The sequence below is a fragment of the Neomonachus schauinslandi genome, chromosome 1, assembly GCF_002201575.2.
Source record: "Neomonachus schauinslandi chromosome 1, ASM220157v2, whole genome shotgun sequence".
Taxonomy (NCBI): domain Eukaryota; kingdom Metazoa; phylum Chordata; class Mammalia; order Carnivora; family Phocidae; genus Neomonachus; species Neomonachus schauinslandi.
Window position 1 is genome coordinate 161107487 of NC_058403.1, and position 71580 is coordinate 161179066.

General features: G+C 45.9%; 1 protein-coding gene across 6 annotated transcripts; it reads left to right on the forward strand.

The window, feature by feature from the left end:
- The first annotated feature begins 14853 nt into the window (after positions 1-14853).
- On the forward strand, positions 14854-48135 carry TMEM40 (transmembrane protein 40). 6 transcript variants are annotated; one of them, XM_021694939.1, is made up of 12 exons: positions 14854-14911; positions 30820-30900; positions 31570-31719; positions 38238-38291; positions 41010-41045; positions 41393-41425; positions 41827-41874; positions 45127-45198; positions 45280-45354; positions 45494-45670; positions 45858-45920; positions 46665-48130. In XM_021694939.1, exons 2-12 carry the CDS (start codon positions 30828-30830, stop codon positions 46682-46684), a joined length of 801 nt encoding a protein of 266 aa, XP_021550614.1. In that variant the 5' UTR covers positions 14854-14911; positions 30820-30827; the 3' UTR covers positions 46685-48130. The 6 variants fall into 6 exon arrangements, with proteins under 6 accessions (XP_021550614.1, XP_021550612.1, XP_021550616.1 ...); XM_021694937.1 differs by having other exon boundaries at positions 45858-48135; XM_021694941.1 differs by lacking the exon at positions 45494-45670 and having other exon boundaries at positions 46665-48127.
- The last annotated feature ends 23445 nt before the right edge of the window (positions 48136-71580 follow it).

Consider the following 71580-nt stretch of genomic DNA (forward strand, 5'->3'; position numbering starts at 1 on the left):
GATCTTTCTCATTCATTTTTTAAAAGAGAAAGCAGCATTTATTAAGCACTAGCCTTGTTATAGATATATTTCACAAGGTACACTGATATACTTCAGTTCACCCGCAGTGTCATGCATGAGGATGTGTCTTCACCAGGCTTACTTGCATTCCTGATCCACTTGCCAGCAACACTGACTTCTATTTGGAGACATCCCCTTCTCCACTTTCAGTCCATGGGTGAAGCAGCACCCATAGCTCTGAAATGGGCCTCATTACCTAGGCTTAAAGGAGCGCATTAAACCATTCCCCTGGCTATAGTAATTGACTCAGGAATGGGCATGTGAGCCAACCAGAGCCACTGTATTACAATGAGGCTGTGACTGGGGCTTCTGAGAAATAGACTCACTCTTCTATGGATCTTGAACTAGATTCTTCCCACTGAAGGTGAACCTGGAAGTTCATAGTCCAGAGCTGTTGCTATTTGAGAATGAAGACAACATATGGAGAGGAAATAGACATCTGGTTCAGATGAACTGGAGGTCCAATCAAGTCATTCCTGACTTAACACTAACCCTGCAAGATCCTATTACATCAGTCATGGAGTTAATTCTATTTTTACTTGAGCCAGAAATGAGTTCTAACTGGCTCACAAACTCACGCAAAAAGCTCAAGTAGAAACAGGGTTTAGAGCAAAACTGTAGGGGATGCCTCAGATCCCAACTGCAGGGAGTTATGCTCTACCTTCTTGAGGGTAGAGTATCTACACATATTATTTTAAATTCTTCTGCACTAGATATTTGTTTATTCTCTCCCATTTATTTATATACTCAATCATTTATTTATATCATTATGGACCTATGGATATTTATTTTATACTTTTGGTTATAATCTGGTACTTCTTTACTTTGTTGCTCAAATTATTTTAGCTTTGGCCATTGGGAGCAGTTTCAGTTGGTTCTTGTGTCCTTTTGACATACCCTGACCACTGTGTGTGTGTGTGTGTGTGAGAGAGAGAGAGAGAGAGAGAGAGCATTTCCTTATTTTCTGGCACTACAAGGTGCTTCAGACTCATCCTGTATATTTCCTTACCCAATCCTAATGTCAGCCACTTCTCTAAGGAGTCCTGATTCCTTTGATTGGAGGATGGTATTACAAACCAACTTCTAGGTGCTGGATGTACTTGTTGCTACTGGGACGTAAGCCCTCTCAGCTGACAGAGCGAGGAGTAGCAAGAACCTACTTATATCCAAATACCTATACAAATGTCTACATGTAACCATTTGTATCTCGATTAAGCCTCCTTCCTTTAATAACTGTAACCTCCTACTCCAATAATGAGAAACCTGGCTCCCACCATCAGCCACCCACTTACCTAATTGTTCAATTCCAGTATATATGTACAGCAGTATCAGGATTGTTAACTTGTATCTCCATGGGAAACGGTTTGATCGAGTACAGTACTTTGTATATCTTCTTTTGCCTTTAGTTTTGCAGCTTCCACTTATTTCCAAAGGATTTAGGCTAGCACCCTTCTCCCCGACTCTATTCAGTGAGGTTGTTGCATACGTTTATAATATGGTTAGATTGCTTTGTCACATTCTGCATTCCATCCTTGAATCCCTTGACCCTCCTAAATGGTTTTATAAAATCTGAATATATTAAGATTCATCCTTTGTGCCGTAAAGCTCTGAGTTTTGAGAAACAGTGTCATGTATTCACTATCATATGGAATAATTTCATCACCCTAAAATATCCTCTGTGCTCCACCTATTTACTCCTCTTCCTTCCCCTGGATTCCTTGGCAGCCACTGATCTTTTTTACAGTTTCTACAATTTTGCCTTTTCCAGAATGCAATTTAGGTGGAATTATACAGTGTGTAGCCCTTTCAGATTGGCTCTTTTTACTTAACAACATGCATCTAAGATTCACCTATGTCTTTTTGTGGCTCGATAGCTCATTTCTTTCTTTTTTTTTTTTTTTTAAGATTTTATTGATTGATTGATTTGAGAGAAAGAGAGAGAGAGTGCACAGCAGCGGGAGTGGCAGGCAGAGAAGTAGACTCCCTGCTGAGTAGGGAGCCCAATGGCGGGGCTTGATCCCATGACCCCAGGATCATGACCTGAGCTGAAGGCAGACGCTTAACCAACTGAACCACCCAGGCACCCCAGCTCATTTCTTTATATTGCTGAATAATATTCCATTGCATGGACGTACCATAGTTTGTTCATCCCTTCACCTACCAAAGGACATCTTGGTTGCTTCCAGTTTTTAGCAATTGTAAATAAAGCTGTTATAAACATTCACATGCAGGTTTTTGTGTGGACATGAGTTTTCAAATCAGTTGCATAGATACCTAGGAGTGGGATTGCTGAGTCATATGCTAAGCTATATATAACTTTATAGGAAATTTCCAAAATGTCTTCCAAAGTGCCTGAACCACTTTGCATTCCCACCAACAATAAATGAGACCTTCTGTTACTCCACATCCTCACTAGTATTTGGTGGTGTTAGCTTTTTGGATTTTGGCCATTCTAATAGGTGCTTTATGGTATCTCGTTGCTCCAATTTGCAATTTCCTAATGACAATGATGATGAGCATTTTTTATATGCTTATTTGCTATCTCTGTATCTTCAGAGAGGTGTGTTCTTATTGTTGAGTTTTAAGTGTTAAATTTGTATGTTTTTTGATACAAGTCCTTTACCAGAACTGTGATTTGCAATTATTTACTCCCAGTATGTGGGAGTAATAGTGTCTTTTGCAGAGCACTAGGTTTTACTATTTTTTTTTAAAGCTTTTATTTATTTATTTATTTATTTGACACAGAGAGGGCAAGAGAGCACAAGCACGGGGAGTGGCAGAGGGAAAGGGAGAGGGTGAAGGAGAAGCAGGCTCCCCGCTGAGTAGGGAGCCTGATGCAGGGCTCCATCCCAGGACACTGGGATCATGACCCGAGCCGAAGGCAGTCGCTTAACCAACTGACCCACCGAGGAGCCCCTTTTTTTTTTTTTTTAAAGATTTTTATTTATTTATCAGAGAGAGAGAGAGAACAAGCAGGGGGAGCAGCAGAGGGAGAGGGAGAAGCAGGCTCCTCACTGAGCAAGAAGCCCAATGTGGGACTCGATCCCAGGACCCTGGGCTCATGACCTGAGCTGAAGGCAGACGCTTAACGACTGAGCCACCCAGGCGTCCCCGGAGGAGCCCCTTTTAATAAATTAATTTTTTCTTTCATAGATCATGCTTTTGGTGTTATATCTAATAACTCATCACCAAACCCAAGCTCATGTTGATTTTTCCCCAATATTTTCTTCTAGATGTTTTATACCTCTATGTTTTATATGTAGGTCTATGATTAGTTTTGGGTTATTGTTGTGAAAGGTATAAGGTCTGTATCTATGTTTGTGTTTTGCATGTGGGCATACTATTGTTCCAGTGCCATTTGTTGAAAAGACTATCCTTTCTCCATTGGATTGCCTTTGTTCCATTGTTAAAGAACAGTTGTCTATATTTATGCGGATCTATTTCTGGGCTCTCAATTCTGTTTCATTGCTCTATTTAGCTGTTCTTTTCCACCAATGCCATACTCTCTCTTTTTCTTTTTTTTTTTTTTTTAAGATTTTACCCATTTATTTGACAGAGAGAGACACAGCAAGAGAGGGAACACAAGCAGGGGGAGTGGGAGAGGGAGAAGCAGGCTTCCCGCGGAGCAGGGAGCCCGATGCGGGGCTCGATCCCAGGACCCTGGAATCAGAACCTGAGCGGAAGGCGGACGCTTAATGACTGAGCCACCCAGGCACCCCTCCTTTTGATTCATTCTTAAAGTTTCCATCTCTCTGCTTACCTTACCTACCTGCTCTTACATGTTGTCTACATTTTCCATTAGAGCCCTTAACAATATTAATCACAGGTATTTTAAATACTCTGTCTGATATTTTCAACATCTGTGTCATATCTGCATCTAGTCCTGATGCTTGCTTTGTCTCTTTAAGCTGTTTTTTTTTCTCGTCCTTTAGCACGCATTTTGATTTTTTTGTTGAAAGCCAGGCATGGCGTTTCAGTGAATAGGAACTGAGGTAAATAAGCCTCTAGTGTGAGAATTTATGTTAATCTGGCTAGGAGTTGGGCTTGCTTAGTATTTTCTGTAGCTAGAGCTGCTAGAGTCTTCAAATTCTAGCATCTTTGTTTTCATTTTCCCTATTGACTTTGGGGTTCCCTAGATTCTCCTCCTCTGAGAGAATCTGCATCTTGCAGCTCTTTCAACCATAATCTACTGTTATTATTCTGGAGTCCTATTGTGGTGTGGTAAGCGGTGGAAGAGGAGAAGTGGCTAATAATCTTATGATTAAATCTCAGTATTTCAGTGCATCTGTGTCCCTGGGTTGTGAGTCTTGTGAATGTTTCTTAGCTTTTTTCCTCCACTTTAGGTGACACAGAACCGCTAGTGGGATCTGGAGTGGGAGAAATGTCCTTCCCCTAGATGGGATAAGGTTTGGTAAAGACTTTTTCTCTGGAGAGTAGGGCTTTGTTATGCAGAATACTCTGGGTGTATTTCACAGTGGTTACTCTTTGCCTCCCCCTGTCAGAACCAGAAGGAGATCTCTCTTGGCCCTTCACTCTAAGAATTTAGTGAGATTTCCAGAGGTAAAACTCACAAAAATATGGGGTACCCCTTAAGACCACGGCCCCCAGGAATTTCTCACTCTCATGCTAGTCCATACTCAGCCTTTGGCAATTTTTAAAAATTACCATCTAAGGATTCCTATCAGTTTAGGACTCTAGTCGCTTTTGCTCTAGGTAAGCAGATCTCAGCTGTGACTTTTGTTATTCTTCTGTATAGTAAGAGATACGGATCTAATTTTATATTTTTCCAAATGGTGACCCAATTGCCCTAGCATCATTTATTGAAAAGTCCGCAAATATAAAGGAGTAGTACAAGGTAGTTCTTTTGTGATGCTGTAAAGCTCTGTATCTTGATTATGGTGGTAGTTACATGAATCTATACATGAGCTAAAATGCATAGAAACTGTGCACACAACTGAACGCATGTTAAAAGTTATGAAAGCAGAATAAGGTGCGTAGTCTCGTTAATGGTATCGTTCCAATGTCAATTTCCTGGCTTTGCTATTGTACTATAGTTATATAAGATGTCACCATTGGGATAACCTGGTGAAAGGCATGTGGGATTCTGTATTATTTTTCCTGTTTCCTGTTTCCTGTGAGTCTATAATTTGTATCAAAATAAAGTTTTTAAAAATCCATCTCTGCTTTGTGCATTGAGATGCCTAGATTGAATTTCTTAAAGTCCAATTTGTTCAAGTGGCAAAACTAGTCCATTTATGTTCATTATGATTACTGATATGGTTGGTTTACTTTTATTCTCACTTATATTTTGTTTTGTGCAATTTACCCTAACTTTTCTTTGCTATTTCCTGCATTGGGTTAATCGAATTTTCTTTGTCCGTCCCTCTTTCCTTTTAACGGAAGTTGTACATTCTATTTTATTAGCTTAGGGATTATCTTTAACATTTTAACAGACAAACTTGATTTACTAAAAATCAAACTTAATTTATAAGTTAATTAATACTTCTACTCATCTCCGGAATAATACAAGTACCTTATAATACCTTAACTCTAATGTCTCCAGGCTGTTGTGTATTATCGTTTATTATAAATTTGAATTCTACCTGTGTTTATATATATCTCAAGTTATGTTTTATTTCAGAGAGCACTTACTTAGATTTACCCATGTTTACTAATTTTTTTACTAACAATTCCTTCTTTGGGGCACCTGGGTGGCTCAGTCGTTAAGTGTCTGCCTTCGGCCCAGGTCATGATCCCAGGGTCCTGGGATCGAGCCCCGCATCGGGCTCCCTGCTCAGCCGGGAGCCTGCTTCTCCCTCTCCCCACTCCCCCTGCTTGTGTTCCCTCTCTCGCTGTCTCTCTCTCTGTGTCAAATAAATAAATAAATCTTTAAAAAAAAAAATTCCTTCTTTGATTCTTTCCTTCCTTCTGTGTTCAATTTCTTTTTTCTTGATCTAGGAAACCATGAAAGTTTTTTTCAGCAAAAATCTAGAAATGATAAATGTACTCACTCTGCAATGTCTTTATTAAGACTTTGCTCTTAAATATTTAGGTGGATTTTGAATTCTAAGTTGATAGTTATTTTCTTTCAGCACTTTGAATATATGATCCATTATTTTCTGGTTTATATTGTCGCTATTTACATATCTGCTCTCATTATAACTAACCTTCCTGGTATTGTCTCATGGTCAAATATTGCTACTCGGACTCCTGCCATCACCTCTACATTCCAGTTGGAGTAGATACTTTTACTTACAATCTATTGGCCACACATAGGTATTAGAGCACTGGAAAATGTAGTCTTCATTCTAGTAGCCATGTGCCAACTATTTTTCTAGAATGGGGGTCGGAACTGGTTCATTCCTGGACTTTCCACCAGTAGGTACCCCATAGGTATCTGAAGATGGGTTTTGTCAACAAATCTTCCTCTTCACTCATACCAGTCCATGGTCAGGGCTTAAAGTGTTGCCTGAGGAGAAGACCCAGGCAGCAGAACCAGCCCCTTTACCCCAGACACAGCCCTCTGCCCCACGGGTTATTTCACTTGGTCCTGTGGGGAAGCCAGGCTGCTCCCCCTATGTTCCACTTCTGTCTGGATCTCAGCAGGGCTCCCTGTCCATCTCCTGGCACTCCATGTTATGAGATCCCAGCCCACTTCAGAGGGGCTTGGATGAATTCTTTAACCTACTGCAGAACTAAAAAGAAACACTTATTGAGCACCTCAGACACTCTCTCCTGTGGGTAGGTGACTTCTCCATTTGCCCTCTGAAGAAAATGAGGCTCAGAGAGGTTAAGCAATTTGACTAAATTAGTCAGACAACTAGAGCCAAAACTCAAATTGAGGTCTCCCAAGCAATTTGACTAAATTAGTCAGACAACTAGAGCCAAAACTCAATTTGAGGTCTCCCAGCTCTCAGCTCTGCACTATTTATGACTAAACTTCTTTACGAGATGGAGAAAGATGTTTGTGACCTGAAGCAAACAAGGTTGAAGTCTTGTTCCATCACATAACTGGGGAGTGAGTGAGGCAGGCAGGTTGCTGGGAAAGAGTGGCAGACCCCCAGCTGTAAGGGGAATCCAAGGATGAAGTGAGTTTTCCTTCAAGCATTTACCAAGGAGTCAGACCATGTGCAAGGCATAGGAGGATATAAAGGCAAGCTGATTATAGAGATGCAACTTAGAACAACTTACTCAGGGGGAAGACAGAGCTAAGTTTGAGTACCCTCTAGCTGTGTGAGCTTGGGCAAGTGACACAATCTCTCTGAGCCTCAGTTTCTACCTCTATAAAATGGAAATAATAGCACCACCTCAGGAGGTAAAGCTTTTGGCAGAATAGCTGGCACATGGCAAGCCTACAGTGAATGGTAGCTGTTAGTTTTTGCTGTTTTATTATCATGACACCTAGCAGGGGAGACATACGCCACCAATGTGCGATAGCTGAGGAAAGATTATGGGAACATAGAGGAGAGAGGTGGGACGTCTGAGTCAGGCCTTGCGGAGCAGGTACGTCCTCCAGGCAGAGCACTGGGCTGCCATTCCAGACACACAAGTTTGCATCTGTGCAACCTCAGGCTTCATCACTGGGTGTCCTGGGCCTGCTCCTCATGCCCACAGGACAGGTGTGTCGTGTGACATCTGGGCTTGAGCTCAGTCTGGACAGCACTTGAGGGGAGTCACCTCCCAGAGTTCTTAGGAGAATTCCTGGGCTAAAGGCACTGCTAAAGGCCAGCAGAGATGAGCTATTTCCAAACTCTTGGTCTTGGACCTCAAGATGCTCTCAAAAGCTTCCTTTTTAAAAAAATCTTCCTCCCGGGGCTCCCGGGTGGCTCAGTTGGTTGAGCATGTGCCTTTAGCTCAGGTCATGATCTCGAGGTCCTGGGATTGAGCCCGGGGGGCTCCCTACTCAGCAGGAAGCCTGCTTCTCCCTCTCCCACTCCCCCTGCTTGTGTTCCCTCTCTCACTGTGTCTCTCTCTCTCAAATAAATAAATAAAATCTTTATTTTATTTTTTAAAAGAATTTTTATTTATTTATTTGACAGAGAGAGAGAGAGCACAACCAGGCAGAGGGGGAGGGGAGAAGCAGACCCCCACTGAGCAGGGAGCCAGATGTGGGGCTTGATCCCAGGACCCTGGGATCATGATCTGAGCCGAAGGCAGACGCTTAACCAATTGAGCCACTCAGGCGCCCCAAATAAAATCTTTAAAAAAAAACTTCTCCCTTCTTCCCTCCCTCCATTTCTTCTTTCTCTTTCTTTCCTTTTCTCCCTTCTTCCCATCCTTTCTCCCTTCCCTCCTCTCCTTTCCATTTTTTCTTTCTGTCATAGAGGTTAACTCACCTCCCCACTTACAGAGATTGTTGAACCCCTCCTAGAGAACACGACTGTATTTGCGGGTCAGACAACACAGGGACGGGTTCACAGTTCACAGCTGGAGGTTCCAGGACAGTGTTTCTAGCTGGGAGTCTCCTGGTGTCCGGTGTCCAATTGCTAAATGCTTCCATACTGGGTTTAAACAAAGACACGGAAGCCACAGTCCAGACACTATTGAAGAACAGAACTTCTCTGATGCTGTGGAATGTGGGTCCAGTGACACACCTCATTCTTAAAGACTTTTGTGATGGAAACTTCAAACATACACAGAAGTAGAATGGGTTGTATAATGAACTCCCACCTACAAATCACCCAGCTTCCGCTCTTATCAACATTAGCCAATTGTGAGTCCTCTCTCCCCTGCCCACATTTTCCCCATTGCTGGAATGCTTGAAAGCACACCCCAGACACAGTGTCATGTCACTAGTAATCACTTCACTCTGTATCACCAACAGATCACATTGTTTTTACATAACTGACTGTGCTATCATCACACCTAACAAAAATAACAATGGACCTTAAATAATCTAATATTAAAGCCACATTCAGATTTCCCAGATTGTGTCAAAAGATGTCTATTTGCAACTAGTTTCTTAGAAAAGCATATTATCATCCCCATTCTACAAATAGGGAAACTGAGCCTACCCTCCCCCAAAGTCACAGAGTTAGTAAATGACAGATCTGTTTTATATCAAAGACACTGTCCTGGATCTTTATCCTGTGCTGCTGACTCAAAGTTTCAAAAGCCCTAAGAAAAAGAGAAAGAGAGAGAGACTGAGAGAGAAAGGAAGGAGAGACGGTAGGAGGGAGGGAGGAAGAGAGGAAGGGAGGGAGGGAGGGGAGGAGGGAGGGGAGGAGAGAGCAAGGAGGGAGGGTGGGCAGGAGGGAAGGGAGGAGAGAGGAAGGCGGGAGGGAGGGGAGGAGGGAGGGACGGAGGGAGGGAGGAAGGCAGGAGGGAGGAGAGGAGGGAGAGAAGGGAAGGAGGAAGGCGGGAGGGAGGGGAGGAGGCAGGGGAAGAGGGAGGAAGGCAGGAGGGAAGGGAGGAGGGAGGGAAGGAGGAAGGTGGGAGGGAGGGGAGGAGGGAGAGAGGGAAGGAGGAAGGTGGGAGGGAGGGGAGGAGGCAGGGGAGGAGGGAGGGTGGAGGGAGGAAGAAGGGGGAAAGAGCAGCCACTGTCATCTGGAAGCTGGCCATGTGCTCACAGTTGGGCTGTGCTAGTCTCTGCCAAGACATGAGCAATTTCATGGAACACCAACCTCAGATAAGGTCCCTCTGGGACCCTGATAGAGACAAAGCAAGGCCACTTCAAATTGTGTCTCAGTCCGGATGAACAAGGTCCCTGTGCCACCCACTAAATACCAATCAGCCACTGTAAAAAAAGATTATGGCAATTTCTTAATATACTAAACATGTAATTACCATATAACCTGATAATTGCACTCATGGGCATTTATTCCCAGAGGGATGAAAATTTATTTCAATGCAAAAGCCTGTATATGAATGCTTGTAACAGCTTTATTCATAACAGAACTGGAAACAACCAAGTGTCCTTCGGTGGATGAATGGCTAATGATCAGTAGCACATCCACACCATGGAATAGTGCTCAGCAATAAAAAAGGAACAAGCTATTGATACAACAACCTGAATGAATCTAACAGAGAAGTATGCAGAATGAAAGAAGCTAATCCCCAAAGGTCATAAACTATATGGTTCCCTTTATATAACATTCTTGAAATGATGAAATTATAGAAATGGAGAAGAGATTAGTGGTTGCCAGGGATCAGGGAGGGGAAAAGTGAGAAGAAGAGTGGGTGTGGCTCTCAAAAGGCAGCTTGAGGGATCCTGATAGTGATGGAAATGTTCTGTATTTTAACAGTATCAATGTCAATATCCCGGTTGTGAAATTGTCCTGTAGTTTTTCAAGATGTTCCCATTGAGGGAAGCTAGATAAAGGTCATATGGGATCTCTGTATTATGTCTTAAAACTGCATGTGATTATCTCAAATAAATAATTATCTCAAATATATTATACATTATAAAAAGTTTCATTTAAAAAACATGGTCAAACAGAGGTAGTTTTTTTTGTTTTCGTTTGAAGTTTTTTAAATTTATTTATTTGAGAGAGAGAGAGAACGAGCAGTGGGGAGGGACAGAGGGGGAGAGAGAGAGAGAGAGAGAAGCAGACTCCCCACCAAGCAGAGAGCCTGATGAGGGGCTCAATCCCAGGACCTTGGGATCATGACCTGAGCCGAAGGCAGCCACTTCACCGACTGAGCCACCCAGGGGTCCCTCTTTATTAATTTTTAAAATTTAACTTTGGTCCTTGTCCTTTAAAGTAGGCATAGGGATCCTGGCATCTGAGAGTTAGAGGCGCTATCAGGGTCAGCAGGTTCAACCTCTGCCTTCAGCCAAAGCTGGTTTTCATCCTGCCCATTTTACAGGCAGAACAACTGAGGCCCGGAGGCCAACATGAATCACGCTTAATCTGGATTTAGGAATATTTTAAACTCCATCTCATATAGCATCAGCTGCAGCTGTTGTTTCTCAAAGACTATGGACTTGCAAAGATTCCAGTCTAGGCCAGAGGCTAGCTCTTCGAATGTGGATTTCAGTGACATATACAAGGGCTTCTAACCCAGAAGTTTAGGTTGGGGTTTCTGCAGGGAGGAGTGGGAAAAGTCCCAACTTTGCAGTCAGGGAAACAGGGCTTCGAATCCTGACCCAGCCACTTTCTGGTTAGTTATCTGACCTGGAGCAAATCATTTCAGTCTCTGACCCTCAATTTTCCATCCATGAAATGGGGCCAATGCCCCCTGATTTAGAGAATCCATTTAATAAATGTTTCAAGGTGATTAAAACAGGCCCCATCCTCACAGACATCTGTTTGGTGACTAAGTAAAAATTCATGTAGAGAACCAGGCTCCTAGGTGTGCATAGTAGGAGCACATTTTTCCCCCCTACATCTGCGTGGCATAACTCTCAGACCTAACAAGTCCCTGGGGAGTTCCCATCTGCATGAGGAATCCCAGCGGCCCCATCACCAGAATGCCGAAGCGTAGAGCAGGCTGACTGTGTGCAGGCATGCTTCCAAACACTTTATACCAGTAACGTCACCAGGGATAGGTGCTGCCATCTCCCCATTCTGATGGATGTGGAGACGGAGGCCAAGCTCTTTGTTACCTCCAGAGTGCACGTGCTTGCTGAGTCAGGTGGGCCCCCAGCTGGCAGTCCTGGAATGCAGGGAAGCCGGATGCCATGCTCAGCTGCTGAGTCGGCTTCCCCGGGACTGTCAGCTGTGCCCACAGGACAGTGGGAGATTGTCTCATGAATCCCCACCCCCCCTACATACACACATAGGGCAGTGAGGTCACCTCGGGAGGGAGCTAAGCTGGGGCCTCCCGTACACCTCTGGCAGCCCTGTCCGCAGCCCTGGCCATCTGCCCATGTTGGAGAGATAAGAAATGTCCTGACGTTGTGCCTCTATCCTGTGTCAGGTCCGTACAACCTGGTGCTACAGGTGAGACAGGAAGTAAACTCATTTGCTCAGAGATGGGAAGTACCTGTGCCTGGGATTAGAACGTAAACAGAAGGTGAAGAGGTGGGGGGGTGTCTTTCTGAGCACTTACTATATGCCAATCATTGAAACCTTTAAATAATACGAAGTATTCTTTAGTCCAGTGATTCTTGAACAAGCATCTGAAGCACCTCGGGGGTTTGTTAAATACAAATTATGGGTCCCACTTCCAGAGTTGCTCATTCAGTAGGACTGGGATGGAACCTGAGAATTTGCATTTCTAAAAGGTTTTCAGGTGATGCTGAGGCTGCTGGTCCAGGGACCACATTTTGAAAGTAACTAATCAGTTCAACTTCCTTTCCCCTGGTTAATGGTGGTCTTCAACTTTCTTCTTACATAACTCCTGGGACGGAGGACTCATTGCCTATTCTGTCAACCTATTCCATTTCTGGATTGTTCTTACTGTAAAGACAGGAATTTTGTGTGTGTGCTTGTGTTGAGAAGAGAACTAATTCTATTGGCCCTTCCCTGTAGCCCATTCTTTCTGCCTCTGGATTACACAGTCTCATCAGACAGGCGCAGCTAGAAGGGAGAGGAGACCTGTAATCAGACTGAGGGTCTCCCTCACCCTCCCAGGCCATCAACCAAGCCCTGCCTGTTCTACCTTCTAAATCAGGGCTGTCCAACAGGAATATATTGTAAGCTCTATGTACCTACAAACATTTTTAAATTTTCCAGTAATTACATTAAAAATAGCAAAAAGAAGCAGGTGGAACTAATTTTAATAACATATTTTCTTTAACCCAGTGTACCCAAAATATTATCTTTGTAACGAGTAATACCAAAATTATTAGTGAGCTATTGCGTATTCTTGTTTTTCATAGCAAGTTTTGGGTGTCTTTTACACTTAACAGCGCATCTCAATTCTGACCAGCCACATTACGAGGACTCCATAGCCACACTGTACCAAACAGTGCAGTGACCCTGTCCCTAGTCCTTATCTCCCCTGTCATGGCTCGTGCTCACCTGAATGCCTGCCCCTCACAGCCTCACCAATCCACAACATGGCAGCCAAATTGTTGTCTAAAATGTAGTAGATTTGATCATGTCCCTCTTGTGTGGCTCCCCATCGCTCTCAGGATAACACCCGGCCTCCGAGGTCTGGCTCCCAAGGCCCTGCCTCTCGCGTTCCCTTCTCCCCTCCTCCAGCCCCCACTCTCCTGCTGCACTGAGTTATTTCCAGATCCTCAGCACAAGCAGGGCCTCTTCCTCCTAACCCTTTGCACTCCCGGTTCCCCGGCCCGGAATGCCCTTGCAAGGCTTCTTCAGCTTCCCTTTCAGGTCATTCATTCAGTCAACAAAATCTATTGAGCACCTACTGTGTGTCAGACACCGGCCTAGGTTCCTGGAGCGAACAATACATGAGGAGGAAATACACATAACAAAAAACATATAGTATGTCAGTTGACGAACAATAAAGCGGGATGACAGGGAGAGGTGGTGCTGGCGGTTACTACTTTGTACCGGGTGGTCAGGGAGGGCCTCTTGGAGAAGGTGACATTTGAGTAGAGACCTGAAGAAGTGAGGAAAGGAACCAGCAGGCTATTGGGGGAAAAGCATTCTAGGCAGAGGGAACAGCGAGTGCAAAGGCCCCGAGGGTGGAACCTAACTGGAGGGCTTGGGGCACATTCCAGTGTAGCTGGGCAGAGTGAGAGAGGAAGTCATTGGAATTAAGGTCAGAGAGAGCAAGAGGTGGGTCCTAGATGGTGGAGGGCTATGTAAGACCTTGAGTTTTATCCTGAGTGAGGTGGGAGCCCTGGGAGGGACATGAGTTGTCTCGGGTTTTAACCAGATCCCTCTGGTTGCCATGATTAGGACAGCGGCTGGGCTGAGGGCAGGAGCAGACAGACTAGTGGCATAGTTTTTAATGCTATTTTAATAAAATTAGTTCCACCTGCTTCTTTTTGCTATTTCATGGTGGCTGGACCAGGCCGGTTGCCATGAGGTGGAGAGAAGAGCCTGGCTTTGGGATACGCTGAAGGTGGGGCCAACAGGGTTTTCCAGATATGTCAGATACAGAGTATGAAAGAGCCAAGAGTCAAGGATGACTCCGAGATTTTGGCCTGAGCTTAGGAGCCAAATGACTCCTCTTCCAGAAAGCCCTCCTGGGAACCCATAGCTCCCTGGGCCTTGCCCTCATGGGGCCTGTCATGGCCTGTCTCTAGCTGGCCTGGGCGCTTCCCAAGGCAGTGTAGGACTTGTTTACTATCCTACTTCCAAAGTGTTTGATAAGTGAGTAAGAAGCAGAGGCAGGCTGAGCTGGGGTTATTCTTGGACTCACTGTAGGAGGTCAGTCCCCACCCCTCACCCCCTTGGGACCTGTGTTTTCCTGTCTGCACAAGGCAATGGATATTCTAGCCTTTGCCCAGTTTCCTCACCAGAAGAGGGCACTGCCAGTCCCATTCACAGGAGTCCCCCAGTCCTCTGAGCCCTGGGCCTCTGGTCCTGCTCCCTGCCCAACCTCACCCCTTGGGAAAGCATTGCGTTGGCCCACACAGCTGGGTCCTGAGTCAGTCTCACCAATGAGGTGGGATCTGGGACACACCCCACCTCCTCCCTGCACCAGCCAAGGGCAGGGCAACTACCCCCTGCATCACCGTTCCCTGAGTCAGCAGTCATGGCCATGACCAGGGGGTGGGTCTGGGGGTTTAGGGGCCCCATCTGCTGTGCCTGGGGTATCCTGAGGAAGCCTCAAGTCAGACAGGAAGTCCTGGGGCCCGATAGCACCAGCAGGAAGGAATGCCACCCTGGTGAACTGAGTGCGGCCCAGGGCAACTCATGCCCCGCCCCCTCCCTGTCACGGGGTTGTGGCTTGGCCTCTCCCACCGCCCTCTTCCCCTGCGCAGCCTGGCATTGGCACAGTCCACACAAGGCTCTCCTGGCAGCCAACACGGGCCTCCAGACCACAGGTAATGGGACACACGTGCTGGGTGAGGGGCGGGGTGGAGGGTTAATTTTTAGGAGAACAGGCTCTTCCACCGGCCTGAGATTTTGTGGTTCCCAGGTGGACCTGGATTTGAATCCCAGCTCTGCACCTTCCCAGCTGGGTGAGCACCTCAGTCTCCATCTCTGGAGGTATCAGGGGAGGATGACAAATATTCACCTCCCTGGGTTGTTTTGAGGCTTCAGCCAGCCCATGTCTGGTCACAGCAGGTGACCAACTCCTGTTTCTGTCGCTAACTTGCTGCGGGACCTTCCGAAAAACCTTTGATGGCTCTGAGCCTCAGTTTCCCCATGAAGGGCCAAACTCGATCTCTGAAGTCTTCGTCCATTCTGCCCTTGTGGGACCAAACACTTGGGAGGACGAAGGTGTTTCCCCCCAAAACAACCCAGTCTCTGTGCTTTGACCAGCAAGTGAAGGCAGCTGCCCTCCGGACACCCCCTCCGAAGGCGCCCTAGGCTCTCTGGGCCAGGCCTGGTAGACTCGAGAAGATGAGGAGGCCAGTCGTCTCCTCTGCCTTGGGCTCAAAGGCACCTTTGGGGAGAAAATGCTGGAAATGCTGAACAGGCAGAGCCGGGCCTTGGGGGAGGAGAGCCCTGCTGCCGGTCAGAGGCTCACCCAGGTGGCGTGGCCTGGAAGGGAGCTCCGCCCCCAACCCCGCCCCCAGCATCAGGAGCCCCCTCAGCTCCGAGGGAGCATCCCAGCTCCTCTCCTCAGAGGCGGCCTTCAGGCCTCCAGTCAATCCGTGTTTTTGGTAAGGGGGACAAAAGATGATGGTCATGTGCTTATTATTTTATACTGCTTTGTTTAGAAACTGCCAGAAAAGTTGGATCAGGCGTGTGTGTTAGGGGGAGTTGTGGCGAGGGACGTGTGCGGTGTTTGGTTTGGGGTCCAAACCAAGCAGATCTATAAATAATGGGACCTCTCCTGTCTCTGAAACCCGTGGACCTGGGGGCTAGCGTAGCCCTCTAAAACGCCTCTAAACCTGTGCTTTGAAATCCCCTCCAGGCCACCGTCCTAGAGCGCTCTCTCTCCCGCGCTGGCGGAGGTGTCCTCATTCTTTTTTTTTTTTTCAATAACAACTTTATTGAGATATCATTGACATGCCATCAAATTCTCACTTTTAAAGTGTACAAGTCAGTGTCTTTTAGTATATTCACAGAGTCATGCAACCGTCACCACTATCTAATTTAGAATTTAGAATTTTTATCATCCCCAAATAAACCCCGGACCCTTTAGCAGTCACCCCCCCACTTCCTCCTTCCCCTGGCAACCACTAATCTACGTTGTGGATTATCTCTATGGATTTGCTTATTCTGGATATTTTATATAAATGGAATCATGTAATAGGTGCTCCTTCCTGACTGGCTTTTTTTTTTTTTTTTTTTTGCACTTAGCATCATGCTTTCAAGGTTTGTCCATGCTGTAGCATGTCACCAGCGCTTCATCCCTCTTTCTGGCTGAATGGTGTTGTATGATTGTATCACGTGTTGTTTATCCGTTCATCAGTTGATGGACACTTGGGTTGTTTCCACTTTGTGGCTGTTATGAATAAAGCTGATGTGGACATTCATGTGAGAGTTTTTATGTGGACGTAGGTTTTCACTTCTCTTGGATGTATACCTAAGGAGTGGACTTGCAGGGTCATATGGTGAATCTATGTTTGACATTTAGAGAAGTCACTAAGCATTCCCCAAGGGGCTGTACCATTCTGCAATCCCACCAACTATACATGAAGCCTCCCAATTTTCCACATCCTTGTTAGCACATGTTATTTTCTGGATTTCTTATTGTAGCCATCCTAGAGGGTATGAAGTGGTATCTCATTGTGGGTTGGTTTTGTGTTCTTTTTAAAGTTTTCGTTATTTAAATAATCTCTACACCCAACATAGGGCTCAAACTCATGACCCCGAGATCAAGAGTTGTATGCTCTTCCGACTGAGCCAGCCAGGTGCCCCTCTCATTGTGCTTTTGATTTGCATTTCTCTTAATAAATAGATGTCGAGCATCGTTCCAGGTGCTACTGACCACTTCTTCAGAGAAATGTCTATTCAAATCCTTTGACCATTTTAAAGTTAGGTTCGCATTTTATTGCTGAGTTGTAGGCATGTCTGTTTCTCCAGGAGAGGATTCTGAGGCTCTGAGAATGAATGTGGTGTGCAGTGATCCCAGTCAGTGGAAGGTAATGGTGGGAACTTAAGCCAGGTTTGTCTGACATTCAAGATGCAACAAGCTCCTTCTCTTGCACTGGACACCTCCTTTCTGGTTTTCACTATTGCCAAATTACATGTGTGTGGGGGTGGTGGGGAGACAGGAGAAATAGATGGAAAAGAGAGAGGAGCAAAGAAACTTAGGTGACAGAATGAGAAAGGAGGCTGGACTGGCTCTGGCTGTTTATTTTTTATTGTTTTTTTTTTTAAGATTTTACTTATTCATGAGAGACAGAGAGAGAGGCAGGCTTCCCATAGAGCGGGGACCCCAATGCAGGACTCGATCCCAGGACCCTGGGATCACGACCTGAGCCGAAGGCAGATGCTTAACCATCTGAGCCACCCAAGTACCCTGGCTGTGGCTGTTTAAATAGGCACCTACCTTGGAGAATCTGAGCTGGAGAATCTAACGCTCAGTAGTTAAGCGTCTGCCTTCGGCTCAGGTCCTGATCCCAGGGTCCTGGGATCGAGCCCCGCATCGGGCTCCCTGCTCAGCGGGAAGCCTGCTTCGCCCTCTCCCACTCCCCCTGCTTGTGTTCCCTCTCTCGCTGTTTCTCTCTCTGTCAAATGAATAAAATCTTAAAAAAAAAAAAAAAGAGCTTTTGGTTTCTTCCCATTAATCTTGATATGTTGTTGGGGAGGGGCTCAACAATTTTTACTAGGGGGCACACTCCCCCCTAGTTTTTCTTAGTTCCTAAATCTGAAACAAATCTGATTCAACCCTGAAACCCAAACAGGGAGCGGCATCCCCTAGTGTCTAGCTGGGTCTGAGGATCTGGAGCAGTGGTTGCCACACTTTCTTTTTTTCTTTTTTTTTTTTGGAGGGGGGGTGGTGCAGGCAGGGACAGAGGGAAAGGGAGAGAGAGAATCCCAGGCAGGCTCCACACCCAGCACAGAGCCTGACCCAGGGCTCAATCCTGTGACCCTGAGATCACCACCTGAGCCGAAATCGAGTCAGATGCGCAACCCACTGAGCCACCCAGGTGCCCCATCACACTTTTCGATTGCACAGGCTTCTCAAGAAAAATGCTTTAGGCACTCCTAACAGATGCATATTTATAGATTTAGAAATGATATACAAGTACTGTGATGATTAGCTAATGTCTAAAGGCCCAATATACACTCAGTGTGAATTTAATTACCAAAATAGTGGATGGAAGTCCACATACCAAGTAGTTTTCCTATTATTATTTCAGTAAGCAATACTGTATGTATGAGATCCCATTCATTGTTTTCAACGTGGTAAGGTGGCTGATGAAGGTCTTGAGTGAGGAGCAGCCAGGGGTCTGTCCCGCACTTTTCCTGCTCTCGCTTACACTTTCTGGATTAGAGTTATCTCCATCTGTCGTTTCTTTGCAGGGCCTCTTTGAATCCACTTGTCTACTCTTTAGGGGCTGATTCAGTTAAAATGCATTGTTTGATCCTCAAATCCACCCAACCTGGCACCAGAGTACTGCAATATACGGCCGTACAATATATAGGCTGAATGTAGAGGAATGAAAGACAGGGTCGCAGCAGACCTATTGTGGGGCTTCCCACTGGCCTTGGGAACCGCACTTAGTAGGCATGACATTCAGTATCTGACATATAGCCAAGGGTGCCCATCAGGGTTGAACTATATACTGTTAGCTGTTTTTAGTTAAAAATTAAGTAGAAACAGATGGACTAATATGTCCCTCCTGTACTTTGGAGATTATAATTTGGGAGCCTGGTAGGTTCTGAGCTAAGGACATCTAACCCAACCTCTGCCACCCCTCATGGCAGGGTGCCCATGACCATCCACAGCAGTTCTCTAAAGAATTTTAGAAAATTATTTTGTATATTGAGCTGGCATCTGCTCTAGTGACATCCCAAGGTCCTGACCTCTGGAGCTCGTAGCCCCATGTGGTCCCTCTGTCCTGCAGGAAGCCCTGCAGATACCTGGGGCCTGTGACCAAGTCCGTCCACGCAGTGCTCATCCCTAGGCTTAGTGCCCTGCTCCTCCAGCTACTTCTCTTGGCTTTGATCTTAATATCCCACACATCCCCTGGATTATCTCTGTTTGTCCAGACCTTATTCTGTTCAGAACCCAGGATTGAACCTAGGATGGGAGATGGTGAGATATGGGTCACCTTCTTCACTGTAGACTCTGTCCTTCTGTTAATATGACCTAAGGCTGTGTTAGCTTTGCTCTGTAGCTCTATCACCTTGTTGGCTCATATTACACTTTAACAAACAATGGTTATGCACCTACTATGTGCTGGACACCAAGTTAGATGCTTGTGCTAACATTTACTTACCTTTCAGAGGGTCTTTTAAAACTCCTAGGTCTTTCTGTATGAACGGCCTCCAAGCTGGGTTCACCCATCCTCTTTCTGCACAGACTTGATTTTGTCCCTTTTTAACTTCTAGGTTCAGCCTAGGTGCCACCCTGCACTGCTCAGAGGCAACCTTAGGCCCTGGCTGCTTTGTTGGGTGTGCTGTGGCCAAAGGGCTCATGTAGATTCATAACGGGTCCATCTGGCTTGTGGTCCACTAGCTGGGCAGCGTGGGTTGTTATCCCACCATTAAACTGCCTGATGGTGGAGGAGGTGGAAACTGAGGCATTTTCCTTCTTTCCCTCTGTGAGGTTCCCCTCATGCTTGACTTCAGACTCAGATTTGAGTTCATATCTAGACGCCTTGCTGTGTGACCTTGGGCAAGTCCCTTTCCCTTTCTGGGCCTCAGTTTTGGTCTCCAGGTTACAACTCCGTGGAATTGTAACCAGGAGAAAGGGAGAGACCGCCAAACCTGGGGAGCTGGGGGGTGGGGTGGGGTGGGGTGGGGGTGAGGTGAGCCTGGGACAGGAAGGGGGAGAATGTTGAAGGAGAAGGGATGTGAACAAGTAATATAAAGGAGAGAAGGAGATGCTAAAGAAACTTTGCTAGGCTAGCATTTCTCTAAGCTCTTAAATTCAGTACTTTATGACTTCTTTTTATGAAGCACTTTATCTAAGCCAGTGGCTAGAATATAGTAGAGAGTAAGAAAAACATGATTCCTCTTCCCAGGGAGCTCAGAAGTAAGGTCCTTTTCATCTCAATCCTCACAGCAACCCTGCAAGACAATGACACTAATCCTCATTTTACAGACAAAGGAAATTGAGGCTCAGAGAGATAAAGTGATTTACCCAACGTCACAGAGCTGGGAAGCAAAGTGATAAAGCACGTCTTGAGTGGGCTCTGTCATACCCCATTGCCGCAGTGACTTAATCAAGATACCTCTCAGTATAATGTCCTGGCAAATGACATGATAATTTTACGTTGTACTTTCCTATCCACAACCCCATATGCATTCCAAAATGTGAATAATAAGAGTGACATTATTTTGTCTTGTAAATGAGAATAAAAACCTAGAGGGGGGAAGTGATGTGCCTGAGGGCCCAGGGTGGGTTGGAAGCAGGGCCAGGACTAGGCTCTTGGTCTCATGACAGCTGACTCAGTTTCCTCCCCACCCCGTACATGCCCCGGGATGCTGAGAGGATTTACCAGCCACACCTTGGGATCCCAAAGCTGATGAAAAGACCATTTCTGTTCCATGCCCCTGGCTTCCTAGGGTGTGTTTCTGATTCCTTCCCCTCCCTAGCTGTCCTGATGGAGGGATAGAAGAACTCCGGATCTGGGAATTGGCACTGTCCAAAATGGGCAGCAGTGGTGCCCAGGCCTGGACTCCAGGATAGAAAGGCTGACCTGGAGAATGTCAGGGATTGAAGCTGGTGGCATTTCCCAAAGCTGCGCCAAAGTATACTGAACCATATTCTGGGGGAAAGGACTGTGCTCTTGCATGGTTTGGGGAAGGGTTGGGATAGAGTGAAAGAGCTTTCTCTCCTGCAGGCCTTTTCAGAGCCTTTAACACGTAATCACACATTTTGGAGCTCCGAGATGGGAGCTATGGAAACAGTGTTGCACAAATTTTCTTCTTTGAACACAAAATCTCCTTTTTTTCTTGGAGCATTTCAACAGCCTGCTGTTCCCCACAAGATACTATATGCATCTTATTATTAGAACATGTTGTTCTGGGCCTTTCTGCAGGTCACATCAACCCTGAGTCCCAAAGTTCTTTGCTGACTGGATGAATCAGGAAGACATTAACTGGAGGGGAGCGCTAGTTTCCTAGAAAGTCAAAGCTGAAAGAACCTTACAGAGGGCAGCCCAGCTTCTACATATGGAGTAACTGAAGCCCAGGGCAATCCAGCAATGTGTTTGGAGGGGCGAGGCCAGAGGCAGGCAGGGAGATGACTTTAACACTCTGGGAGAGGTTCTGGTGGTCTGAGTGGACCCCACTCTGCCTAGCATATGATGCCTTTGTTAACAATGCACACTTCCTTGGGCCACAGCCTAACCCTAACTTTGCTCCTAACACCAGCCACCTGAGTGGAAGCCTCCAAAGGAGAGAGTCCTTGGAATCTGCCCTGTCAACAGTTCTCCCAGGGAAATTGGATTATTAGCCAAACTGGGGAGACATTGAGGATGGGCAAGGAGAGGGGATACTCTCATTTATTAAGTGCCAGTATTCTGGGCTTGTTATGGGCACAATATCATTTAATCCCGACAACACTCTTGGGGACATATATATTAATACCCCACTTTATAGATGGGAAACTGAGGCTGAGAAGAGCCATCTAAGGGACAGGGATAAGAACACAGTTACAACCAACTCCAAAGCCCTCGGTCCCCTTATCAGATCTCTTGGGAAGGAGGCAGTGGGAACAGAAAAGCCAGGCCCTCTTGAAGGGAAAATGGGACAAGCTTGGGCTTTGGCTGGCTGGGGAGGAAGGAGCCAGGGCATCCCCCCTATCTTTTTTTTTTTTTTTAAAGATTTTATTTATTTATTTGACAGAGAAAGACACAGCGAGAGAGGGAACACAAGCAGGGGGAGTGGGAGAGGGAGAAGCAGACTCCCTGCCGAGCAGGGAGCCCGATGCGGGACTCGATCCAGGGACTCCAGGATCATGACCTGAGCCGAAGGCAGTCGCCTAACCAACTGAGCCACCCAGGCGCCCCCCCCTATCTTTGGAGTTTGGGGGCCCAGGAGCATGGTGGAGTCAGAGAGGGAACCTGGTTTAAGAAGGAAGATGTTCAGCCTATGCAGGGCTCCAGACTCTGGCAGGCACTGGGGTTAGAGACTGTGGCAGCCCGAATAATGGCCGCCAAAGAGGTCTGCATCCTAATCTCTGGAAACTGACTAAGTAAGGTTTCATGGCAAAGGAGAATTAACATTGCAGATGGAAGTAAGGTTGCTCATCAGCTAACCTTAACACAGGGAGATGATCCTCAATGACCTGGGTGGGCTCAATGTCACAATGACACAAGGGTCCTTAAAAGTGGAAGAGGGATGGGGCACCCGGCTGGCTTAGTCAGTAGAGCATGCGACTCTTGATCGTGGGGTAGTAAGTTCGAGCCTCACACTGGGTGTAAAGATTACTTTATTTTATTTTTTTTACAAGAGTTTATTTATTTATTTGACAGAGAGAGACACAGCGAGAGAGGGAACACAAGCAGGGGCAGTGGGAGAGGGAGAAGCAGGCTTCCCGCTGAGCAAGGAGCCCGATGTGGGACTCGATCCCAAGACCCTGGGATCATGACCTGAGCCGAAGGCAGACGCTTAACGACTGAGCCACCCAGGCGTCCTAAAGATTAAGAAAGGGGGAAAAAAGGAGAAAAAAGGAGAAAGAGTGGAAGAGGGAGGCAGAAGAGGTCAGAATAGTGTAAGGTGAGGATTGACCTGACATTCCTGGCTTTGCAGAGGGAAAAAGGCACCACAAACCAAGGTCTGTGGGTGGCTTCTAGGAGCTGGACAAAGCAAGGAAATTAAGGGGACGGGGTGGGGGGGGGTGCGTTGGAGAGGTAACTGCAGCAGCAGGGATAACAGCAAGGAAACGGATTTTCCCCCTAGAGCTTCCAGAGAGGAATGCAGTCCTGCTGACCCCAGTGAGACTTGAGTTAGACTTCTCACCTACAGAACTGTGAGGGGCTAAATTTGTGTTGTGTCACAAGTCAGATTCCCAAGAGGGAGAGGCTGATGGTCTAACCTGGGTACAGGGCAGTGACCGCTTGTCCTGGAGTTGTGTCGGCCAGGCCAGGATACATTTGAAATTAGGCTTTATGCCTGTTTGGGGTGGCTTGGGAAGCCAAAGGAGATTCTGGAGGGCTTTGGTATAGCCACCGGAAGAAGGGGCTTCTATCCCAGGTAGGCAAAAGCAACAAGCATCCACCCTCAGTCAGCTCTGTTCTCTGCACAACTGCTCTTCTGCTTCTAATTCCCCCAACCCCGTTACTGCCCTGGGCCTGTTTAACTTAGCTGGCTCTGTGTTCGAGGCTCACAGGCGCAATGTTAGCAGTCTACCTACAGGGAAAGGGCCGGTCACCTGACATTCAAGGCCCAGGATGATTTTCCCCAACCTCACAGGCTTCCTGCCCCTTCAACTGCCTGCCACCCACTTCCTCTAGTAAACCTTTATCCCATTCGCCTTTTGCCACCTGTTGAAATCCACCTCAGTCCCCTCCTCCAAGGTGGGCAACAAGGAAGGATAAGCAGCTCCTGAATCAGGAGTCAGGGCTCTGGAAGTCAGCCTTGCCCCTGAGTTGCCTTAATACCTTGTGCAACTTCCTCTCCCTTTCTGGGCCTTAGTTTCCCCGTTTATAAAATAGGACAAGAATCCCCACTCTGCCTCCCTCCTGGTGCACATGGGGATCAAGTGAGCTGGGCGGGGAAAGCACTATGCGCTTGATGTCCCCTAGTATCCCTCCCACCCTGGGCCCAGGCCCTTGTGACAGCAGGAGCTTAGGAAATGTGGGCTGAACTGAAGGGCAAATCCAGTTTAGCAAGACCTGTGGGCACAGAGGCCCTGGCCCCACCAGTGACTCAGCAGGGCTGGGCCTGTGGGAGAAAAGTGCTAGAAAGTCAGGCATTCCATTTCCTTGTAGGATCAGTCTCAGATTTGGGGTGGGGCGCGGGGAAGGGCAGAGCACCTGTGAGAGGGAATTTTAGGGACCTCTAACCAGGGTCAGGGAATGGGGCTTCTCTGCTGGGGCAGGGGTTGGATTCGAGTCCACCTGTCAGCTGGGAGACTTGAACAAGTCACCCGTCTATCTGACTCTCAGCTTCTTGCTGCATAAAGTAAGACTTGCATTCATGAAATAAGATCTTGGGGAACATGCCTTGTTCTCTTTCCTCTTTCTGCTTTCTTCACTTCTCCTGTCTCAACGCCCCATGGTCCATCTTGCTTCAGTGGAGGTCACACGCTGTGCACTTGAGCTTCGGAAGCCCGTCCCAGAAATCCCTCAGCCAGTGCCTGACACAGTGCCATCCGTGCTGCCCTTTTGAGTTAAGCATTGCCCTGCGTGCCGATCCTTGAGCTTTAATTTCTTCTTGAATCCACTTATCCTTTCTTAGAACAGAAATGTGAGCCGGGGCGCCTGGGTGGCTCAGTTGGTTAAGCGACTGCCTTCGGCTCAGGTCATGATCCTGGAGTCCCGGGATCGAGTCCCGCATCGGGCTCCCTGCTCGGCAGGGAGCCTGCTTCTCCCTCTGACCCTCGCCCCTCTCATGTGCTCTCTCTCTCAAAAAAATAAATAAAATCTTTAAAAAAAAAAAAAAAAGAAATGTGGGTGGAGGAGGGATGGGGCAAGGACATTAAAAGGAGAAATAGGGCTGCCTCAGGTCCCACCTCCATGATAGTTCCATTTCCCTCGCCCCTGACGGAGGAGCTGAGCAAGTGCCTGGGGCAGCTGCCCTGGCTGTGAGGACGCAGCTCAGCGCTCCACCTCCACGGAGGGCACGGAGGGCACGGATGGCACAGAGGGCTGACTACAAGCCAAGTCAGCATCATTTGCATAGCACTCCCATGACTTCGTGGCTTCATTGCTGGTGCTAATGACAGGGGCCTGAGGAGAGCTGACAGCTGCACTCCTTCCTGTCTCCCAACGTGGACTAAGCCACTCCCTTTGCTCAACCACTTACTAGCTACGGCCCTGGGAAAGTTTCTTTTTTTTTTCTTTTTAAAGATTTTATTTATTTATTTGAGAGAGAGAGAATGAGAGAGAGCACATGACAGAGGGGAGGGTCAGAGGAAGAAGCAGACTCCCTGCCGAGCAGGGAGCCCGATGCGGGACTCGATCCCGGGACTCCAGGATCATGACCTGAGCTGAAGGCAGTCGCTTAACCAACTGAGCCACCCAGGCGCCCCCTGGGAAAGTTTCTTACTCTCCCTGTGCCATCTAGAAAGTGGGCACAACTCTGGTGAGCCGTCACAGAGTGGTGGTGAGGAATACGTGAGATGACACCTGTAAGGTGCTTAGAGGGTGGCCTGGCAGCTGGGAAGTACTTGGTTGTCATCGTCATCGTCATCATCATCATCATTTTTGCTTTTTTGCCGGGCCCCGTGCAGGGGTCAGTCTTAGTCTGTCCCCGAGCTGGGTTCAGGCTCTAGTGGAGGAGACACACCCTGCCGAGCCCTGAGCAGAGATCTGTGTGTGACCAAGAACAGTGGCCCTAGAGTTGTGCAACAAGGTGCCCTACCCTGAGGAAGAAGAGTCAGACACAAGGCAGAATTGAAGAGGCTTAGGAGAGCGATATGCCCGGGGACAAGGCGGGGGTGCCCTTTGGGCCTCCCCCCAATCTCTTCCTTCTTTAGAATTGCCTCCTGCAACTGTTTCCCATGTGGGATGTGGCCCCTTGCCTCTATGCCTTTGCACATTGTCCCCTCTGGCCCTTCTAAACTCACCCCAGCATTCCTTCCTTCAGGAACTTTCCCTGACTGACCCTGTTCTGATTTGGCTCCTGGGTTCCCATAGCCCCCTGGTCTACCATGAAATTCCTTGAGGACAGGGATGCAACTTGCTCACCATGTTGCCCAGTTCTAGCACACAGTGGGTGCTCAATTAACAGATGTAATGTAGGAGAGGGAAAGTGTGTATCAAAAGTCCTGACTATAAAGTTTTATTTTTCTCAAATAACAAGAAAGCAGGCAGCTGCTGGCAAGGGCTCGGCAGCTCAACAACGTCTCCACATTTGCTTTGGCTTTTCCTCATGGTCACAAGGTGGCCACTGTTGCTCCTGCCATCACATTCATGTTCAAGGAAGGAAGGAGAGGCAAGACACATCACCAGCACTGTTGGCTTCTTTTGTCAGGAGAAGAAAAACCCTTCCCAGGACCCCAGCCAACTTCAGCTACAAGGGAGGCTGACAAAACAAGTATCTAACTGGAGCTGGAAGAACAAAATTGCAGTTTCATTAGCAAGAAAGAAGGGCAGGGGTGCTGGGGGAAGGAGGATTAAGGGAGTAGGGTAAGGAGGGTGGGGATTGGCTAGGCAACTAGCACAGGGCTTCATGAAGGAGGTGGCATTTGAGCTGTGCCTTCAAGGTCAGATACAATTTTGACAATAAGAAAGAATGGCCTAGGGGCGCCTGGGGGGCTCAGTCATTAAGCGTCTGCCTTCTGCTCAGGTCATGATCTCAGGGTCCTGGGATCGAGCCCCGCATTGGGCTCCCTGCTCAGCAGGAAGCCTGCTTCTCCCTCTCCCATTCCCCCTGCTTGTGTTCCCTCTCTCACTGTGTCTCTCTCTATCAAATAAATAAATAAAATCTTAAAAAAAAAAAGAAAGAATGTTCTAGGTCTGGAGGCCTGAAATCATCTCCTCTGGCATTTATTCCACACCTGCTCTATACCAAGCATTGTTCTAAGTGCTTTACATGTTTTAATACATGCCATTTTAACAACACTATGAGATAAGCACTATTATTGTCCCCATATTACAGATGAGGAAACTGAGACAGCAAGAGGTTAAGTAATTTGCTCAAGATCCCACAACCAGGAGTGTTAGATAGGATCCAAGCCCAGATGGTCCACCTCTGAGGCACAAGGAAGGCTATTACCTTGCCAAGGTCTTGGTAGATTAAGAGTAGATTCTGTACCAAAAGCAAACAAACAAACATACAAAAAACCCAAACTCATAGATACAGAGAATGGATTGGCGGTTGCCAGAGGTGGGGGTGGGGGATGGCCAAAATGGGCAGTCAAAAGGTACAAACTTCCAGTAATAAAAGAAATAAGTCATGGGAATGTAATGTACAACATGGTGACTATAGTTACTAATATGGTATTGCAGGGGGTGCCTGGGTGGCTCACTCAGTTAAATGTCCAACTCTTGGTTTTGGCTGGGGTCATGATCTGTGCTCACGCATGTGCACATGTATGCACTCTGTCTAAAATAAATAAATAAATAAATAAGTTTTTTTTTTTTAAAGATTTTATTTATTTATTTGACAGAGAGAGACCAGCGAGAGAGGGAACACAAGCAGGGGAAGTGGGAGAGGGAGAAGCAGGCTTCCCGCGGAGCAGGGAGCCCAATGTGGGGCTCGATCCCAGGACCCTGGGATCATGACCTGAGCCGAAGGTAGACGCTTAACGACTGAGCCACCCAGGCGCCCCATAAATAAGTATTTTTATTTATTTATTTTTGAGAGAGAGAGAGAGAGAGAGAGAGCATGAGTGGGGGGAAGGAGCAGAGAGAGAAACAGGCTCCCCGCTGAGCAGGGAGCTTGATGTGGGACTCAATCCCAGGACCCTGGGATCATTACCTGAGCCAAAGGCAGATGCTTAACTGACTGAGCCACCATTGACCAATAAATAAATCTTTAAAAATAATAATAATAAGGTATTCCATATTTGAAAAGTTGCTAAAAGAAGAGATCTTAAAAGTTCTCATCATAAGAAAAAGAATTTGTAACTACATATGGGAACAGGTGGGAACTAGACTTATTGTGGTGATCATTTCACAATGTAGAGAAATATCGAATCCTTATGTTGCACACCTGAAACAAATATAATATTATATGCCAATTACATTGCAATAAAAAATTTTAATACAATTAAATTTTTGTAAAAAGAGTAGATTCTCTAGACCAGTGGTTCTCAAGTAGGGGTGATTTTCGCCCCCAGGGGACATTTGGTAATGTCTGGAGACATTTTTGATCATCACAACTGGCTGGGGGATGCCACTGGCATCGAGTGGGAGGCTTGACATCTCACAATGCATACAATGGCAAAGAGTCATTGGTCCCAAATGCCAGGAGTGTTGCGGTTGAGAACCCTAATCTAAACTAATCAGAGTAGTGAAGCTATTCCCTCTCCCAGTTGAGGACTTAGACTCAGAGCTGAGAGAAGAAATAGGGGAGACTTTTAAATGAAGCTTGTGCAACTCAGTTGTGTTGCTGTAACAAATAGACCAAATCACGGTGCGCAAATAAGAGAGAAGCTTATTTCCTGAGCACGTAGCTGATCAGAAGCAGGTTCAGGTGGTCAGGCAGCTCTGTGCGTGAGGCCTGGCAAGACTTAGATTTCCTTTTGACTTCTTGCTCAGGAATTCCCTGGGGTATTAGCTTGTTTTGCATGATTGAGGTAGTTCACCGCCCCCACCCCACCCCCGTCGAGTCTGGGAGTCTGCCGCTCCAGCAAACACAAAAGGAGGAAAGAGGAAGTGGAAAGGCAAGCAGAAGTTGATATGTCCAGAGCTGACACCAGGCTGTATCGCCTGTGAAAGCACATGGTTAAAGCTTTAGGAATTTTGGGAGCCAAAGATTGTTAAACCCAACCATTATTAAATTATAGAAATGTACAATTAAATAAATTCTATTAAAAACAAAGTTAATATGTACTCAACAGGTATCACTTCCTGATTTATTTTGCTACCTTCTGCTATTACCTAGGCACTTGAGATTTTCATACCTGGTTTATCTGTATGGTAGAAACAGCGCATGGTGTGTTCTATGGCTCAGCCCTTCCCAACTTCTCACTCCACGACCTCACACTGGTAGCTTGAAATCAGCCACAGTGGGAGTGTTTACACCATAGAAATCAGTAAACTCTACAAATCAGAGCTCGATGGTTTGTTCTGTGGATTGTCTGCATTTTAGAAAGTGATCAAGAAAACACTAATAATGCAGATTGAACCTAAAAATTGCATTGCACCTGCAGCCATTACATTGTGAGTAGCCGAAAAAGTTGAGAAAATACTCTTCCAGAATTTGAAAACTGATTCGATTCAGCATTGCTCATCTCACTGGCAAACTATGACAAGAAATGCCTTAGTTGATTCACTTTTGTCTTATCCATTAAGGTGAAAGAAAACAGCAGCTAACGTTCACACTGGAAATACTCCGGTTCATCAATGATGTCAGCAACTTTTTTGCTGAATCTGGTAGTAATAAAAAATGTATAGTAGTCTGATTTTGTGACCCTGTTATTGGTAATGGACTTAAAAAACTGATAATGAGTTTTGGGTGTATTAAACAGAATGTGGATTCTGGAGTGTCTCTGTAAAATAGGGATAATGAAATGTACCTTGCAGGGTTATTTTAAGAGTCAAATGAGACAATGTTTGGGGAAGTTTTGTTGTCTAGAAACTACAGTTCAACTGTGAGGAGCCATGAATCCCAATGCCTACATGACTGGTTTGTGAGCAGGCTCAGATAAGCCCTTAGTAAAACCATGAAGGACTACACTGAGACAAGATATGGGCATATTACATTTATAAGTACTTAAGGAAACATTATTGGCAGTTTTATTTTATTTTTAATTTTTTTAGATTTTATTTATTTATTTATTTGAGAGATTGAGAGAGTGAGCATGTTCGAGGGGAAAGGCAGAGGGAGGGGGAAAGAGAGAATCTCAAGCAGACTCCACACTGAGTTCGGACCCAAGGCGGGGCTCAATCCCATGACCCTGAGACCCTGACCCAAGCCAAAATCAAGAGCCAGATGCTCAACTTACTGAGCCACCCAGGCGTCCCTATTGGCGATTTTATTATAACAAAAACAATACTGTTAAAAATTTAGAAAATGTAAAGTAAAAATCAGAAGCTAAAAATACCCATAATACCCCCACCCAGAGAGAACCACTATTTTTTTTTTAAGATTTTATTTATTTATTTGAGAGAGAGAATGAGATAGAGAGAGCATGAGAGGGGGGAGGGTCAGAGGGAGAAGCAGACTCCCCGCTGAGCAGGGAGCCCGATGCGGGACTCGATCCCGGGACTCCAGGATCATGACCTGAGCCGAAGGCAGTCGCTTAACCAACTGAGCCACCCAGGCGCCCGAGAACCACTATTTATATTTTGATATAGCTCCAATAACTATTAACTCAGGATCATGTGTGTTTATTTGGACCCCCACCTATGCCCTGAGACTCCTCAACAAGATCATGTTTAAGAAAGTCCCAGACATCATTTAATTTCATCATAAAAACTTCAGTATCCTTACATTTAAGGACACTTCAAATCAATATAACCTCAATATAAATATCACACCTAAAAAAATACTCTGGTGGAGGATGTTTATAATGAGGGGAGGCCATATGCGTTTGAGGCCAGAGGGCATGTTGGTTATCTCTGTTTGTACCTTCCACTCAACTGTGCTGTGAACCTCAAACTGCTCTAAAAACTAAAAATAAGTTATTAATATTATCAAAAGATGATCCACTATTCAAATTTCCCTAACTGTGTATTCCTTTTTTTTTTTTTATAAGTTGTGCTCTTGTACTTTTGAATATTGGGTGTTTGTCTTTTTCTTGTTTGTTTGCCAAGGTCTTTATATGTTAAGGGGATTAACTAAGGTGGTACTACTTACTTACTTATTATTGTTATTCCTCCAGGGAAAACCATGGAGACATCAGGACCCTCCTCCCAGACTCCAGATCATAGTCGAGTCCATGGAGAAACAGAAGATCTAGACTGTATGTTTGCCTTCTCTCACCCTCTGGGCAAAGCCACGTGGGAGGTAGAGTCCAGCAATGGGTGGAACAGAAGAAGACCTTGCTCGCCTTATGTGGCACAATGGCTCAAGTCACAGTTGAATCCTCTAGAGAAGTAATGTTTTACACACACACATTCACACACACACATGCTTGGTCCATTCTGTCCCTAGAACTTTCTAGCTTTGGGGACCTTCAGTGGCTCCCCAAATCTCAAGGGGGCTCTGGAGGCTTGGGCTGGCGCTGGGGAGGGTCCTCAGAAGGCGGGAAGGTTCCTGTGCTACCCCAGAATTGGGGATGAGAAGGTTCACTTGACCAGATCATCCCTGCCCTGTAATTTAGAGTGAATCCTAAGTTGACCACTATTGTATACAGTCTAGTGGCCTCTGGGCAGGATGGGGGGCTTAGAAGCCCATCTCTGGTTTCCACATTCAGAGAAATTTATGCCTTGGGCCTTCCTCGAGCCCCTGGGGCCTCTGAGAGCTTGGATCTCCTGCACCTTCCATTGGCCCTACTTGTTTGGGGAAAGTGTCCCGGAGAATCCAGTCATTCCTGGCCCCCAAGTCCAAGTAGATGCCTGGGGAGGTCTTGTTGGTCTCTGGGGTGGGAAGGGGCAAGAAACACTCATCCTTTTCTATGTGTGCCTCCCAGATGAAGAGACGGATTTCCACAAGCCAGACAGGGAGGCTGGACTCCTTTCTCATGAACAACCCAAGCAGACCAAGAGAGACAAGTCTTCTACCTCCTTCTCCTCTTCTTCCCCCTCCTCCTCTTCCTCCTCGTCATCCTCTTCTTCCTCAGGTACAGCAATATTAATATATATGTGTATATTCACAATATTATCCAAGAAAAGCGTTTACATGGAAAAACAATGCCCCATAATCTCCCACCTTGATACTTTAATTCTATTTTTCCATATCCCCTTCCAGACCGCATCTATCAGTACACATAACTTGTATATAGTTATAACTACCAGACAAACAATTTTGTCCTCTGTTTAAAATGTTTTGCTATCGTATCCTGGGCATTCTGACAGGTTATTCCGTAATATCTTGGCAGCTAATTTTCATGCTTACCAAAAGGTCCCTCAAGCGGCTACATCTCATGTAAAGTAACATTGAGGTTTATCAGGAGCACTCTGGTGTTGAACTCAATGCATCTGTCTGCTCAAGCAGCCTGCCTAGGTCCAAATCCTTTTTTTGACACTCACAAGCTATGTGTCCTTGGATAAATTGCTAAACCCTATATGCCTTGGGGTCCTCATCTGGAGGTTGGGGATGATAACAGAAGTTACTACCTCATGGGATTATTGTGAGGATTACATTCTTTACACTTGTCAAGTCTTAGCACCTAGCACGTAGTAAAAGCTCTAAAAAACAAGTGTTAAGATTATCCACCAACAGTGCACCCCAATGTTCATAGCAGCAATGTCTACAATAGCCAAACTATGGAAAGAGCCCAGATGTCCATCCACAGATGAATGGATAAAGAAGATGTGGTATATATATTCAATGGAATATTATGCAGCCATCAAAAAAATATGAAATCTTGCCATTTGCAACGACGTGGATGGAACTAGAGGGTATTATGCTAAGCGAAATAAGTCAGTCAGAGAAAGATAATTATCATATGATCTCACTGATATGAGGAATTTGAGAAACAAGACAGGATCATAGGGGAAGAGAGGGAAAAATGAAACGACAAAACCAGAGAGGGAGACAAACCATAAGAGACTCTAAATCTCAGGAAACAAACTGAGGTGGTTGCTGGAGTGGAGGGGGGTGGGAGGGATGGGGTGGCTGGGTGATAGACACTGAGGAGGGTATGTGCTATGGTGAGCGCCGTGAATTGTGTAAGACTGATGAATCACAGACCTGTACCCCTGAAACAAATAATATATTATATGTTAATAAAAAAAAAAAGAAAAAAAGATTACCCGCCAACCTTCCACCAGTTTACCATGCTCATAAGCAACCTTGCTCAAAGGTTTTTACTTTTTGAATTTTTGGCACAAATTGTGTCCTCGGGATCAATTCCCCACAAGTTCTTCAGTGGGTTAACAGGAAATGAATATCTCCCATTGGGCCTTGATTACAAATCGCCATATTATTCTCCGATAGAAAGCAGAATGTCCTTTCATTTTTATTCTCTTAATTCAAAATGTTAGGCAGAATGGATAGCACCAGCAGCGTCGTGCCTGGCATTTATTGAGCACTTACTATGGGCCATGGACTGTTCCAAGCACTTTACATGTAATAACTAAGTTCGTTCTCATAGAGACCCATTGAAGAAAGTGCTATTATTATTCCCATTTTACAGGTGAAGAAACTGAGGCACGGGGAGGCTGAATGACCTGCTGTCAGAGGGCTCAGTAACCAACTCGGGATCCCTGGAGGTCTTTCCTGGACTGGGGAGCCTAAGGGGCGGGCTTGGTCTACTCCTCCACCAGAACGCCTGCACTAAGATCTGCTTTATGGAGTGGGCTTTGGCCTGAGGTTTTATTTGGGGGAAGAATTCTCAGGCTAAATCCTAAAAAATGCTTGCAAAGCCCTGGCCTCACATCCTCACGTTTCAAATGATGAGACTGAGGCTCAAGACTACAAAATCTATGCTTATTTCTCCAGACAGAGGAGAGTGAGTGATTGGTGGGTCCAGTGGGTTTATTTGTAGTCCTCATGGGACTGGAAAGGAAGCCACCGCCCTTATTATTTTTTTCTTTTAAAGATTTTATTTATTTCTTTGAGAGAGAGAGGGAGAGACAGAGAGCTCGAGCAGGGGGAGGGGCAGAGGAAGAGACAGAAGCAGACCCCCCTGCTGATCAGGGAGCCTAATCCCAGGGAGCTTGATCCCAGGACTCTGGGATCATGACTCAAGCCAAAGGCAGACGCTTAACCGACGGAGCCACCCAGGTACCCTGCCACTGCCCTTATTAAAAAGTACAATTGACCCTTGAACAACATGGGGTCTGGGGACCCTGACTCCCCACGCAGTTGAAAATCTGCATATAACTTTTGACTCCCCCCAAACTTAACTACTAAAGCCTTCTGTTGACTGGAAGCCTTACCGAAAACATAAACAGTGATTGCTACGTATTCTGTATCTTGTCTGTATGATATATTGTATTCTTACAATAAAGTACACTAGAAAATAAAAAAGTTATTAAGAAAAGGAAGAGAAAATACATTTATAGCACAGTGAGGTGAAAAATCTGCGTGTAAGTGGACCCGTGCAGTTCAAACCCGTATTGTTCAAGAGCGGACCATATATAACCCCATCCCCTGTTAGGGTTAGCCCTGGAAGAAGAGCTTCCAGGTGCAAGGGGGCTCTTGCCTGTCCTTTTGTTTCTCCTCCCTGGGTGGGAGGTGACATTTTGTCTTCCGATTGTGGTTGACCCTCGGGGGTGCTGCTCCGCCACAAATGTTCTCCCCCAAGTGTGGGTATGAGCCCCTTCCCTCAGGTCTCCACAGCACACATAGGACTACCTGTAGTCAGCAAAACAGAACACCAAGAAAAAACAACAAGAAAATCAACAGAAGCACAGAGACATACTGATATCAGGATTCCAATCTCTGATCCACAATGGGTGGCCTGCTGTTAGAACTCAGACCCTGCTCATTCTTTGGGCTTAGATGGCTCCCAAGGCCCCAAGCCTGGTTGGGTAGCTCACTGCAGCCCCAGCCCTCCTCCACACTCAGGATCCGAACTCATAGTCTAGCATCCAGTACTGCTCTCCCTACATTTCTTTTTGTTTTTACTGTATCCTATTATTTTTTAATTAAAACTTTTTATTGTGAGAGGCGCCTGGGTGGCTCAGTCAGTTGGGCGGCCAACTCTTGATTTCAGCTCAGGTCATGATCTCAGGGTCGTGAGATCAAGCCCCATGTCAGGCTCTGCGCTGAGCACAGAGCCTGCTTAAGATTTTCTCTCTCCCTCTCCCTCTGTCCCTCCCCCCCGCTCATGTGCACGCTCTCTCTCTCTCTCAGCAAAACAAAACAAAACAAACTTTTTATTGTGAAAGATTACACATAGGAACACTGTAGAAAATGTGGAGTATATAAGGAAGTAGAAAGAGTAAGAAGATCATCCTTTGCTCTGTCACCCAGATATAACCACTAAACACATATTAATGTGTTTCCTTACATTTATTCAATAAATATTTATTGAGCTCCAGCTATGTGCCAGGCTCTGGGATGGATACGGGGGGCACCAGCAACAAACTGACTCCTTCTGCCAGGGTTAATTTTTTAGGTAACTGAATTAGAGTGCACATACAAAAGTTGTCCTCGTTTTAGACAACATATAATTCTATAATGCCTTTTATAAAAAATACTCTTGATCTCAGCTCAGGTCTTGATTTCAGGGTCGTGAGTTCAAGTCCCACATTGAGCTCCATGCTGGACATGGAGCCTACTTAAAAAAAGTTATATATTATGAATATGCCATAGAGAAAGCTAAAATATAATGTTCATTTGTATGTTGATGGAGGCAGAATTTGGAGTAATTTTTGCTTTCATTTTCTGTATTGTTTGATATTTTGCAAAATGCAATGAAAAGGCCTTTTATTTTAAAGATTTTTATTTATACTTGAGCGAGCACGAGAGAGCCCACAAGCAGAGGGAGTGGCAGGCAGAGGGCGAAGCAGGCTCCCCACTGAGCAAGGATCCCGATCCGGAACTTGATCCCAGGACTCTGGGATCATGACCTGAGCCGAAGGCAGACGCTGAGCTACCAGGCACCCGAAAAAGCCCTTTTTTTTTTTTAACACTGATTAATATTTATAAAATACAGAAAAAAAGAAAATAGAAGCCAACCAAAATCCTATCTTCTGAGATAAATACTGCTGTTGTAATCTTGATGTACTTCCTGATACCTTTTTCTCTGTATCTAGCTGAGATCACATGCACTGATTTTAAAGCACAGTTAACTGGCTTCCTGGAAATTTGAAATTTATCCACGATTGAGCAGGAGTTTCCCAAGCACACTGAGGGACATTAGCCCGGGTGGGAGCCATCTTGGTTATCCTAAGGAAAAGGGAGTCCTCTGGACCTGAAACCAGGAACTTCCTGCAGTGCTGACTGTCCAAGAGTGCAAATAAGTCTGTCATTCTTCAAGTCTTGATCAAGCTCCTCCTCCAGGCACCTTTCGATGAGTGAGGACCCAGGCCTTGTCCTTCAGGAGCTCAAGATGGTTGGAGAGATGAACACTACTACCACTGGCCCTCGTGCCCACCGTGTCAAGTACAGACAGTTGATACTATGGTAACTCCAGACGAGGGAGGGCCAAGATGAGCGTGAGCTGGGGCAGTTGGAAAAGCCTTCCTACCCCTTAATCTTCAAGATAAAGGAGACAAATGGGAAGGGCCTTCCTGGTGGGAACAAACAGAGTCAGCATGATATGGGGACACAGAGATGACACAGCCGTGGGCTTGTAATATGGTACCTTGGATGACCTTGTCTTATCTTCATGAAAGCGGCAGTGGAAGTATTAAATGATTTGTTCAAGATCACACAGAAAGTTTATGGCAGATCTCCTACCCCTCCCATTTCCCAAAGACGTCTCTTTGCTCCAGATCTCCTCATATAGGCTAAATTCTGAGAACACCAGAACCAATGTATTTCAGGCTCGTTCCAGACTGAGGTTCTCCTACAGCTTGTGTTTGTTCTCTGCAGAGAGCAGTGATGAGAACCAGCACCCAGGAGTAACTGGACAGCGTCAGCAAAGCCAGGGGGCGGGACACCCCCCAGGACAGCTCACCTGGTAGGCAGTAGGCCTTGCCCTTTCTCTTTTGCCCGCCCAGCTCACCGTTGAGTTTCTCAGCGGGACCGAGCGTGCCTGCGTAAGGATGTTCCTCACGGCATTGTTTATAGTAGGGTGCCGGTAGCAAGCAGCCTAATGTCCAACACCACCAAAGTACACCCTGTCCTGCCTACAACTCTATTCTTCACATATCTCTGAAGTGAAAAAGAAATATGTCAAATCATAAGATTCGTTTGATCTCAAACATACTCTAAAAATTCACACGTATGTGGTGATGAGTACGACCAGAAGGAAAAATAGCAAAATGTTAGTAGTGGTTATCTCTGGATGGTTAAATGATGGGTGATTTTTATTTTCACTCTTTTGACCTAGTCCTATACTATAACTATTACACAGTGAGCATGTTCTATTTTGACAACCAGGAGAAGAATTTTGGAAAAATAAAAATTTTAAGTAAATTGTGGCCTAAATGGATTGTGGCAAGAAAAGAGCATGGGAGAGGGGCGCCTGGGTGGCTCAGTCGTTAAGCGTCTGCCTTCGGCTCAGGTCATGATCCCAGGGTCCTGGGATCGAGCCCCGCATCGGGCTCCCTGCTCCGCGGGAAGCCTGCTTCTCCCTCTCCCACTCCCCCTGCTTGTGTTCCCTCTCTCGTGTCTCTCTCCGTCAAATAAATAAAATCTTAAAAAAAAAAAAAAAAAAAAGAGCATGGGGGAAAGAGCCTGGATTAATGCCTAGAACGGAACCTGGCACACATGAGATGCTTGATAAATGCTGCCCTTGAAACTGGATTTGAGTTCTGGGTTCTATTTCTGAAGATAAAAGTGATGAGGGGGCGCCTGGGTGGTGCAGTTGGTTAAGCATCCAATTCTTGCTCTCAGCTCATGTCATGATTTCATGGGTCGTGAGATGGAGCCCCACTTCCGGCTCCACGCTCAGCGGGGAGTCTGCTTTAAGATTCTCTCCCTCTGCCCCTCCCCCCACTTGTGCATGTGCTTGTGCACGTTCTCTCTCTCTCAAATAAATAAATAAATCTTTTTTAAAAAGGGATTAGGATTGCAGGCTTGGGTGTCAGATCTGGGTTTGAACCCTGGAATTTCCACTTACTGGCTGTGTGATCTTCAGGGAATAATTTAACTTTGTGAACCTCAGTTTCCTTACCCATAAAATGGGGGAGGGAGAGGTACGAATACCTTCTTCATAGGATTTCTGTAAGGATCTAGTGAAATATTAAATATAAATTACTTAGTTCCACATTGATACCTAGTAAGTGCACAATAAATGGCAACTCTTTTTACTGACTTTGAAGGAGGCCCAGGTCCACTCAGACCCTCAATTCTTTTTCAGGAAACTGACCACAGTCACCTCTGAGTGTGTGGGGGGAGTTAGAAAGGGTAAAGGGAAAGTACTTGTAAGGCTGCCTTGCCCCTTGAAGACTGCCCGGGTCACGCCCAGCACAAACAAGGACCGTGTTACTTTTTAAGGCTTCAGATGTGCAGGAGATGGAAGCTGCCCTGGGGTGCTGTGATGGGGAGAGCTGACTAAAGGGGGTTGTCTCCACTCAGGTGCTGAGCATGAGGAGTCTGACCTTTTGACGGATGAGCTTCAGCTCTATGGAGGTAAGTCATTGTCCAGTGGCTTTGACAAAAATGGAATTACACAAAGGACATGAGGGCTTTGGGCTTTGTTGGACAGAAACAAGTTCATGAGGGTGTTTCATGGCTGAAAAGTGCTAGGAAAATATAGGAGATATGGCAAGAAAAATGGTCAGAACATTGGTAAATGGGGATGGAGGCAAGCATTTTCTGCCTTGGTGAGACTGTCCCGGATTCTCTTCTGAACTATAACCTTGACTTGCAGGGCGACTTAGCTCAGTCACCCAATCTTTCTGGGTCTGAGCTTCCCAGCCAGCAAAATGAAACATGATTTGCAACCCACTGTCTTGGAATAGTGGGCTGTTTACAGGTGCACAGGAAAATTAAGGATCTCATCTCGAAAAAACTAATGTTATGGAATAATTATCTCTGGGCATCGTGATTATTACGGCAAGGAGATATAAACATTATGGCACTTTGCTTGGAAGCACTTTGATGAAATGGGGACAATTTGTAAGAATGAACCAGTTTGCCAAAAAGCCTAACAAATGCATACTGCAGTTAAGAAAACCCACTTAACTTTGTTTAATACATGGGGTATCTTGCTGGCTCAGCTAGTAGAGTGTGTGACTCTTGATCTTGGGGTTGTGAGTTCAAGCCCCATGTTGGGTGTAGAGATTACTTGAAAAAAAATCTTAATTTTGTTTAATCCAACATTTTTATAATCTACGTAGTCTCCTAACACCTGATAATAACCCAGGAAACAACAAGAAACACATACACATTCTAAGAAATGTAAATGAAATATTTTAATTTCTGCATCAAGATATTACCCATGGCTGCCTCTGGGTGGTAGCATTGTGAGTAATAGTTACACTGTTTTATTTGCTTAACTGAATTTTCTGATTTTCTTTCTTCCCTTTTTTTACACAAAAACAAGTATTACTTGGTTTAGAAAAATGTTTATAATTACTCAAGTAGTGTAAGAATAGTTTCACAGGGTGTAAAATGAGAGAGAAACTGTGACATTTACATATATTTAAAAATGTTTTTGGGGGCACCTGGGTGGCTCAGTCGATTAAGCCGACTGAGTTAAACTCTTGATTTCGGCTCCGGTCATGATCTCAGGGTCATGAGATCGAGCCCCACGTCTGGCTCCGTGCTCAGCGTGGAGTCTGCTTGGGATTCTCTCTCTCCCTCTCCCTCTGCTCCTCCCCCCCTTAAATAAATAAATAAGTCTTTAAAAAAATGTTTTTGGGGTGCCTGGTGGCTCAGATGGTTGGGCGTCTGCCTTCGGCTCAGGTCATGATCCCGGGGTCCTGGGATCGAGTCCCGCATCGGGCTCCCTGCTCGGCGGGGAGCCTGCTTCTCCCTCTGCCTCTCTCTCTCTGTCTCTTATGAATAAATAAATAAAATCTTTAAAAAAAAAATGTTTTTGGGGTGCTTGGCTGGCTCAGTCAGTGGAGCATGCGACTCTTGATCTCAGGGTTGTGAGTTCAAGCCCCACATTGGGTGTAGAGATTACTTAAAAATAAAATGGTTTTATTTCTCATCATAAAAGAAATTCATGTTTAGTGTAGAAAACATAGATACCACCACAAACTTGTGAATTACTCCCCCCCACCAAGACATTGGAAGTTCTTAGTAAATTACACTCTTGGAGTCTCATTTCATGCCGTTCTAGTAGGTATGTTTTCCGTACCCTCAGCACTGGCCACTCTTAGGTCACCTGCAGATGATGCTTCCCATTTGCATATTAGCCTTAAAGACAGTCCAGCATGTTGATTGTTGTGTGCCGAGTGCCCCCTTCTGGTGTCTGTGTCCTGGGGCTGACCCAAACATTGGAAAGTATACCGGCATGGTGACTACTGGTGGTGGAGGCAGGGGGCGCTACCCGGGGGTCCTGCCGGCCCTTGAGGGGAAGGATTTGACAGGCTAGGAGAGAGGTCACCAGGAACTAGAATAGGCACCAAGAATCAGGGTGAATGGGGTGGGTAGACCACCCTAGACCAGATTAACGAGGAGGCTGCGGCTTGGGACAAGTACATAGGGCTCACATCACCCTCAGCAGTGCAGACAAGGAGCTCAACGCTCAGGGTGTGGGGCTGGGCTTCCCAGGATGCAGCCCGGCTCGGCTCCCACGAACTCGGCCTGGTGGGGCTGGGTCCACGTAGCTGAGGGTCACCACCTGCATCTTGCATGGTCAAGAACAGGCACAGGTCACAAACTGGTGCCCACGTGTGTGCAGATGTGTTTTATCTGGCTCATAGAGCATTATTATTATTATTATTATTACATTTCATCAACTCATACTTTTTCACATTTAGACATCTCTGAAATCAGGATGCATCGTAAAATCACTGGCAACTTACAATTAAAATTGGCAGTGGTTTTCCTTACATAGTAATGTATAAAATAATGTCATGTCTCACAAACGATGACATCTTTGATTCCGTGGAATCCAAGAGTTGCCAACCTTTTTTATAATCAAGAAGTTGATGTAAAAACCTGGATTTCTGGCTTTTCGTGGGAAATTGGATGACCTATAACACTAGACAGGCATTCCTACTGTGGCTGGTGGCTGCCCCTTAGATGGAATAGGCTTCCACCTTGCTCCAGTCACCACTTGGCCCACTCAGATCACATGGAAACTCTCTGAGTGAGATCCACATTCCCCACAGTGTAACTTCTCCCCACCCAGAGGACAAGGGATATGTGATCACTGATTTTCCTTCCATGTAGGTGCCCCTGGAGAGGTGGTGCCCTCTGGAGAATCAGGTGAGTGTCCTCTTAGGGGAGAGAGGTTGTCAGTACTGATGATGGACAGGTCTGGGCACTGTCTTTCCCCTGGGAGAACCAGCTACTGTTGGGGCTCATGGGTGTGAGATGGGGACTCCAAATCCAGCTGGGGTCCTGGGACTCTGACCTGGGCTCAGAGGGTTAGAAAAGGGTTTCAGGCAAGAGGAAAAGGGATTGCAACCGGCAACTGATAGATGGAAAGCTCCTTTGGGGGCTGGAGAATTTGACGCGGCTTTTTCAGAGGTCACCTACTTCCTCCACTAGGGTGCAGGCACCTGTTAAGGTCCCAGCTAGCCTGGCACTAATGTTGAGTTTCTAATCTCCAGGACTCCGAAGAAGAGGTTCTGACCCAGCAAGTGGTAAATACACAAACTCCGAGAAGAGAGAAGAGAAGAAGGAGGGGGCCTGCATTCTGGGGGATTAGGACAGGGCCAGACAGCCTGGGAGGGTGGGTCAGTCACAGCAGGGATGCCATCACCAACCAGAGTGTCACCAGGATTCTGGAAAGGGACCTCCAAGCTCAGGAGAAAGGAAACAGAATGCAGACTCAGGCCTGTGTGGAGAGGAGGGGCGGGGGGGTGGGGGCCCCAAGGACAGATAGCCCCACCTTCACAGCTTTGCTCTGACTGGTCCTGCGGTGAGTGCCTTCTGACCCAGGAAGAAGAACCCAAGAGAGCCAGTCTCAGTGAAGCAGGGAAGAGAAAACCCCACCAGCCATCCCTCATCCAAGTTCAACACTCATCTCTCTCTTGTTCCTAAGGAGAAGTGGAGGCCTCTGAGTTAAGAAGACTGAATATAAAGAAAGATGGTAAGGAAATTGGTGCCCCCAAGCTGCTTCTGCCTGTCTGGTCCAGATTTCTATGGGCAGAAATTCTGCTGGTGGCCTAGAAAAACAACGATCATAGCCCACCTTGGTCGTGTGCCCTGTTTGCAGACTCCTCAGCTTAGAATCACCTCAAGAAGGTGGTACGATGACTCCCATTGTGCAGATATGGAAACTAAGGCTCAAGCATGGAGTGTGGGCTTTCAGCGAGCGAGTGGCACAGCCTGGGCTTGAACCCTGGTCCTGTGCTGTTTCTGCTGTGTACACGGAGTCACAGGGATGATAAATGCCCCCTAGCCCTCTGGCCACAGTGGGGAGCTGGAAGGGGGGGTGAGGAAGCCCTGAGGTTGGATTAGCTAGACTCTAGAGAAGGAGCCATACGAACTGGAAGGAACTCCTTCACTCTAAGCCGGGGGTCTGTGAGGGCTTCAGGGAGGAGGTCAGGGAAGGGACAGGAGACCAGGGTGTTTGATTAAACAAATGGCAGTTGTCCTAGAAACATCTGGGGTTTTTGCAAAGGCCCATCTTCAGGGAGTGGGAGACCTGGGTGTGAGCCCCTGACTCTGTCCCTCTCCAGCTAAATGAACCAGGGTTTTAGAACTTTCCTGGGCTATGAAATGTGCCTCATTTGAATAAAACTGAGATTCCCAAAGTGCAGGGCATGACATTATACCCCAGAGCAAGAAGGTGATTCCCCTTCCCGCTCTCCTTCCTAGAGCACGAGCTCAGTTTGGAGCCCCTGTGCCTTTAATGCCACCCTGACCCTTATTCATTGCCCTTCGGACACAGACAGCAGAGCCACCTCTAAGCTCAGCCCCTTGACTGAGTCAAGGGCCCTGTGTCATCTCCGCAGTGACTAGCCCAGTGCCCAGCAAAGTGCCGCAGGGCCTCACTCACAGAGCACGCCTGAGCACCGGCCCATGGCGCAGAACCCACTCTCAGCGCCTTTCCTTGGAGAACCCTCCAAGCCTACATTTGCACTTCTGGGCGTGGGGCCCACAGAAATACGTGCACAGAGATTCATGTGTATTTGGTGCAGCATCACTAACAGCAAAAAATCAGACACTTCTAGGTTCATCAGTGGGGGACCAGACAGATAAATTAGGTTAAGTTTATACCATGGAACACTATGCAGCCATCCAAAAGAACAGGGCGATCTACATATGTTCTGAGATGGAAGGACGGCCCTGGTCTATCTATGAGAGGAAGAAAGCAAATGATAGAGCTGTAGGTGTACAAATGGGCCCTGCTTTTTTTTTTAAATTCAAATATAATTAACATACAGTGTTATATTAGTTTCAGGTGTACAATAGAGTGATTCGATAATTCTGTACATTTCTCAGTGCTCATCATGCTAAGTGTACTCTTAATCCCCTTCACCTGTTTCACCCCTCCCCTCCCCCACCTCCCCTCTGGTGACCATCAGTGTGTTCCATTTAAGAATCTGGTTTTTTTGTTTGTCTCCCTTTTTTCTTTGTTCGTATGTTTGTATGTTTGTTTCACTCACATATGAGTGAAGTCATATGTTGTTTATCTTTCTCTGACGGACTTGGTTCACATAGCTTTATACCCTCTAAGTCCATCCATGTTGTTGCAAATGGCAAGATCTCATTCTTTTTATGGCTGGGTAATATTCCATAATATACACATACCACATCTTTGTTATCCATTCATCCATTGATGGACACTTGGGTTGCTTCCATAATTTGGCTGTTATAAAGTTACAATAGACATAGGGGTGCATATATCTTTTCGAATTAGTGTTTTCTTTTTATTTGAGTAAACACCCAGTAGTGGAATTACTGGATTGTATGGTAATTCTATTTTTAATTTTTTGAGGAACCTCCATAATTGGCTTTCCACAGTGGCTACACCAATTTTCATTCCCAACAACAGTACATGAGGGTTCCTTTTTCTCTACACCCCTGCCAACAGTTGTTATTTCTTGTCTTTTTAATTTTAGCCATTCTGACAGGTGTGAGGTGATATCTCACTGTGGCTTTCATTTGCATTTCCCTGATGATGAGTGATGTTGAGCATCTTTTCATGTGTCTATTGGCCATCTGGATGTCTTCTTTGGAAAAATGTCTGTTCATGTCTTTTGTGCATTTTTAATTGGATTATTATTGTTATTATTATTGGTGTTAGGTTATATAAGTTTTTTATATACTTTGGATATTAACCCCTTATCAGATATATCATTTGCAAAATCTCCTCCCATTTACTAGGTTGCCCTTTTGTTTTGTTGATGGTTTCCTTCACTGTGCAGAAGCTTTTCATTTTGGTGTAGTCCCATTTGTTTAATTTTGCTTTTGTTTTCCTTGCCTCAGGAGACATATCTAGAAAGAAGTTGTTACAGCTGATGTCAAAGAAATTACTGTCTATGTTTTCTTCTATGAATTTTGTGGTTTCCTGTCTCACATTTCGTTCTTTCATCCATTCTGAAGTTATTTTTGTGTATGGTGTAAGAAAGTGGTCCAGTTTCATTCTTTTGCATGTAGCTGTCCAGTTTTCCCAACACCTTTTGTTGAAGAGACTGTCTTTTTTCCATTGGATAGTCTTGCCTCCTTTGTTGACGATTAATTGACCATAAAAGCATGGCTTTATTTCTGGACTATCTATTCTGTTCTATTGATCTGTGTGTCTATTTTTGTGCCAGAACCATAATGTTTTGATTACTACAGCTTTGTAGTGTATCTTTATATCTGGAATTGTGATACCTCCCTGCTTTTGGGTTTTTTTTAAATGTGCATGTATATGCCTGGAAAGGTTTTGGCAATCACCGCTTGCTTTTAAGGAGGGGGATTAGGGAGGGAAAATGGGGCATTGTGAAACTTTTAGATGTGACACATTTGCATTTTTTACTGCATTTAATATTCATTTGACAAACAAAAATATTGGGCAGCTCTGCAAGCCTGGCATTGCTTTAGCGTCTCAGCAAAATCCCTACCCTCCACCCTACTGAGAGGGACAGAGAATAAATCTGTTTCACATTTTTTCTTTGTTTTTTGAGAATAAGTGTGGAAATAAAAATATAACAAGTTGAGGGGTGTCAGTGTTAGAAAAATAATAAAATGAGATAAAGCCTGGAAATGGGGTGTTTTTTTAGTTGGGTTGCTCAGGAGCAGCTTCTCTGAATAAAGTTACATTGGAGCAGAGACAGGACTACTTTTAGTAACAAAAAAAAAAAAGAGAGAGAAAGGAGCAAATAGTAATTCCCCGCCTTTGCCTTTACAGATGAGTTTTTCCATTTTGTCCTGCTCTGCTTTGCCATTGGGACCTTGCTGGTGTGTTATCACTATTACGCAGGTGAGGGCCGTGGGAACAGGTTGGGGGATAGGAGGGGCCAGACTTGCAGGCTGACCATTCTCTCCCTCGCTGCCCTCGAAGACTGGTTCATGTCCCTTGGGGTCGGCCTACTCACCTTCGCCTCCCTGGAGACAGTCGGCATCTACTTTGGGCTGGGTAAGGTCCCCCCGCCCCCAGACTCTTTAGGGGTGGTGGCTGGACCGCCACAGATGCCCACTAAGGGCCAGAAAGCCACCACCTAAACATTTTTTAAAGATTTCCTTATGCTCGTGTTTTCTTCCTAACCACTTTCAAGGTCACGGTGAGGTCATTGGCAAAACCCCATGGAAAAAATGGGCAGTTCCACAAAACTGCAACAAAAACAGTTTAAAGTGGCAAACAAACAGAATTAGCCAGAGATCGAAAACAAGGCAGTTCACGGAGTGGGGTACTGAATTCACTGAATTTCCTGGCACTGTTATTGCTGCTCAAGGTCATTGTTTTTAATAATAATAACTCCAGTACTATTATCTAAGCTCAACCTGCTGCCTGAAATTCCACCACTAATCCCTGTTTGTGTGGGTTAGGCCTTTATGTGGGGGGGGGGGGGGGGGGGGGGTGACCCTGGGTCCCTTGCTGGGGCACAAAGCTCAAGCTCCTTTCTCTCTGTTTGTGAGCAGTGTACCGGATCCACAGCGTCCTGCATGGCTTCATCCCCCTCTTTCAGAAGCTTAGGCTGATGGGTAATGTTTCCATCCTTCCTATGTTCACCATCTTCCTCCCTATCAGGGTCTTTGGTTGCGAACAGGGCTTAGCCTATAGGAAACAGCAGGGCCTGGAATCAGGGGCCCCTGCCAATTCACCAGCTTTGGGGCCCAGGATCATCTTTCAGCCTCCGTTTCCTCCACTGGACCGTGGGTGTAGTAATACCCACTGCACAAGGGTGTTATGCAAAACCACATGAGGAACGGATGCGGAAGTCCTTAAGTGTGGAACACTGTAGAAAAGGGAAGGGAATCTGGGTGTTCCTCATTCTCTCATAGAACTTTACATTTACCCAAACACCAGTTTTGCCAGGATTTTATTTGCCTATTAGGTGTGCTTCAGTTATGGTGCACGTGACCGATGAAGGAATTGAGGCCCAGAGAGGTGGAGTGACTTGCCGAGGGTCACACAGCTAGTGTGGCTGGGCTGGGCTAAAGGAGATCCTCTTTCTTTCTGACCAGCGGCTCTGTGCCTCCCATGATGTCTCAAAACTGAGAGGCCAGGGGGCTGTGTGGCTCTGTGCTGGGGATATCTGTCTCCTATAGCCCATTTAATTCATAAAGGGGAAATTCGTTGCGGTGGCTGTGGGTCATGGAGACCCGTGGCTTCTAGGGTGACATTATCCCAGCTGCGAGGAGTATTTGGGCATCTGGGGGGATGGTGGAAATGAGGCCTGGCTGCCTTCAGAATCCCATGCCATCCTGCGGGGCTTTGCTTTCCAGGATTCAGGAAGACCGACTGAGGCCAGTGCTGGGCCGGCAGCCATGCTGGGCCCCAGTATGACCACCACTGCATCTCCTGGATGTGCCAGGGCAGAGCCCCGTTCTGGGAGACACGCGGGCGGGCCAGTCTAGAGCAATAAAGAGAGCACTTTTCCTTCCGTGTAGTCTGAACGTTGGCACCAGCCTGGACCCGGGTATCATTTGGGCAGTATTGGCATGCAGTCCAGCTGCCAGGATGGAAAGCAGAGGCAAGGTGCCAGGCCTATGCCCTTTGCGGTTCCTGGATCAGCAGGATTCTAGGATGTCACTGCTCTCAGGAGACCGTAGGAGACCCCTGGGCCCTGCAAGCTGTCATCTGTGTGGGCTCCTGATTCCTCTCAAATCCCCAGGCCATCCAGGTGGGGTGAGAGAGGGAAGAGAGCCCACTGCCCCGCGGCAGGGAGCCATCATGCCAGGCCCCCAGGGTGAACCTGATACAGGCGAGCTGCTGGGGACTAAAGCCACAGCATCAAGGCATCTTCTCTAGCCCCGCTGCCTTGGATTCCATCAAGATTCAAATAAACGTTTTCTTCCCTGGACTAAAAAGAGTCAGCTAAATGTTCCTTCAAGTTTCTTGAGCATGAGAACACATTTGGAGTCTCCTTTGACCCCATCTAGTCAGGGAGGACACCTTGTCTATTGGATAAAGTATAAAAGGGAATAAAGGTACAGCCCCTCACTTAAGGTCCAAGACTCAAATTGCACAAGTTCAGAAAGAGGGTTTTGCATACTTTCCTCTGAAAAGATCTGGGGCTGCTAGGTGCTCTAAGCCCAACAAATACCAAAGGAGTGAAATAGAAGCACACATACACAAAAATCCCTTGCAAAATTGGGTTGCATAAATGGAGGTACAGAGTCTAGATTGAAGGAGGTGATAGTACACCCTACTTTACACAGCTATTCCACACCAACGCACATATTCAGTTCTAGATTCACATCTCAAGAGCAATAGTGACAAACTAGAAAACATACAGAAGAGACCAGAGTGGGAATAGAAAGAATGATTGAAGAAACGAGAACTCTTCAATTTACAGAAGAGAAAAGTGGGGCCTTCCCTGAGCTCACAGACTCTTGGAGGATACTTTCTCAAGTGCTTATGATGGTCCAAGTACAGTCACATATGTTATCTGATTTAATTCTCACAGCAGCCTTGAGATGTGTCAGTCATCCTCATTTTGCAGATGGAGAAAGAGACTCAGAGCTTTCGTAACTTCTCAAGTTCCCACAGCAAAGCAAGTGGCACAGGCTCCATTTGAACCCAAGCTTAAGTTCTCCTTATACCAAGCTGCCTTACAGAGCTTGGCCAGTCTAGGCCCCCACTCCAGGCAAAGCAGCCCCGAGGCAGCTGTACTTTTTCCCAGACTTTGGGATTTCTGAGTTAGAGAGTATTTTTTTTCTTTTTTTTTTTTTTAAGATTTTATTTATTTATTCATAAGAGAGAGAGAGAGAGGCAGAGGGAGAAGCAGGCTCCCCGCTGAGCAGGGAGCCCGACGTGGGACTCGATCCCAGGACCCTGGGATCATGACCTGAGCCGAAGGCAGACGCTCAACCATCTGAGCCACCCAGGTGCCCAGAGAGTATTTTTTTAAGAAATGAGAGGAAGGGGGCACCTGGCTGGCTCAGTTGGTGGGGCATGTGACTCTTGATCTTGATCTTGGAGTTGTAAGTTCAAGTCCTGTGTTAGGTGTAGAGATTACTTAAAAATAAGATGTTTAAAAATAAATAAATAAAATAGGGGCACCTGGGTGGCTCAGTCAGTTAAGTGGCCAACTCTTAATTTCGACCGCTTAGGGTCCTGAAATTGAGCCCTGCGTTCCGCTCCACGTTTGAGGGATGGCGCGGAGCCTGCTTGAGATTCTCTCTCTCCCTCTGCCCCTCCCCAACCCGCACTTGCATGTTTGCATGCACTCTCTCTCATAAATAAATAAGTAAATAAGTAAATAAATAATAAATAAAATTAAAAAGAGGAGGGCTGCCAACTCTTTCCCTTGCTAATTGGAGACAATAAAAATAACAAAACCCATCAACTATCAGCATCATTTTATAAAAGAAAGAATAGTTTTACACCAAAAAAGCAGGGAAATTATCAGCAGAAACAAAAGAGGGTTTTAAATGAACAAAGCTTGGGGCACCTGGGTGGCTCAGTCGTTAAGCGTCTGCCTTCAGCTCAGGTCATGATCCCAGGGTCCTGGGATCAAGCCTCGCTCAGCGGGAAGCCTGCTTCTCCCTCTGTCTGCCACTCCCCCTGCTTGTGTTCCTTCTCTTGCTGTGTCTCTCTCTGTCAAATAAGTAAATAAGATCTTTAAAAAAATAAATAAATGAAAAAAGCTTTATGAAAATTTTACTGCGCGTCCTTTTTCCTCAAATCCACCATGGTCTGGTGAAAAAAAAAAATCATCATTCAGAAACCACGGAACTGAAGAATTTCCAAGGACTTTTACATTCTCTTTTTCTACTCTCGCTCTAAGACACCTCTCTCAATGACGCTTACGGCATTATTTCAGAAGAATAGTGACGTCCAAGTAGGGAATGTTCTTGGTAGTCACGACTGTGCTTTCTCAACATTTAGCTCCGAGCCCAGCCCTGACATGGATGCCCGTGGCACGGTTCTCCGCCTTTGCTCCTCTTCCTCAAGATTGTTTTGTTGTTCTGGGTCCCTTGCATTTCCACACTGAGTTTTAGGAGCAGCTCATCAACTTCACAAAGAAGCCAGTGGGAATTGTGATACGACTGCATTGCATCTGTAGATAAATTTGAAGAGTATGGTGCTTCTTTTTTTAGTGATTTATTACCTTTTTAACATTTACATTAGAAAAAAAAATTTTGCACCAAATCCTAGCACCCATAATCAACCACAGTTAGGTATTTGGGTGTGTTTCCTGTGAGTCTTTAGTGCATGAGGTATTTATTTTTATTTTGGGCCCTTTTCTCTTGCACATAGAATAAGGATTTTTCCATTATATAATAAGGATATTTCCATAAGCATCATTTCCCACCCACTGTGCTTTTCATGCTTCGCATAATAATCCCTGCAGATCCAGGTAATAATATCAATGGCTAACATCTGTTCAGCACTTCTTATGTGCTGGCTGTGGGGCTAAGCGCTTGGTGGACACCCTATCGTTCTTCTTCATTGAAAGCCTGTGAGGTAGCATCTGTCATGATCTCCATTTGATAGATGAGAAAACGAAGACACAGAAAGCTAGGTCAGGTATTTATCAAACAGGAATAGAACGTAAGTTTTCATGATAGAAAAACGAACTTACTGACTCAAGGACAGTGTGGTTAGCCTCATTTTGTGAGAATGCGGGGTCCATGTGGCTGGCTCTGCCACTGCCTGGCTGGGATTTTGGCCAAGTCCTTCTCTGTCTTGGCCTCAGTGTCCTCGTCTGTACAATGGGGATCACAGTGGCCCCCACCTCACAGTGTTGTGGCAAGGACTACATAAGATAATTGCATGAAGTCTTTATTTTTAAATGGCGGGGGGGAATTGGAGGGAGAGATGAACCATGAGAGACTATGGACCTGAGAAACAAACAGGGTTTTAGAGGGGAGGGGGGAGGGAGGATTGGTTAGCCCGGTGGTGGGTATTAAGGAGGGCACGTACTGCATGGAGCACTGGGTGCTCCATGGTGGAAAACAATGGATCGTGGATCACCACATCAAAAACCAATGATGTATTGTATGGTGACTAACATAACATAATAAAATTAAAAAAAAAAAAAGAAGACGTCTTTACTTTTAAAGAGTCATCCATACAGATTGTTATTAGATGTCTAGTTTTATGTCTCACTTACTAAAACCCTCTTATTGCTGAATTTGCTTTCAGGTTTGTATTCTCTTATTTGAAAGCAATCCTTTTTGTGTGTTTGTTTTTGTGTCTGCTTTTATTATTTGAGTATAGTTGATGTATAAAGTCTTATACACGGACTCTGGTACATAGTAGGCGCTCAGTAAGAGCATCTTCTTGGAAGGTACTTGATCAGAGCAGGGGCGCACATCTGATCTCATAAGTCAGGCAGGCCAAGTCAGCCAGAGGTAGAAAAACGGGGAGTCAGGAGGGGGGACCAGGCAAGCTGACACCTGACTGAAGGGGTCAGCTGCTGTCCAGCATCGCCAGACAGGAAGAGCTACCAGCCAGAGCCAGCCAGGAAAGTGGAACCCCACCAGGGGTTTCAACAGAGAGCTCTAACACAGGGGATATGTTAAACAGGCCCAGGAGGATTGAGAAGGCAAAAGGGGTCACTGAGGTATCACGGAGCCTACCTAGGGCTGGGGAACAAAGGAAAGAGGTTTGAGTTCCCAGCCCTGTGAGGAGGGGGACAGCTTGGGGGGGCTGGTGTCTCTCCTGGGGGCCCAGTGGGGCTGGTTCAAGACCAGTGATGTCAGACCTCAAATCTCTCAACAGAAGCCAGATTTTCTTTGATGTTGGCAACTAGTTTTTTTAAATTTCAAATTCTGCTGTGAAAAATGGTTCCTCAAAAAATTAAAAGTATTATTACCATATGATCCAGCAAGGCCACTCTGGGGCATATACCCCAAAGAATTAAAAGCAGGGATTCAAAGAGATATTTGCACACCCTTGTTCATAGCAGCCTTATTCACAATTCTAAAAGGTAGAAGCAACCCAAGGGGCCACCAGTGGATGAAGGGATAAACAAAATGTGGTCTATCCATAAATGGAATATTATTCAGCCTTAAAAAGGAAGGAAATTCTGACACATGCTACCACATGGATGAACCTTAAGGACATTATGCTCAGTGAAATCTACCAGTCATAAAAGGACAAATATTGTATGATTCCACCTAGATGAGGTCTCTAGAGTTGTCAGATTTATAGAGACAGAAAGTAGAAAGGCCAATGCCAGGGGCTGGCTGGGGGAGGGGAATGGGAAATTCCTGTTTGGTGGGTACAGTTTTGGTTGGGGAAGATGAGAAAGTTCTGGGGATGGATGGTGGGGCTGGTTGCATGGCATGTAAAGGTATTCAGGGTCACTGAACTGTACTTAAAAATGGTTAAGATGGTAAATTTTATGTTATGTGTATCTTACCACAATTTTTTAAAAAAAATTCAAATTATCTGTGGCCAAACAAAACTGGATCCAGCCTGCAGGCCATCTGCGTTGGGGGGCTCTCCATGGTGTGAAGCTGGAGGTGCACACAGAACGGGAGAGAAAGCCAGAGCAAGAACAAGGACACAATCATTTCTGCTCCACATTCCAATTTTGGGCAGCCTGACCACACTGTGGGGACATGAGTTCAGTCCCTGGTCTGCCTCTGGTAACTTTGGCCTCTCTGAGCCCCAGTTGTCAAAGGAGGGGCTCAGGTGGATCAGGTTGTAGGAGCCCCCCATGCCCTGAAAGAAAGCCCCCCCCGCCTCTGGAGCTCAGTGGAGCGTCCATCTCCCCCAGTGTGCTACCTCCCTGGGGCCCCAGCCCCAGCACTGCCTTTGGACCTTCTCATGGCTCTTCTGCCCAACTAGAGCTCAAGGCCAGTGCCAGCCCAGGGTCTGGTTACACCTCGGGCATCAAGCAGATTCCCGTCCAATGTGTGGTCTAAAAATAAACCATTACATCCTAAGTCCAGGAAGGCAGGATTGCAAGTGGGGGAGGGAGGGAGAAAGCCCTTGGATCGGGGTGGGCTTCAATCTCTGGCTGCCTTGGATTCCGTGCAGTGGGTTTCTGTTGTAAGCACTGGGGAGAAGATGGGGGTATGAGAAGATCTTGAGGCCATATAAGCCAGCTTGCTCTGGGAAGGTAGAAGTGAAGCCCGAAAGGACGGTGGTAGCTGTTCGCCCCCTTCTTCTGACACAGCCACAAGAATCCCCCGTCTACTCCAGAGAATGTGAGCCTGGACCCGAGACAGAGCCAAGGATGCTGCCGACTGAACCTGGGAAGCTGGAGAAAGCACTTGACATTGAGCTAGGTTGTGATGGGAGAGATGTATGGAAGGGCTTTCCAGGCAGAGGGCACAATGCAGGCAAAGGCATAGGGCAGTAAAAGAGGATATACATCTAGGAAGCAACAGGTAGTCGGTTCAGTGTGGTTGAGGCCTATAGGCTGTGCATGAGAGTGAGGATTAGTGGGCCGTGGAGCACCCAAGGTTAATTGTCCCCTTTCCCCCAACAGGACTTTGAGAGCCAGGATAAGGATTTAGGGATTTTTAAGGATTTAGCCTAAGGACACTAGGGAGCCATGGAAGGTGTTTGAGCTGAGGAATGTCACAGTGAGATTGCATTTTAGGAGATCACTCTGGCACCTCTGTGGCGGTTGTGGGGTTCAAGAAAATGAGCCTCACAGACTTTGAACTTCAGGGACCGTAACTGACCAAGGGCTGCTGTGCTTTGTGCATTGAGGCCATGCTTCCCATGGGGTGCTCCCAGCCAATGACTTAACACAAGGGGTCTACTAAGGCAGGCCCCTTCCTGGGAGACACAGGACTACCTGACACCTACCAGATCTTCCTTAGACAACCTGGCAGACTAGCTCCTTCCACCCAACCTCCCTTCCCTCTCTTATTCACCTGGGGCTAGATGAACATCACAGCCCGACAGCTCTCCCAGCCTTCCACTCCCTCTGAGTTTCCTCTCACACAGGTGTTTCACCTAATAAAATCCTTCCATAGTTTATCCTGTCCTGGTACTAGCTTCTCAGAGGGCCCAGACTAACAGGGTGAGACTAGAGGCAGGGGGTATCTGTGGCCACAGGAACAGAGAGGAGGGGTGAATTTGAAGCCATTTTAAAGGGCTAAGCCACAGGATGTCTTCAACTGCACGCACACCCTCAGCCCCCCTGGGCTTTCCTTAGGGTTGTAGCTCTTGACACCCAGCATGAGGATGGTCTATATCCATATTTGTCTCCCCCACTAGATTCTGAGTTTGTCCAATAAGTAAATGAATGAGAGCATGAGTGAATGAATGAATGGATAGATGGATGAAGTGAAGGAAAAAGGAGAATCTCAGATGATCCTGGAGCTCTGGTTTGGGCCCCTTAGTGGATTGTTGTAGTTGATATTTGCTATTTGTCCCCCTGGTGTTTTTTGCCACTCCCATTTTCCTTTGAAGAATAAACCTACACCCTTTTGTGCATCAAAGGACACTATCAAGAGAGTGGAAAGACAGCCCATGGAATGGGAGAAAGTATTTGCAAATCACATATCCAATAAGGGGTTAAATACCCAGAATATGTAAAGAACTCCTACAACTCAACAACCACAAACACCCAATTAAAAATGGGAGGGAAAAAAGGCAAAGGCATTACATAGACATTTCTCCAAAGATATATACAAATGGTAAATAAGCACAGGAAAAGGTACTCAATATCTTTAGTCATTAGGGAGTTGAAAATCAAAACCACAATGAGATATTACTTCACAACCATTAAAATGGCTGTTATATTTAAAACAAAAACAAAAAAACCCAGAAAATAACAAGTGTTGGCGAGGATGTGGAGCTGGACGTCTACCAGACCTTCCTTGTGCGTTTTGTTGCTGATCAGAATGTAAAATGATGCAGCCACTGTGGAAAACAGTTCAACAGTTTCTCAACAAGTTAAACATAGAAGCCAGCAATTCATGGCTCAGTCGGTTAAGCATCTGCCTTCAGCTCAGGTCATGATCCCGGGGTCCTGGGATCGAGTCCCGCGTCCGGCTCCCAACTCAGTGTGAGTCTACTTCTCCCTCTGCCTCTGTTCCCCCGCCCCCCTCCCCCTGCTCATGCTCACTCTCTCTCTTGCTTTCTCTCAAATAAATAAATAAAATCTTAAAAAAAAAAAAGCCAGCAACTCTACTTCTAGATGTACATTCAAAAAAATTAAAAACAGAGATTCAAACAGGCACTTGCACACCCGTATTCATATCAGCATTATTCACAATAGCTAAAACGTGCAAGTAACCCAAGTGTCCATCCACTGATGAATGAACACACAGAGACAAAATGCACTCTACCTGTACAATAGAATATTATTCAACCATGAAAAGGAAGGATATTCTGGGGCGCCTGGGTGGTTCAATTTGTTGAGTGTCTGACTCTTGGTTTCGGCTCAGATCATGACCTTGGAGTTGTGGGATCGAGCCCTGCATCGGGCTCTGCGCTCAGTGCAGATCTGCTTATCCCTCTCCTTCTGCTCCCTGCCCCTACGAGGTCTCTCTCTCTAAAATAAATATATAAAGTCTTTCTTAAAAAATTTTAAAAATATTTTTTAAAGATTTATTTATTTATTTCAGAGAGAGAGAGAGAGCACAAGCAGGGGGAGGAAGAGAGGGAGAAGCAGCCTCCTGCTGAGCAGGGAGCCCTATGAGGGGCTTGATCCCAGGACCCTGGGATCATGACCTTAGCTGAAAACAGACGTTTAACCGACTAAGCCATCCAGGCGCCCCAATATATAAAATCTTAAAAAAAAAAAAAAAAGGAAGGAAATCCTGACATACACTACAACATCGATGAGGCTTAAAAACATTATGCTCAGTGAAATAAACCAGTCATCAAAGGACGAGTATTCTATGATTCCACTGATATGAGATACTAGAAGGCAAGAGATGATGGTGGCTCAGCCACTGAGACCAGGCAGACTGGGATTGGAATGGGGGAGCGGGCTTTGCGGTGGGGGTGGGGAGGTGCGGTTGGGAAGAGCAGGGTTCAGACTACAGTGTGTAACGTTTGAGATGCCAACAGACATCCAGGTAGAAATGTGGGTGGTTGATTCTATGAGTCTGGAGATCTAGGGGGTGCTCTGGGCTGGGGATACACATTTGGGAGACGCATGAAGATGGAATTCAAGGTCCCAAGACTGGATGAGGTCACCAAGACTGCAAGTACAGAAAAGAGTCACAACCCTCCCTGGAGAGGCCCCATCATCCTTTATTTGTCCTCCCCCCGCCCCCACCGCCACCAACCTCATGTTTTCCCAGATGGAGAGGTAGGGAAAGGGTGGTTCAAGAAGAAGAAATAGGGCGCCTGGGTGGCTCAGTTGGTTAAGCGTCTGCCTTCGGCTCGGGTCATGATCCCAGGGTTCTGGGATCGAGTCCCGCATCGGGCTCCCTGCTAGGCGGGGAGCCTGCTTCTCCCTCTGCCTCTGCCTCTCTCTTTCTCTCTGACTTTCATGAATAAATAAATAAAACATTTTAAAAAAAATTATAAAAAAAAAAAAAGTCCCGGGATCGAGTCCCGCATCGGGCTCCCTGCTTCTCCCTCTGACCCTCCCCTCTCTCATGTGCTCTCTGTCTCTCTCATTCTCTCTGTCTCAAATAAATAAATAAAATCTTTAAAAAAAAAAAAAAGAAGAAGAAATAATGTGTGCAGAGACTTGGAGGCTCTCTGATGCCTATGTGGTCACACATGGGCACTTCTGAAGGGGTCAGTGTTAGGGGCCATGAGGGGAGTGGCAAGAAATACAGTGGCCAGGGGGTGGGGCCAGATGTCAAAGGGCCTTAAGGAAGGAGGAACTGGGGCTTTTCTTAATGGCTGTGGGGAGCCATGGAAGGGAATTGCAGGGAGAGGGGCGTGAAGCACTCAGCTCTGAGTTTTGGGGAGTGCCCTCTGACTACAGAGCAGGGACAGGCTGGACGAAGCCTGGATGAAGGGAAACTGACACAGAGAAAGAGAGGATGTTGGTCCAGAGGATGTGGGTAGCCCTGAGCTGCAGCAGGATGGATGGGGTGGGGGTGGGGGGCAAAGGATTGGGCAGCAGCAGGCTGGTGCTCCCTCAGTGGCTCAGCTGCTGAGCAAAGGATTCTGGGAGGATGCCCTACCCACTGGGAAAGACCCAAGGCTACTGAGCACAGGCTCTGGCCCATCCTGGCCAAGGGGGCCGAACCAGTGGTCAGAGTGGACCAGCCAGGGCTACGGCAGCGGCAGCCCCAGCTGTGGCAGTTTTCCACAGGTCTGGCCTGGGGTGGGGGAGAACCGGTCCTCTTGAAGAAGCCCAGGCCCTGCCAGGATGTCCGGTGTAACTTCAGTCAAGTCATTGCCCCTCTCTGGACCTCAGTTTCCTCACCTGGAAAATAGGCTTCCAGGAGAGTACACAATCTCCAGGGGAGAGGTTAAGAGTGGGGCTCAAAGAGGCTTCTAGTAAAGTGGAAAGAAACGGGTTTCTAATTCCGACTGGCTGTGTGACTTTGGGTAAGTCACTTTATCTTTCCCAGCCTTGACTTCCTCATCTGTGATATGGGATGATAATATTATTACTACCTCATAGAGCCAGTTGTGGGAATAAATGAGGGGCACTTCATACAGTGCCTGGTACCTAGTAGGGGCTCAACAAAGGTTAAAGATGCACCTTGCTCCCCTCCTCCATCCCTTCTCTTATATTGTGGCCTTTATAGGGGAGAACAAAGACCAGAAAGGTGGGCCTCTGCACACTTGAGACTGCAGTCAGAGGGAGGCCTATAGGGTTTCAGAAGGAAAGCAGCCTCGAGGCCCTGGGTAACTTTACCATTGGGAGGGGAACCTGGGGGTGGAAGGAGGAAAAAGAGAGAGAAGAGTGTCTGGGAGCCGTGGAGGGGGGAGGCAGGGCAGGGCAGGGAGCGATCTCACCTCCCACACCCTCCTTTACAGAGGGGTCTGAGGGAGGAAGAGACAGGGAACCTGCCCTGTCCCATCTACCAGGCCAGTGGGCCATTCTCAGCATTAGTAAGTCAGACAGGGGGGCAGCAAGGATGCTCAGGTCCCGGGAGGTGAATTTAAGGAATTTTTAAAGTTTCAGAAAGCGAAGTAAACGCTGGTTTGGAATAGCCTGGAGTAGTTGTGTGTAATTGTAACTTGATTGTTCTTCCTGCTACAGAGCAAGAGCTCTCCAAGCGTGGTCCTAGAACCATCACCAGTCAGCACACCACCGTCATCTGCACCTCGGCACTTGTTAGAAATGAAAAGTCTTGGGGCGCCCGGGTGGCTCAGTCGGTTAAGGGGCTGCCTCCTGGTTTCCGCTCAGGTCGTGATCTCAGGGTCGTGGGATAGAGCCCCACATGGGGCTCCATGCTCAGCAAGGAGTCTGCTTGTGGATTCTCTCTCTCTGCCCCCAACTCCGCCCCCCCGCCCACTTGCACATGCTCTCCCTCTCTCTCTCCCTCTCTATAAAATAAATACATACATCTTTAAAAAAAAAAAAGGAAGAAAGAAAAGAAATGAAGTCTTAGGTCCTACCCCAGACCTATTGAATCAGAAACTCTGTGGGGTGAGGCCTGCAATCGGCATATGTGATTTTATTTATTTATTTATTTATTTATTTATTTAAGGAAGGGGGAGCGGCAGAGGGAGAGGGAGAGAATCTTAACAGTCTTAAGCAGACTCCGTGCTGAGCGTGGAGCTGGACACGGGGTTCAATCCCACAACCGTGAGATCAGGACCTGAGACAAAACCAAGAGTCAGAGACTTAGTAACTGACGAGCTGCCCAGGCCCCCCTGCATATATGATTTTTTTTTTAAGATTTTATTTATTTATTTGAGAGAGAGAGAGAGAGCACATGAGAGGGGGGAGGGTCAGAGGGAGAAGCAGACTCCCTGCTGAGCAGGGAGCCCTATGTGGGACTCAATCCCGGGACTCCAGGATCATGACCTGAGCTGAAGGCAGTCGCTCAACCAACTGAGCCACCCAGGCGCCCGCATATATGATTTTTAAACAGTGTTACTATCTACAAAGAATTTATCAAACTCAACAGCCAAAACAAATAATCCAATCAAGAAATGGGCAGAAGACATGAACAGACACTTCTCCAAAGAAGACATCCAAATGGCCAACAGACACATGAAAAAGTGCTCAATATCGCTCGGCATCAGGGAAATACAAATCAAAATCACAATGAGATATCACCTCACACCAGTCAGAATGGCTAAAATTAACAAGTCAGGAAACGACAGATGTTGGTGGGGATGCGGAGAAAGGGGAACCCTCCTACACTGTTGGTGGGAATGCAAGCTGGTGCAGCCACTCTGGAAAACAGTATGGAGGTTCCTCAAAAATTTTCAACTTTGACTCTTCAATTTCAATTACCCTATGACCCAGCAATTGCACTACTAGGGATTTACCCCAAAGATACAAATGTAGTGATCTGAACGGGCACCTGTACCCAATGTTTATACCAATGTCCACAACAGCCAAACTATGGAAAGAGCCCAGATGTCCATCAACAGATGAATGGATAAAGAAGATGTGGTATATACATACAATGGAATACTACTCAGCATCAAAAAAATGAAATCTTTGCCATTTGCAACAATGTGGATGGAACTAGAGGGTATTATGCTAAGCAAAATAAGTCAATCAGAGAAAGACAATTATCATATGATCTCAGTGATATGTGGAATTTAAGAAACAAAACAGAGGATCATAGGGGAAGAGAAGAAAAAAAAAAAAACAAGACAAAACTGGAGAGGAAGACAAACCATAAGTGACTCTTAATCATAGGAAACAAACTGAGGGTTGCTGGAGGGTCGGGGGTTGGGGAGATGGGTCGCTGGGTGATGGACATTAAGGAGGGCATGGGATGGAATGAGCACTGGGTATTATATAAGACTGATGAATCACAGACCTGTACCTCTGAAATCAATAATACATTATATGTTAATTAATTGAATTTAAATTAAAAAAATAAAATCTGTAAAATAAAAATAAATAAAATAGGGGCGCCTGGGTGGCTCAGTCAGTTAAGCGGCTGCCTTCGGCTCAGGTCATGATCCCGGGGTCCTGGGATCGAGCCCCGCGTCGGGCTCCCTGCTTGGTGGAGAGTCTGCTTCTCCCTCTCTCTCTGCCTACTTGTGCTCTCTATCTCTCTGTCAAATAAATAAATAAAATCTTTAAAAAAAATAAAAATAAAAAAAAAATAAATAAATAAAATAAACAATGTTGGGGCGCCTGGGTGGCTCAGTTGGTTAAGCGACTGCCTTCGGCTCAGGTCATGATCCTGAAGTCCCGGGATCGAGTCCCGCATCGGGCTCCCTGCTCAGCAGGGAGCCTGCTTCTCCCTCTGACCCTCCCCCCTCTCATGTGCTCTCTGTCTCTCTCTGTCTCAAATAAATAAATAAAATCTTTAAAAAAAAAAAAATAAAATAAACAATGTTACTGAGATATAATTCACATAACATACAATTCATCCATTTAAAGGTATAATTCAACAGTTTGGGTGTTGTCACAGAATGGTGCACAATTATCACAGTCTAGTATAGAACCTTTTCATCACTCTCCCCACAAAAAAACCCTGTTAGCAGCCACTCCCCATTTCCCTTTCCCTCAACCTGCGGCAACCATAATCTACCTTCTGTCTCTATGAACTTGCCTATTCTGGACATTTCATATGGACAGAATGATACAGCGTGTGGCCTTTTGTGTCTGTTTTCTTTCACATAGCGTAATGTTTTCGAAGTTCATCCATGTTGTAGCTGTGTGTCAGCACTGCACTCCTTTTTATGGTGGAATAATAGTCCATCGTATGGATACACCACATTTTGCTTATCCATTCCTCTGTTGATGGACACTTGGGCTGTTTCCACTTTTTGGCTGTAATGAGTAACGCTGCTATGAACATTCGTGTACAAGTTTTTATGTGGACACCAAGCCCCCCGGGTGATTCTGAAGCATGCTCACATTTGAGAAGTATTCTATTAGGCGAACATATCACAATTTATCCCTCTGTTACTGACAAACACTTTGGTTGTTTCCCGTGTTTGGCATTATGACAATGATGCTATGAACATCATGCACATCCTTCCTGGTGCAGGAGTTTCTAAATGGTTGTGGAATTGCTGGATCAGAGAGTATGCATCATATAGGAGTTTTCCTAGTTTATTTATTTATTTATTTTTTTAAAAGATTTTATTTATTTATTTGAGAGAGAGAATGAGAGAGATAGAGCATGAGAGGGGGGAGGGTCAGAGGGAGAAGCAGACTCCCTGCTGAGCAGGGAGCCCGATGCGGGACTCGATCCCGGGACTCCAGGATCATGACCTGAGCCGAAGGCAGTCGCCCAACCGACTGAGCCACCCAGGCGCCCCTAGGAGTTTTCCTAGTTTAAACCACACTCTTTTCCAAAGTGGGTTGACTCATTACCCTCTGGCATATCCAATGGTACTATCAGCTCACCAACACTTGGTATTGATGGCCTTTTATTTTATCTTATTCCATTTTTTTAAGATTCTTGTTTTAAGTTTATTTATTTAAGCAGTCTCTACACCCAATGTGGGGCTTAAGCTCACGACCCTGAGATGAAGAGCCACGTGTTCTACTGACTAAGCCAGCCAGGTACCCCACTGATGGCTTCTGAATTTGGGTCAATATGGTAGGCACATAACGTTATCCAGTTGCGTTTTAATTTGCATTTCATGTTTATCAATGAGGTTGAGCACTTTTTTACATACTTAGTATCCTTTTGGATTTCCCCTTTTAGGAAGAGCTAGATCAAGTTTTTAGCCCATTTTTTGGTCTGTTGTCTGCCTTTTTTCCTGTTGATTTTAAGAATTCTTGATGTATCTTTGATACTATCCTCTGTTTAATATTTGATGACTAAATATGTATGTCTCGATGATCTTCTCTCACTCCATGGCTCATCTTTTCACTTTTTATGATGTTAAAATCCCTAATCTTATATTCAACAGTCTCTTGTCTCTAAAGGAATGAATGAACATGTATTAGATCGGTCTCGGGATTTAAAATGATGCTTTGGAAAACAACATCACTTCTGTGATATTCCTGCCTAAATACATAAACTGAATCTCATCGTGAGGAAATATCTGACAAACCAGATGGAGGAACATTTTTTTTAAAGATTTATTTATTCATTTATTTGAGAGAGAGAGAGAAACAGCAAAGTGAGAGAGAACATGAGTGCAGGGGGGTGTGCAGAGGGAGAGGGAGAAGCAGACTCCCTGCCGAGCAGGGAGCCCGATGCGGGGCTGGATCCCAGGACCCTGGCATCACAACCTGAGCCGAAGGCACACGCCCAACCAACTGAGCCACCCAGGTGCCCCTGGATGGAGGGACATTTTACAAAAATCTGATCCACACTCTTCATAAGTGTCAATGTTATGCAAGACAGAAAAAGGAGCTGTTACAGATTAATCAAGGCTGAAGAGCTGTCATAAATGAATATAAACATGGCCTTGAATTTTCTTCAGTTATAGAGGACATCTTATTAATGAAAAAAAAGACATTATTAATGTATCATTATCAGTGTCTTGGCTTTGATCATCATACTGTGGTTATGTAAGGAAACGTACTTGTTTTCGGTAAAAACACACGGAAGGATTTAGGATAAAGAGGCATCATGTCTGCAAGTTGCTCTTAAATTCGGGGGAAAAAACGTACTTACAGAGAGAAGGATAAAATAAATGTGGTAATATGTTAACATTTGGGAATCTGGTGAAAGGGATATTTGTTCTATTCTTGCAACTTCTCTTTATGTCTGAAATTATGTCAAAATAAAGAGTAAAAAACAAATCTGTTCATAATAGCTGTTGAAATCAGAGATTAGCCAAGATCAGGAACTAGAGATTTCTGCTACAATCACAAACACCCCAAAAGCAAATGGACAAAAATTTTAATAGACACTTCAGGGGCACCTGGGTGGCTCAGTCGTTAAGCGTCTGCCTTCGGCTCAGGTCCTGATCCCAGGGTCTTGGGATTGAGCCCTGCATCGGGCTCCCTGCTCTGCGGGAAGCCTGCTTCTCCCTCTCCCACTCCCCCTGCTTGTGTTCCCTCTCTCGCTGTGTTTCTCTCTGTCAAATAAATAAATAAAATCTTTAAAAAAAAAAAATAGACACTTCAAATAAGAGGAAATGCGCCTGGCCAATACGCATATGAAAATATGCTTTGTCTCATTAATTATCAGGAAATAAATTAAACAAATTAAAATAAATTAAATATAAATGAAGAAAAATAAAAATAAATCAAACAAAATGACAATGAAATACCACTCTACACCCACCAGATTGGTGAAAATGAGTTGGTATCTGAGGATTCCAACTGTAGCCCCACGGTGCAGCGGGAATGAACACCCACTCACTTGGGAAGCTGTTGGGGATTATCTAGTAAAGCCAGAGATACACATTCTGTGGTCCAACAACTTCACCCTTAGATATGTAAGCAGAGAAATGCATGCATATATGTGGCAAGACACATGTATGAGAATGAGCACAGCAGGGACCCCTGGATGGCTCAGTTGGTTAAGTGTCTGCCTTCGGCTCAGGCCATGATCCTCGGGTCCTGGGATCGAGTCCTGCATCCGGCTCCCTGCTCAGCGGGAAACCTTCTCCCTCTGCCTGCAGCTCCCCCTGCTTGTGCTCTCTCTCACTCTCTCTCTGGCAAATAAATGAATAAAATCTTTTAAAAAAGAAATAAAAACATTAATTAATAAAAAAATTAATAAAATAAAAAAATTAATTAAAAAAAAAAAAAAAAAGAATGAGCACAGCAACACCGTCCAAAATAACCCCAAGCTGGAAGCAGCCCAAATATCCATGAACAGGAGAATGGATCAGTTGTGGTACAGTCATACACTGGAGTGTTATACACCAATGAAAATGAACACACTAGGGGCGCCTGCGTGGCTCAGTCTTTTAAGCGTCTGCCTTCGGCTCAGGTCATGGTCCCAGGGTCCTGGGATCGAGCCCCGCATCGGGCTCCCTGCTCAGCGGGAAGCCTGCTTCTCCTTCTCCTATTCCCCCTGCTTGTGTTCCCTCTCTCGCTGTGTCTCTCTCTGTCAAGTAAATAAATAAAGAATCTTAAAACAAAAGAAAATGAACACACTACATCTGCAGGTAACACGGATGGGCCTTACAGATACAAAAATAATATGTTTATATTCTTACAAACAATATCGAATAAAGCCGTATGATTTTGTTCACATAAAGTTTCCAAGTAGATAAAACCAAAACTATATTGATTACAGATACATAAACAGGTAATAAACCTATGAAGGAAAGCGATAAACAGATCCCTAAGCGCGGGGAGAGTGTTTAATCTGTAGGAGGAGTGTGATTGAGCAGGGAAAGGGGGCTGGTGCTGCGGGGGCCTGAGGGGCAGGCAGTGTTCTATTTCTTTACCTGGGTCGTGGTTGTTACACGAGAGTTTACTTTATAACTATTTTTCAACCCGTGTGTCTATCTTGGATACTTTTCCCTGTATTGTATTCCACAATAACAATGGTTTAAATCAAGTACTGTATTAAAAACAGAAAGTTATCTTTGCTCTTTGCTCAACTGAAGTGCTATTACAGCATGTGGACACAAGAGGGAGCGCTAACCAGGGAGCAGCAGCGAAATGAGGTTTCCTAGCAACGGAGAAAAACATTGAGGAGTGGTTAACAGTATTCTGGCTCCTGCACCTGCCAGGTTGGCCCCCGGTCGGCTTCTGGTACCTGGAGCGTCTCTGTTGGGTCTGAGAGCGTCTCTGACCTTTCCGGATGGGCTCTTCTCCCAAACGCGAGGTCAAGTCTAGGGAGGCTGGGGAGGTTGCGCCCAATGAACTTGGTTTTCTCGCCAGTGTCAGATAATGACACCCTCAGGCCTTGACCGAGGGCCCTTCTCCGTAAGGCTACAAACGCGTCATAGTGTTTCCCTCAAAAAACGGAAGAAATTAAGAGGGGGGCTTTGCCCCCAGCCTTCTAAGGCACCAGGTCACAAAGGAAGAAAGATTTCAAGATTTGGACTGTGGTGAAGGTTTTCTGGATTGTTGACAAAACAGAAGGTTTATGAACAGGTAAATCTCATGCTAAACGGGGTCATGGTGACGCGCGTATGCAGAACACACGGTGTGAGAGAGCTTTCCCATACTTCATCTCACTTCACAACCGTGTTGCTATCATTCCGTTTGGTAGATGAAGAAACTGAGACTCAGAGACATTAATGGGGCGAAGTCCAGAGCTTTCCTCCCCAACCGAATTTACGAAAGGATAAATACGAGTTTATTCTGAAAGAGGAGAAGCTGTTAATTGTCTCAAATAAATGAAATTTTAAACAAGTAACTTATTTTCTCCATTAATTAGCAAAACTATTTCAAATCATGATATTTCTCGTGGCACTCTTGCACAATGTGAGTCTTTAAAATGTTTCCATCCTTTGATCCGTCAACCTCACTTCTAGGAACCTATCCTAAGGACTTAACTGGAAAGCTGGGGAGGGGTGTATGTGCAAATATTAGCAGCAGCATTATTTATGAGGGCAAAAATTGAAAGCAACACAGAGAAAGAGGTAGGCAAGGGGGCAAAGTAAAATTAATTCCTCCATTTAAAAAAATGATGATACCGAAGCCAGTGGCATCATCAGAAAGGCTACTGTGAAATATTAAACGAGAAAAAAAAAAAAAACAGCTGCAAAATGTCCTGGACACTCAGCAAGTTTGTAAATACATAACATCCCATTGGTGTAGGGGTAGGAATAAAGTGGGGGAAAGGAAAAAAAAAATTGGAAAAGTGGGAGTGCTTTTTTTCTGTTCTGTTTTTTTCTTAACTTTTTTCCCTCCCCTTTCACTTACACTCAGTTTACTTTTTCTTTTCTTTTCTTTTTTTTTAAAGATTTTATTTATTTATTTGACACAGAGAGAGATAGCGAGAGCAGGAACACAAGCAGGGGGAGTGGGAGATCGAGAAGCAGGCTTCTTGCCGAGCAGGAGCCTGATGCAGGGCTCGATCCCAGGACCCTGGGATCATGACCTGAGCTGAAGGCAGATGCTTAACGACTGAGCCACCCAGGCACCCTCAGTTGACTTATTCTTTTTCTTCTTTTCATTTTTTTTCTTTTATTGGGTATCTTTCTTATATCAGTTGGCAATGTAAATGCTTACTCCAGGGAAGTCAGAGAATATAAGAACATTAAAACACTCCCACTCACAAAGAAACAACCTCTAGTAACACCTTAGAGCAGTGTTCTTAAACTTGAACATGTAAACAGGATCACCTGGAAGACTTGTTAAAACCCAGATTGCTGGGCCCCACTCCAGAATTTCTATAGGTGTGAGGCGGGACTCAAGAATTTACATTTTTTTTAAAGATTTTATTTATTTATTTGACACAGAGAGAGAGATAGTGAGAGAGAGAGATCACAAGCAGGGGGAGCGGCAGGCAGAGGGAGAGGGAGAAGCAGGCTCTCTGCCGAGCAGGGAGCCCGATGCGGGGCTCGATCCAGGGACTCCGGGATCATGACCTGAGCCGAAGGCAGTCGCTTAACCGACTGAGCCACCCAGGCACCCTTTTTTTTTTTTTTAAAGATTTTATTTATTTGAGAGAGAGAGAATGAGAGACAGAGAGCATGAGAGGGAGGAGGGTCAGAGGGAGAAGCAGACTCCCCGCCGAGCAGGGAGCCCGACGCGGGACTCGATCCCGGGACTCCGGGATCATGACCTGAGCCGAAGGCAGTCGCTCAACCGACTGAGCCACCCAGGCGCCCCAAGAATTTACATTTTAAACAAGTTCCCAGGTGATACATGCTACTTGTCCCCCAGCCACACTTAGAGGACCGCTGCCTTAATGTATAACCTTATAAAGTCTTCCTCTGTGTCACACATATAGATTCCTCACCAAAATACAATGGACATTTAGGTGGTTTGTCCAGGAGCATTCTCATATGCTAAGTCTTTGGTGTATCCTTAATTATTATCTGAATAATTAAGACTGTCATAGTTATTCATTAATTATCTTAATTTTTAAAATTATTCAGATGAAGTTTCCAGTTCTAGAAACAGAATCGTTGGGTCAAAAGACCTGTGTGTTTTTTAAGGTTTTAATCTTGTCAAATTGCCACCATAGAATCTCATGTTTGCCATGTGCTGTGCAAATGTGTCATCTCATTTAATCTTCACAATTTATTCATTCATTCGGCATATATTCATTGAACGCTACTTTTTTTTTTTTTAAGTGGTCTCCATGCTCAGCTTGAAGCCCAAAGCCATACTTGAACTCATGACCCGATCAAGACCTGAGCTGAGATCAAGAGTCAGACACCTAACTGACTGAGCCACCCAGGCGCCCCTCACTTAATGCTGCTTTGTGCCAGGTACTTTAGGGACTCAGGATTAAGCAAGATGTGGCAACCCTATGAGGTACATACTATTGTTATTCCCGTTGTATAGCTGAGGAAACAGATTCACGCACTGACTTACCTAAGAAGACTCAGCGAGTAGCTGTATCCTGGGGCTGGCTGCTTCAATCATTTGCACAAAGAAAGTCACTGCCTGCTCCAAGAGGCCTCATGCTGCATTGTTCCACAGCAAAGGGAAGATCTTAATTTTGGGTGGCAACTCTTTTCCCTCTTTTTTTTTTTTTTTCATCACGATCCTGGAAAAGTCAGATGAGGAAACATCCTGGCATACAGCATTTGGAAATAAAACTCATCGATAAAGCTACCAGGAATAAAAGCTAGCCAAACTTTTTCAACTGAGTTTGATTTCCCACTCTTAAGAAATTAGGCAGAATTGGCCCCATTTGATCCCAAAGTTAGACTTGTTAGAAAAACCTCTAACAAAAAGCATGATAGATGTGTATGGACATGTAGCAATTCAGTCAGATCTTGTTTTTCACTTTCCTAAATTAACTAATTACAACTGTGGGCTGCGTATCTCATAGGGTTAAATGCAAAACCTTGTGAGTCAAACAGATTTGACAAAACAGAAGGTTTTACAATAAATTATTATAACCCTCCCTGGAAGCTTCAGTTTCCTCATTTGCAAAATGGGGCTAAGAATACTTTCTTGATAGGTCTCAATATAAGATCTAAATGATTAAGAGATAGTGGTCACCATCTATCTCCCTTTTATTTATTTATTTATTTATTTATTTTATTTTTTATTTATTTTAAAGATTTTATTTATTTATTCATGAGAGACAGAGACAGAGAGAGAGAGAGAGGCAGAGGGAGAAGCAGCCTCCCAAGGAGCAGAGAGCCCGATGCGGGACTCGATCCCAGGACCCCGGGATCATGACCTGAGCGGCAGGCAGACGCCCAACCATCTGAGCCACCCAGGCACCCTCTATCTCCCTTTTAATCCACTAACCTGCCTTCTTGCAAAAACCAAACAGTAACCCACACTGCAGTTGCTGTGTTGGATGAGGCAGCTTTGCTAGACAGAGTAACATAGCTTGAAGTTCATGGTATCCAACTGTTCATTGGCTTATACATTCTTTTTCATCCCTAATAGGAAAAAGGTCCAGAAACAGTCCACTCTTAATGTAGAGCAGACAATGATACACATTTATGATCTATCTCAAGGCTGTGTTCTATCTCCTGCTCTCTTTCATAATAAAGGCTGAAGGGACTGGACCATCAGACATCCTGCAAAACATCACATTGTTCCACTCTATTAGTGAAATAGTGTTTATAGGACTGGATGCATATGACCTGTCTCTGGAGAGCAGGAGATAAACCCTATAAGAATTCAAGGACTCTAGAGGATAGGCAATTCCCCTCATTAAGTGTCAGGGACTCACTACATCAGTGTAGTTTTGGGGGGAGCGGTCTGAGGCCTGCTGGGACAGTCCCTGCAAAGTAAAGAGCACGTGATTCCATCTTGTACCTCCTTCCATTCAGAAGGAAACACAATACCCGGTAGGTTTCTGCAGGCTGGAGTCAGCATATTTTATACTTGAGAATAGGAATCCAACCTACTTTCTGAATGGTGTGGAAGGCTGTCAGTTTTTGAGCAGGTCCTGGCCAGAAACGAGCTCTGCAGTAGATCCAGGCTGGACTGCAGGCTTCTCTGCCTCCAGGGCCGCATGGCCCAGAAGACCTTATTGTCCTTGATGTCTCTGTGGTGGGAAAAGGTACCACATGTCTATGGCAAGCCCAGTGAAGTCAACACAATCTAGACCCCTAGCGCTCTGGAGCAAGGCCAATCAATCTGCAACAGAGAATCATCACCATGTGAGGAACTCCTCCTGGGGTGGGTACTGGTAGAGATGGAGCACCTGACCATAGAACATTAAGGAGCCTGTAGCTGAAACAGCCCATTACCAGCTGGGATCTGTGAGACCTACCAAGTCATTAAGGTCAGGCGAGCTTGACAGTAATCCGAAGCAAGATGGCGCATCTGGGATCAGGCACAGGCAGGGCTGGAGGTCACAAGTAAGCTGCACAGGCAGGTGGCCAGACCCCCACGTCACCCACCAACATGCACCAACACTTCTCCTTCATCTCACACCTATGGTGCTCTCTTATGGCCAGCTGACAAGGAGGGAGAAGGCTAAACGTGATTCCCAGATGGGTCTGTTTGGGAGGTGGGTGTAAGCTGAAAATGGAGGACAGCTACAGTACAGCGTCACCCAGAAGTGACCTTTAAAGACAATAATGAGGTGGACTCTTACCAATGGGCTGGGCTTTGGGCAGTGTACTTGGGCATCCACTCTGTGGACAAGAGAAGTGGCGTGAGGGAAGAATAAATACAGACTATGGGCAGTAGCAAAAACAGGCAGGATAAATATTGAAAGACTGGGGACAAGGCGATCCGGGAAAGAAGGTTGTGTGTGGACCCATGGGAATGGGCACAATGTGCGAAGATCTTGCATCATATGTTGACATCCACCAGAGAGCATCCATCATGGAAGATGTACTAAACAACCAAGCAGGCCAGAGTGACTCAGCCAGGTCATCAGTCAGTCTCTGCCATCCCAGTTTTGGCATAATAGACTCATAATGAAGACGCCATATGGCAGGAATAGAGGTTCCACATTCACTAAGAATGATCTAGCTACTACCGCTGCTGAATGTCCACTTTTCCAGCAGCAAAGAGCAATATGGAACCATCAATGTGGTACCATCCTTCAAAGAACCCCACCAGCCACTTGGTGGCAAGTTAATTAAATTGGACCTCTTCTACCTGGAAGAAGAAGGAATTCATCTTGCCTGGGACACATCTTCCTCGTATGGGTTTACCTTTCCTGGCTCCTGGGTCTCAGCCAATCTAAAGACTTGCAGAGTGTTTGATCTATTAGTGTTTGGTTGCAGATAACATCACCTTAGACCAAAGGACTCCCTTTATAGAAAAGGATGTGCAGTGGTGGGCATATGATCATGGAATCCACCGGACTTGTGACATACCACATTGCCCAGAAGCTGCTGGTCTTTGGAGGACTTTGGACTTTGGAGGATTTGGGTGCTGAAACCTACATCCAAGCCAGTCAAATTGGAGTTCAAAGAAAGAGCAGGGTTTCGGTCTCTCCCAGCCCCAGCCCCGGAGTATCTCATTTCTATCCCACAGACTCCTAAGAAGCAGGTTCTTTAGTTCTTAATTCTTTCTGACTTGTGTTCTTTCTCTCTTGCTCATATGCAATAAATTCTGCCTAAAAGCCATTGTACCATCATGCTCTCTTGAGTACCACTGCCATGAGCTGCTTCCCACAGGCCCCTGGCCTGCCTGGAGGCTTTCTTGGTCAATAGCTGGCAAGGTTCCAGTCCTGTTGGGCCAAAGGCTCTGTCATTCCTTCCCTTTCCCAGACATCTGAGCAGATCCACGACTCCAGCTTTCTAGAGTCATAGGCAAGGAATCTTGGTAGGAGGTAGGCTCAGATTCAATTTCTGTTCTTTTCCCAGATGTGTTCAGCTCTTGCCAATCTAACAATCTCTAGAAAACTCTATTTTATGCCCAGAAGTTGGGATGAGCAGAATCCTGAGGAATCATAAGGTTCCTCTTGGTAACAACCACTTTCCTATTGTCTTCCAGCTGGATCTGGCAAGGGATCTACAGGTGGTGATGATCTCATGTTAGAGGGGCCTGAGGTCACCTTAGAGCGGGCTCTAAAGCCCCTCCGCCTCTGGCTGGCCTGACTTGTCCTCTGCTAAGACCATGTTCTCACAGGCAACAAGGGGGTGAGGGAAGCAGTCCAGGACCTGAAAACCTTCCCCCTCTTCACCCGGCTCCCGCTGTCCTGTGGATGCTGTTGTGATCACAGTTTGTGTATGAAAGAATTTTATATTTAAAATGTTTGGTAGGGGGCGCCTGGGTGGCTCAGTCATTAAGCGTCTGCCTTCAGCTCAGGTCATGATCTCAGGGTCCTGGGATCGAGCCCCGCATCGGGCTCCCTGCTCCGCGGGAAGCCTGCTTCTCCCTCTCCCACTCCCCCTGCTTATGTTCCCTCTATGGCTGTGTCTCTCCTGTCAAATAAATAAATAAAATCTTTAAAAAAAAATGTTTGGTAGGCCTAAAAATAAAAAGTACTTTAGCTAGAAAAAAAAAAAGATGCAACTGAGGCACCAATTTGGAAATGATACTCTGTAAGGAAAGTTACGCTGCAAGGAGGCAGCATTCACCCTAGACCAACACCATGGATGGGTGCGGTTTATGAGCAGAATAAATGGATTTGGGAATTAGGGGGTGGAAATAAGAGTGATTCCTCTCACCATACTCCCCATGAGCCACTGGGAGAATTTGGGCTTCCCATCCTCACAGCTCTGGGCTCTGTAGGTTCTGGTTCCTGGGGGCGGTGGGGGGTGGGTAGAGGTGCTTCCGCCAGGAGACACAGAGTCCCATTGAGCTTTAAGCTATAGCTGCTACCTGATCATTTCAGGCTCCTGGTGCCAAGGCAAGAGGAGTCACCCTCCCAGCAAGTGAATTGACTGCAACATCAGGCGGAAACAGCTGTTGTTACACCAAGGACAGAGAGAAATACATTTGACGCTCCAGGTGACCCACTTGTGTATTTCTCGGTGGTAAATAGACAGATGTTAAATACACAGACGCAGCAACCATGACTAAGATGAGCATGGTGACAAAGGTCTCAGACCCCTTAGAGATGAAGGTCTGGGTCGTCAGGCTAGGGAAGCCCCTTAGACCAGGAGAGGTCTGAGCTGAGGGTTAGGGAGTCTGGGATGGGAGAGAGGTAACAAGTATACCAGCTATAGCATGAGGGCCGTAGTTTATTCCACTAACCTGATAAAGTGTCCCCAGAAAAAGAGAAGGATCAGAGTGCT

What these genes read in the sequence shown, in the direction of transcription:
- TMEM40 (XM_021694937.1), top strand. Translation starts at nt 30,828, where the DNA reads ATGGAGACATCAGGACCCTCCTCCCAGACTCCAGATCATAGTCGAGTC. An exon ending in TGAGCTTCAGCTCTATGGAG is followed by an intron (nt 38,292 to 41,009) that starts GTAAGTCATTGT and finishes CCTTCCATGTAG; the next exon opens with GTGCCCCTGGAGAGGTGGTG. An exon ending in ACTGAATATAAAGAAAGATG is followed by an intron (nt 41,875 to 45,126) that starts GTAAGGAAATTG and finishes TTGCCTTTACAG; the next exon opens with ATGAGTTTTTCCATTTTGTC.